This window comes from Hypomesus transpacificus, chromosome 21 (genome assembly GCF_021917145.1).
Source record: "Hypomesus transpacificus isolate Combined female chromosome 21, fHypTra1, whole genome shotgun sequence".
Classification (NCBI taxonomy): Eukaryota; Metazoa; Chordata; class Actinopteri; order Osmeriformes; family Osmeridae; genus Hypomesus; species Hypomesus transpacificus.
Genome location: NC_061080.1, coordinates 9,861,484 through 9,933,572, shown reverse-complemented (window position 1 = coordinate 9,933,572; position 72,089 = coordinate 9,861,484). Strand labels below are relative to the sequence as shown.

The 72,089-nt window shown below is 42.2% G+C and overlaps 2 protein-coding genes across 2 annotated transcripts in view; both read right to left on the bottom strand.

Annotated features, from left to right (window-relative positions):
* Positions 1–22,988: 22,988 nt before the first annotated feature.
* On the bottom strand, positions 22,989–35,250 carry psen2 (presenilin 2). Its single transcript, XM_047043611.1, has 11 exons — positions 35,120–35,250; positions 34,607–34,761; positions 34,029–34,243; positions 33,588–33,729; positions 33,271–33,338; positions 32,327–32,547; positions 32,072–32,170; positions 31,786–31,854; positions 31,392–31,511; positions 24,112–24,227; positions 22,989–23,962 (listed from the first exon to the last, which is right to left on the bottom strand). Exons 2-11 carry the CDS (start codon positions 34,736–34,738, stop codon positions 23,807–23,809), a joined length of 1,338 nt encoding a protein of 445 aa, XP_046899567.1. The 5' UTR covers positions 34,739–34,761; positions 35,120–35,250; the 3' UTR covers positions 22,989–23,806.
* Positions 35,251–71,594: 36,344 nt separating this feature from the next.
* Positions 71,595–72,089, bottom strand: part of LOC124483744 (piggyBac transposable element-derived protein 4-like) — a 1,899-nt gene continuing 1,404 nt past the window's right edge. The window contains exon 4 of the mRNA XM_047044288.1: positions 71,595–72,089. This exon is cut by the window's right edge and continues 643 nt beyond it. Coding sequence (XP_046900244.1) covers positions 71,595–72,089 — 495 coding nt within the window.

The following is a 72,089-nucleotide window of genomic DNA, read 5'->3' as shown; positions in this document are numbered from 1 at the left end:
GCTAAAAGGTTATTGGTAAGTGCCTTTAACCTCCCGAGCCTCTGACATCTCAGCTTTGGTTACGCCCGACAACTTTGTGCAGTACACCGTGATGCCATTCGGCATTTGCAACGCTCCTGCTACTTTCCAGCGGCTAGTAAATATTGTGTTTGCAGGGATGCCGAATTGTACCGCTTACTTTGACGACGTGGTAATACATTCCTCGAGTTGGGCCGAGCATGTCAGTACTTTGGAGTTGGTGTTTTAACGGTTGGAGAGGGCTTCTTTGACCCTCAACTTTGCAAAGTGTGAGTTTGGGAAGGCTACTGTGACATACTTGGGGAAACAGGTGGGACGAGGTCAGGTGCGCCCCTTAACGGGTAAAGTAGAAGCGATCGTTGCTTTTCCTGCTCCCACCACTCGTCGTCAGTATCGCAGGTTCCTTGGGATGGCAGGGTACTATCGTACGTTCTGTAAAAACTTCTCGACAGTGGTAGCCCCCCTTACATCCCTGCTTAGCCCTAAAGTCCCATTTGTGCGGTCACCGGCTTGCCAAGGTGCTTATGAATCTGCCAAACAGGCACTCTGCAGTGTCCCACCATCAGCATTCAACACCATCATCCCCTCCAGACTGGTCTCCAAGCTTGTGGACCTGGGACTAACCACCTCCCTCTGCAAGTGGATCTTCCACTTCCTGACGGGGAGGCCTCAGGTGCTGAGGGTCGGTGACCGCACCTCATCCGTGCTGATCACCAACACAGGCACCCCCCAGGGCTGTGTGCTGAGCCCTCTCCTGTTCTTGTTCACTCACGACTGTGCGGCAACGCACAGCTCCAACCTCCTTGTTAAGTTTGTTGACGACACAACCATCGTGGGCCTCATCTCTGACAGTGACGAGTCAGCCTACAGAGAGGAGGTTGACACCCTGACATCATGGTGTCAGGACAATAACCTCTCTATCAACATCAGCAAGACCAAGGAGATGATTGTGGATTATAGGAGGCGGCAGGAGGAGGAACATGCACCCCTACTCATCAATGGATCTGAAGTGGAGAAGGTCAGCTGCTTCAAGTTCCTCGGGGTGAACATCAGCAATGACCTCACCTGGTCTATTCACACGGACAAGGTGGTCAAAGCGGCCCGTAAGCGCCTCTTCTTCCTGAGGAGACTGAAGAAGTTTGGTATGGACTCAGTCATCCTTACTAACTTTTACAGATGCATTATAGAGAGCATTCTGACTGGTTGTATTACAGTGTGGTATGGGAGCTGCACAGACAGGGACCGCAAGGCCCTACGAAGTGTGGTCCGTTCTGCTGAGTTCATCATCGGCAGGAAGCTCCCAGCCCTACAGGACACCTACCACACACGTTGCCTCAGCAGTTGCCTGTTCTCTGACTCCATCGGGGGGGGGCTTACTAGCAGCGGGGCGTTGCGTTCCCTCCTCCAAGAGGCGTACGTAACAACTCAATTATAAGAATAATAAGAATGAGTGAATAATGCAAGCTATGTCCTTTTTTCTGATTGTGAAGCTCAAGCTTGCCATTGGTATTAATTTTATGAGTGTGGTAGCTATCTGGTGTGTTGTTTGTAAGGGCCACTAGGGAATGGAAGGCCTTGACGAGTAGCTGATTAAGTTGGCGCCTTTGCCATTTAACAAGTCACCTTTTTGTCTCCTTTGCTGATAGTGAATAGCTGATAATAAAAATAGTGTATCTGTTTAGCATTTTAAATGAGTTTAATCTAGGGCTGTGAAAAATAACGCGTTAACGCGTTATGATTAAACTACAGGATTAATTTGTTTAACGCATTTAACGTAATATAATCACAATTTCACCCAATCTGCAACTTCTGGATGAGAAGTTTTTGAGACAGTGCAAGCATTTTTTACAAGCACTCGCGCATGTGCGACCTACAAATGTTGAATACATTGGGTGTGCAGAATGTCAGCACACGTTAGCAACAACGCATAGATACAACGTTCTAGTAAGACAGCGATATCAGCTTTCCTTCTGCATTAGTACCATAGCTTTAAGTCTAGGAAAGTTGAGGCTATTTTTCGCTAGGTACCTATAAACCTAGCTAAAAGTCTTGGAAAGTTTAGGATATTTTTCGCTAGGTTCCTACGAACGTCTTAATCTGCCAGACAAGTGGGTGCCCCTTCGTTCTTTTGGTGAGCAGTTTCACAAGCCCTTCTTACCCGGCGTCATGGAGCCTAGCAGCTAAATACTTATTTAGCACTAGCGTTGCTACTGTATCCCTGCCTGTGTTTGAGCTGTTGCGCTGTTATACTCGGCAAGTATCGTGTTGTGGTGTCGGAGGACTGATCGAAAAGTGCATCATACATTTAAGTCATTTAGCTAAGACTTGCATGTACAGTACGTAATGTCACATTAAATAATGTATTTAAACTCAAGCTTATATGGTGCGTCGCAGGGGCGATTCTAGGATCAGACCTTTAGGGGTGCTCAGCCCCCAATGAGAATGTGACATGAATACAGTGCCTTGCAAAAGTGCTAAACGTAAACCCCTTTGCTAATATAAATCCCTAATTTCACTGGATAACAATTAATACATTTATGTATTATTATGCAAAATATTGAACGAAAAAACTAAGGATGTCCCTTTCTTCATGAACTACCAGCATCAAATGATAATAAACAATATATTTAAGAAAATATAAAAAAAATATTAGGAGTGCTTGAGCACTCCTAAAAAGGATCTAAAATTGCCACTGAATTGTACCCTCTCCAGTTACATTAATAAATGCATTGCAGGTCAATATAAGGTGTGCCCCAACATTTTTTGCTTGCGCTCCTAAAATTTTCAGTCAGGGGCTACTGTGCTCCTAGTAAAAAAAGTTAGTCTGGAGCCCTGCTGTGCGGGAAGACGTTATCGCTCTGAATAGGAGCGTCTGCTAAATGACTGAATGCTAAATGACTGAATGTTATAGTTTCACCGAAGCAATACCAGCCTAAAGTAACCTAAACCACCTCAACGCGAAGCATGTGTTGGTCGGCGAGGGGAGTTCAAGTAGAATGCGCCAAACCACCCTCACTGAACAGCGTAGGGCCCTCACTAAGTCTGCCTGTGACAAGGTGACTAGCACAGTTGCCAAATGTATTGCAAAAAGCTCTAGACCGATTGATATTGTTGAGGACGAAGGGTTCACCAAAGTTTTGCGAGTGGCAACGGGTGACTCGAACATCAAAGTACCGCAAAATGAAAGACGCACACTAATGACAAAAATTCGGAAAATCTGTAATATGTAATTAATCATGATTAATTCACAGAAACCTGTGATTAATTTGATTAACATTTTTTATCATTTCACAGCCTTAGTTTAATCAGCTTCCCTACACAGGTCACCAGGAGATGTACGCATCAGTATGCATCAACAGTTTATTTGTTAATTTTATTACAGACATTATATTCAGTCAGTAAAAATATTTTGTGCTTGTTTTACAGCTCTTCTAAACAAGTATGCATATGTGCCATTTGGTTTCTCATCCTCGAATGAAGAAACAACTTTAGAATGACTTGTAAAGTTTTAGAAGTCTTCAATCTAATAGTCATGGCATTTAATAGACTTGTTCAGAGGGATATTTTAGAGCTTTTGGAGCTCCATTCTGCATTACCTCACCCTCACCTTGACTGAAATGAATGGCAATGGTCTCCTCAAGATAAGTGGATGGTTTTTTCCACCCTTAAATGGGACTGAGCTAGGAACTGGCACTTGAGGAAAATTAAATTAAATATTTCGTTTTTTTTTTAAGTATAAACACTGGTAAAATTCACCCCATGGCAGCACTATAGACAATCATCTTTACAAGAAAACTATAACAATATTGTTATAATATCTATAACATTTTTTGTCTCTTAATTGTATTGCGGAAGCACTTTTGACATGCATTTATCTGCCAATTCTAAATTTGATAAGAGAAAAGAATACAATAATATTATCTAGATTCCCAACATACTCATACTCATTTTTTGGGTTAAAATTCAAAAGGTGAAGAATCATTGTTCCGCATCACACAAGGAATAGTTTTGCACTTTTAATGCACCATCCATCCACCAGTTTTCCAGCAACACAACCCAAAGATGTCTCAAACCGTGTCTGCAAACAGGCAACAGCCTTGCCACTTCTCAATGGTGGGTTCAGGAGTCTGGCCACATGAGAGTCATTTGGTTGGAGTGACCACAACATGGGCATATATTTATACTTGTGGTCAGGGAAGCTATGAAATAAGAAAAAGATCCCATCTCATGGGATACTGTGTCAGAAATGGATTGCATACAATCCTGTCACTGCCCTCTGCAGAATGTGGCCATCAGTTCATGTAGATTTGTTTAGATGTAACTGGACATGAAATGAGTCTTTTTCCACTTCCACATGTGTGTGCTCATATGTGAGACACACCTAGGCTGAACTTTCTATTAAAACCTTTGGCTGTTTGGTTGGCTTTGCATGTGTTTTGCCGGCCTTGTGGCAGTGTTTAAATGAACCTCAGAGTGGAAAAGGTCATAGGGTGAATGATCCAGATGAGTAAATCATGAGATTACTTATTTTAATCTCATGCTGCTCATATGCCTTAGCAATCGTTTCTCTCTGAAAATGATCCTTTCAGTCTGAGATACAAGACCACAGGACCCATCATTCAGAGTTGTCTGTTTTCTCACTTTTGATTGGTCAATGCTTTCGTTATGAGTTTCTTTTGGTTTTTAACCAGTTTTGGGCACATTGTATTGGCACTCACTGTGGGTGTCCTATACAATCCTTTACAGTTGCAAGTCATTATCAGTGCGCCTCATTGTGATTTTCAGACCAGCTTTGAAACTTCTAGTTGATTTACTAATATTGAAGTGACCTGACATAACATTCAGATGTATTTTAGGAAAGGTAACACTTTTAAAGTTGGATATTTCTTCTGTGTTTATAAATGGAAAGTTTGAAATGTCAAATTCAGACTTTACATGCATACACATTGTATCTGGATGCACTAAATATACATTCATTTTGTGCATGAATTATGTAGGCCTACGTTACCTATGACATTTTACAATGTTCCAAAAATGTGCAAAATGCAAAATGATGTTTTATTGCACTGTGTCTTGTCAAATACAAACCGTTCCTTGGCTCTAACCTCTGCAATACTGCTATAACTGAACACATCTAGTCCTTGATTACCTGTTGACCTTAATTTAGGCACTATTTTACTGTCATTTGTACAGTGTATTGTCACTTCAGATAAGATCGATATTTAATTGATTCCGTTAAAAGCAGGTGGGTTTATACAGTGCTGTATTCATAGATGTTATGTAGGCTATACTTAACTGTATTTATGATAATTGTGTTATGAACTAGAAAGGGTAACATTTCTGGGGAAATTGTGAGGTCTGGTTGGGTTGGTTGCAGTTGGGGCAGTTTTCTTTTTCTACTATATCACCTCCAAACGTATTGTTTAAACTAATGTCAAACATCCAAACATTTGGAGAATTTTCATCGGTGTATTTTACAACAGATTTCTGTGTATTTTACATAAGCATACTTATCATTGATGACAATTTCATAGATTAAAAAGCATACAACATACATGTGTTGCTGCTCATTTAAACTTCAGTGTAGAATTAAACTGGATTCTCACATAGTTGAAACAATTGCATCCAAACAAAGAAATTGGGAAATCCTGTTTAAAAATGTACACAAATTAATATGACTTGGGCCGAATCCCAATACTCCCCCTTACCCCTTCCCCCTTCCCCTTAACTTACCCCTTCCCCTTGGCCCTCGAAAGTAAGGGGTAAGGGCTACATAGCCCTAGGAAATGGGACGCCACTTGGTTACAGGTACGTCATCTAGCACGTATCGATATCTCCAAAGCAAGTAGCGTTATGCACTGATAATAAACGAAATTCGCTGCTAATGGAGTTTACTTAAAACTGTAGACATGCTAGGCAAAGAAATGCGGGACTGTTGTGCAATTCAGAACTGTAACATTAACGTACCAAACTAGCGATTTTTAGAAACGTTTCAATTAGGAAAAAGGTTGCAAATATATGTTCATGACTGTATATAACACAAAACAAGACTGTCATAATTTTTTAATCAATTAATTAAGCCGATAATATAACATTTGTCGGACTCTCTGGATGATTTGGTCGCCATTGTTGCCGGTCGCGCAGTTTTCACATAGCCCTAGGTTTCAAGTAAGCTCCCGATCTCACTTGGTTTTAAGGGGTGTATAGCCCTTAGTCTTAGCCCTTCCCCTAGCTCCAAAAGAGTATTGGGACACCACTAGCTCTCACGGGAACGCGCAAAACTAAGGGGAAGGGGTAAGGGTAAGGGGGAGTATTGGGATTCGGCCTTAAACTTCCTCTTCGATTTTGCCTTTCTAGTGATAATTTTCAGGGAAGTATTAGCAAACTGGTTGGTAGCCAGTACTGCAGCTGGCAAAAACAGCTGGTACATCCCGTGCTTTGGAGAACTGGATTATCTGCTACAGAAGAGCACTTCCCAGCAGACATAATCTACCATTTTCCTCACCTAGAGAAACCGGCTGTGCTCCGTTTTGCTCCTGGATTCAGACCTGACCCCCGAACTGGGAAGTAAGTTGTAGAGTTGAGGTAACTATTAGACTTACTTACTTTACTTACTTAGACTCCCGCTTTGTAGGAATCGCAGGAGCTAATCAGTCAAAGGGGGTACAAAAATACAGGGTGTTGATATCACAGTCTGGAAACATAGCTAGCTACACCCTGGCCTTTGCCTGTGCGTTTCTGCAGCTGTCTTGCCGTTCTAGGTAGCTAGCTATGACCCAGACGAGTTACTAAACCAGTGTTCTACTAAAGGTTATCGTGTGTGGGTTTTTTACATTTGTGACGTTTGAGACGTTAGTGAAGTTTTTAAAGGAGACATGACATGAAAACTTCATTTTATGAGATTATTTAACATTAATATGAGTTCCCCTAGCCTGCCTTTGGTCTCCCAGTGGCTAGAATTTTCGATAAGTGTAAACCATGCCCTGCGTGTTCTTCTCCGCCTTTGACAAAATGAAGGCTCAATTGCTCTGTTTGAAAATCTCCTCCTACTGACGTAGATAGGAAAAAGGTTACCTCCCCTCTCTCTTCTTGGCCCGCCCAGATCATCTGGCCCGCCCATGAGAAACTGAGCTACCACCGTGCAAGGGCGAGTGCGATATCGGTTTTTCCTGGAGAGACATCATGGCGAGCAAACAAACGAAGCATAAAAGTTGCTCCGTGCTTGGATGTACAAATGCAAGCACAAATCTTGTTTTAGTTCCTTCATCCGAGCCTCTGCACAACCAGTATCTTAATTGTATTTTTGCTGGAAATGCGCCGACACAACTTTGCAAAGTTTTGTATGTCTGCGCCAAACATTTCAGCCACTACTGTTTCCTCAACTTGAGCCAACACAAAGCTGGCCTTGCTGACATTAAATTCTGGATCATTACTAAATCTCCTTGGTCAAGCTACAAACCTTGGACAAGTAAATTAACTAACGCTATATCATTTTGTTGCTTTACTGTATATGGTTACCTAGCTTGCTACCCTTAGAATGTGGCTGTAACAAACTAGCTCTGCAGCTAACAGCTGAGTTACTGTTGCTAATTGGCATCAAGTATGTGTGTGAATACAAACGCTGTGACGAGAGTGTTGTACACTTCTTTGTTATTTGGATAATCGTTCTGCTGTTGGTGTTATGGCTCGCGATATCCGCCTTTCTACTCATTGAAATGACTGTGAGTGTGCACCTCTGCAAACCAGGGTGATCAGATGAGAATGGCTAAATTCGAGGCATCTTACAGCAACGGGGGCTACGAGCCATTATGATACATCCGTTGTAAACATTAGCGCATGTTGCCACCCCTCTCCTCCTCATTAGCATTTAAAGCTACAGACACCAAAACAGCGCGTTCTGAGGAAAGCTCATTGTGGGACTACTCGTAGTGGCTATAATTCTGCACCATGGCTGAATTTCGGGAAAGAGACTTCAGATACAGTATTAGGGGACCACTAAGGCCTATGTAAAAGCATCCAAAAACAGCATTTCATTTCTCCTTTAAGGGTTGAAAAATAATAATAATGATAAAAAGATATACGAGGGAAAATATAAGTTGCCAAAGGCAGGCACACTCAATTAATCATATGGTATATTCCACTGACAAATAAAATACATGCTTGATATTCAATTGGTTCTAAATTTAATATTTTTGTCTACAAACCACATTGACCTAGGCAGTGTATTTTTGTAGCAATGTGGTTTACAGTATGTGTCGAGGTGAGGGTAGATAGCATCCCTATGCTCTCATCCAATCTTCCTGGTTATTTTTCTTGTGTGGCTGTTTGAGTTGTGGGTTTGGTGTGTGTGTGTGTGTATGTGTGTGTGTCAGATTGAGTGGAACAGCAGATGGAGGGATCTTTCCTGTTGCGTGGTTGAGACCCAGAGGATGATACTGGGAGCAGGAGACCCTGAAATGAACCATTGAAACTAAAAGGGACCATAAGTAACTGCATGATGGGAAGGCAGATCCCGTGTCATCATTGGAGTCCTTTTCCGCTCCAAGTTCCTGTCTGTCAACACACAATGCAGATATACAGTAGAATGACGTGTTCACACTCATTCTGTATAAATGTGCAGTCACTTTAATACAATCGCTAAGTCGCTCTGGATAAGAGCGTCTGCTAAATGACTAAATGCAATACAAGGATGCCACTCACCCTTTTAATGTATCCAATATAAACAATGCAATAAGAAATTGAAGAAGAAAACGTTGGAAAATAAAATGTTAAGGCCAATTTGCAGTAAATAAAGCAAGGAAGTTTCCATTTAAGCAGATGAGTTTCACTGAGTTGAAACCATGTCTCTTGTTTGAAAAAGAGGGAAAGAGGAATAAAATGGGTGGATTTTCTGTTTGGTTTGACACGGAAGGCTCTAACTATATTGGGGTTTATGTTGTGGGAAGCAGTCATGGGCCTCTTCCTAATCTTTGTTTGAGTACGTTGGGAATGTGGCGGATTCTTGACATTGTCAAAGGTGTGAAGAAACAATTACATTAAAAACACCCTTGAACATGGGGCTTAATACTTTAAATTACCATTTAGAATAGTTGGGCTTAGGATGCTACAGTAAATTCTAATGTTACTTAATGAAGAATTTATACATGAAAATAATGAGTAAAATCTCTGACTTCTTTTGTATTAAGTTGCTATCAAATTTAGCAGACTAACCAGCACATTAACTCAGATTTAAGAAGATGACTGTTGTACTTGTTGAGTAATTGAGATGTTGGCATACATCAGTGCAAGATCATTTTGAAAGAACAAATTCAGTCTGCAATTTTTGATTAGAAATAATACTTATTTAAACCTTAAACTTATTTGTAACACATTATAAACACTCCAATCCATCCAATAATCAGGTGTTTGTGAATTCTATAAATAATTTATAAAGGTTTTACAGATTACTTTAGATATGAGTAATTAAATTACCTTCCTTGGTTTGCATTCTAAAGGTACAATAACTGTTTTCCCATGACTTTGCTATGTGATGTGTTTTATATGTATTTCTCACACGCAGAACATATACTCAAATTCTAGTTTCATGCAGTCTCCAGTCAATGTGCCATGGTCTATATACACACACAGCAAGAACTACTGCTCCTGTTGATGGATAGGTCTACAGACTTATTTTCTCTTCTGGACTAATTTCCTCTTTTGATATAATAAGGGGAACGATGTGTAAAATGTCACATTTCAGAAATATTTTTATTTAAATATATTCCCAACATGACTTGACTGTTGCCAAGTTTGAGGATTTTAGTGACAATGAGTACAAAATGAATAGACTATCACAATAACTAAATAAAATGCAGCAATCTTCATTGGTCAGTTTTTTAAAGCAACACAGGACTTGAAAGAAATACAAGCTACTTGGCTTCAGCTGGTCCCTTCTAGTAACATAGTACAAGTAAGGGACTTTAGGATTGTTAACAAGGTTGAACCATGCTGCAGCGCTACAAAATCCTACTGGGCTCGGATATTGACGAAGGGACCAAATTCCTTGCTGTATCCTCAAAGCTGGCAGCCCATCACAATGGACTGGATTCATCTCATCTCTGGCTAATACAAACTTGGCTTGCACACCCAGCTGAAAGAATGTGACCTCACAATACACTTCATTCAGAGTGACTTCAGGACCGTGTGCATCTGCTTGGATCTGGACGCTACTTCCATCACAACATGCTTCTGTTATTCCCCTGTAAAAGACTGTACAACTGGGGCAAGAAAAGGAGGTAGAGAGAGAGATGGTAACATCTAGTTTATAGTTAGTTTTATGAACAGAAGCCAGTGGTCTTTCTGGCCCCTCATTCTCCCTCTTTTCCTCCTGCTCTTGCACTTTAGAGGCCAACATAATAAAGTTGTGTGCCTGCAACATGGGAGTGTTGCTGCTGACCCTCCAAGGGCTCTGAAGTGCTTAGGAGGGGGGGGGGGGGGGTAATGGAAACCAGATGACTAAAAACCCTGAGAATAAAGATGAAATATACTAGCTGTCATGTTTACAGCAACATTGGAGATTTGTCACATCAGAATTGTTTTCAGGTATTTTAATACACCCGAGAAATCAATTTGATCCCAATTACACCCCATCAGTCACCAATCTGGATACAGGATATTCAAAAGATGTTTGAAGACATATTGGTTCTGTTATCTACCCTTTCAGTTTGCACATTTGACCAACATTTGGTCCACATCGCACCAACTGTTTTGTTAACCTTATCCATGCAAAGTTGACAAGCCTAAGGTCTGAAGCTGATACCATCTAAACTAGCCCTAAGGTTAAACAACATCCAAATATCAAATGACTGTCATGCAGGGTTTTCACTCACAACGTCTGCCTAGAGGATAAATAAAGACCTATGTTACTCCATGCCTGTAGTGATTGCTCCCAACATCCCTGGGAAAGTATTTAACACAGTGTATTACAGGTCTGTAAGTCTTTTTATAGATTGCTTATTGTAGCCATAATTGTTCACAATGCAATAAAAGAGCAAGACAATCCAAACTCAAATTAAAAGACTTTGTCACGATGTTTGTGCCTCTCCCTTGCTCTGCAAAGAGGAGTATAAAATAAGAGATAATTTGTTGAACTGCACACAGAGAAAAAGCGTCAAAACCACAGAAAATAGTGGCTTTGTCCACAAGGGGAAAGATTCAGCCAAGTGGCAGAGTTTGTAAGGGGAACAAGCCATTAGCTCAGCATCTTAAAACAAAGAGCAAGGCTGCTCATTAGGCTGTTCATAAGCCGACAGGAAGACGATGTCACCCTTTAATGGAAGAACATAGCAGTCCCATTCAATACATCAGGGGGTGCTGACAACTAGGGTTGCCATGGAATGATTAATTGGAAAAGGCATGACAACCCCAAGCCCTCTTACCACCGAGTCTCCTTCCAGAAACCTAAATAAGGACCCCTAGAAATGACAGCAGTGCCAGTGACTCAGTTCCCGGCTGGCAAATATGTTTTAAGTAAATACTTCTGATTGTTGTGTCTAGAACACAGATAATCACATAAGGGATGTTGGCCCAAACTTTGCAGTTGAATATTGTTGTTAAACAACCAAGATGAAAAAGAGATGTGTCTGTGTGTCCTGTTGTATGTTGCAGTAATTAGTGCATGGATGCATTTGTGTCATTGAAGGCTAGAGGTGTAAATGGAAGGGGACACAGAGTCAAAAGTCAAGACAAAGAAAGTATAACATAGCATCGGGCCTCGACTGACAGGACATTAATGAGTCAAGCATACAATAACAGTGTAAGGGTTAGGCCCAGTGGCATAGATATCCCTCGAGACAAGAGGATACTCCCCCCCCTCCACCATCACCCCCACCACCACCCCCTCTCCATCACCACCACCATCCCCACCACCCCCTCCATCACCACCACCATCACCACCACCCAATCACCCCCATCCCCTCCATCACCACCACCACCACCCCCTCCACCCAATCACCACCACACACACACTTACTCGTGTGTGATCAGGACTTTTCAGGCTTTTCAGGGTGTAGTTTCTGTTTGTATGTGTGTCTGTGGAGTGGAGGGAGCATGTACAGTACAGGTCAAAAGTGTGGACACATGGGAAACTGTGTCCACACTTTTGACTGGTACTGTACATTATCAAATCAATTGTATTTGTATAGCCCTTTTTACACGCAAGCATGTCACAGGGGGCTTCACATATGCCCATAGAACTGCTCCTCATTATCGACTCAGTATCACTTATCTAGTGTAGCACAGGAAAGCTAAAGAATGAATACCTGTAACAAACCTTTCAGTGATCTATGGTGCCCTGGGGCCTCATGTATAAACATTGCGTACGCACAAAAAGCTTGCGTACGCTGGTTTTCATGCACACTTTGTGATGTATAAAGATTTACTTGACGTGAGAATGTGCGGGCCGTCACGGAAACTTTTGAGCAGACGTGAGAATGTGCGGACCGTCCGCAAAGTCTTGTCAGACTCTGTAACATGGCGAATTAACTGAAAAGTTTCGAAACTCACCAAACATTACAAAATAAAGTTTCCACTACTACGTTTATGACGTTGACTATTCAAAAAACATAAATATAAAAGTTTGATAATTAATGTGGATGATCACATCAAAATGCCAAAACCCAAAATGGGAAATGCTATATAGCCTTCTGTTTAATCCGCCACCACTTAATAACTTCTGTTAAACTTGAGGCTGTCAAACGAACGACAAAATCACTCAGGAAATGCATGTCACGCTAACCCTATAGCTGCCATGCTGTTACGATGCTCCACCACTCGTTTCTTCATTTAAAGTTTTATATCGGACCATTTCTTCTTAATTTCTGCCATGGTTCAGTTCTCTGAACCCACAGCATTGATGGCCCTAATAATAATGATAATTTTATTTGTAATGCACTTTACATTTAGCTAAATCTCAAAGTGCTACAGGTTAAAAACAAGGAAGGGCGCAAATAGTGAAATTTTTCCACTCCGCCGACTTTCTTTTGTCGCTAATACCTGATGACAGGCCGATGACAGTCAGTAAAATGTGCAAACACTGCACATTTTCTTGCCTCCACCTCTGTTGTCAGAACCTCGATCTCACAGTCACCGTATTTCTTCAAACAAACGCATCTGCGTTTAATGTTCATTTTTGGTGCGACGTTTCTTCGAGGGCGGCGTTCATTCGAAGAAATACGGTAATTCAGACAAAGAAATTACCTCAGGAGCGCATTTATAGTCCATCTGCATATTCATTTATGGGAGGAGGCAAGGCGGGGTCAGTGGCTCGTTCACGTGCGGTCAATTTCACGTTGATTGTGATTTATAAAGGAAAGGTGCGCAGGACCTGGCGTACGACCGGTTTTATACATATTTCTGAATATTTGTGAATATTTTTGTGCGTAGGTACTTTTCGAGTTTTTGCCGTACGCCATCTTCTGGTATGAAAGCTGCGCAATCCTTTATACATGAGGCCCCTGGTGTTTTGGTTCAGAGATCACTTTCACATCACTGAACCTCAGAATGGTCAGGAAGGTGGACGAGGTCAGGCAACAGGTTATACCTCCAAGTCACAGCATGGAGCCTTAAGCATTACATTTATGTTTGTCTGAAGAAGCTCTTCTATAATGCAGAAGCAACCAATGTAGAAGGCTGTGGTTTCTAGTTGGTTAAATGAATACTTTCACCAGTAAATTAACCAGTTCCATTTTCAAGGTGATGCACTAAAGTTTGTGGTGTTTCATGCAGTACATTTAGAATGTTGTTATTATTTATTTTTTTAAATTATGTTTTTGGAGGCCATAGTTGTTGATTACAGAGATACCATTTGCATAGTAGCCTCCAAAATGTTGCTTCTCTGAGGGGATCGTTTCAATTCAATTTCACTTGGGCATTGACAGCCATGCTGTCATAATAGGGATTAAAAAAGAGAGGGCTGACATTAGTTTCCAACAATGGCACACCATTGGCATTTAGTTCATTTGGAAGTTCCTTCTGGGAAGCCTCTCGCAAAACTGCCTGTGCCTGGAGGCCGCGGCTATTGAAATCTCCACAAATGAATTGTAACACTTGAGTGAAAAGGCAAGCAAATGCATTGGCTGTGGGACAATGGGCAACAAATAGAGCGAGGAACACGCCAAAGTTGCCGGCAGCCTTTCACCAGATTATCACCAGCTGCTGTGGCACGGTTGTCCTGTTCAACGGCAAAGCCTCTTCCACTGTTGAGGGGTACGGGGTACGAAGAGGGACCCTATGGCATAAGAGTGCCATCAATCTCTATTGTCACCTCCCTTTTCTAAGAAAACAGTCACTAAAGTCTCGTTTGTTGCCACTTTTCCATGGTAGGTGGGACCAGTGGGTTTGGGTGTGATAGAGCTGGGGGGTTTCAATGAGAGGATTATGAGGGCTTAAATGAGTGTGGTAAATGATTGGGCACTCAATGGAGATCAATAGATGGAGGGGCAGATGTGGTGTGAAGCCATAAAGGGTAGCCCCCCCCCGACCCTCCCACATTCTAAAGAATACAAATCAGTTTGGGAGGTTATTTTCTGTACATAGTATTTAAGACTCAATTATCCTATTCACGTTGGGTACAGGGGGCTGGAGAGCACAGATGGTTTCCATACTAAAGAACTCTGCCAAGACCATAACTATTTTCTAGGCACCTTTTTTGGGGGGTCCAATTCACCATGGAGTGATGGTGTTTTTATTTGGTATTGATGATGCATGGGGTCCTGTGAACAGGTTGTGGGGATCCTGAAAGAGAACAATGGTAGAATGAAGGGCCATGAATCGGAATGAGAGGGTGAGGATGCACCTTAGCTTTGAATTCGTTTTAGTTTTTTTTGTGTCCGAGTGAGACGCCTCTATGAAAAACACACAATCGGAAAGGGCGTGTTCACCTGGGGGCCTCCTGACTGGCGTGCCGTCTGTCGCTCTCCGTCTCAAGCTTCGGAACAATAATCTTGTCTGTTCAAACCCCTACCAACTCTTCACCACCTCCACACCAAAGCAACATCCCTCTGAAGAGGCTTGAGAACACTTGGGGTGAAATGGACAAAGAGGAAGGAGAGGGTCTTGGCCAGGTCATGAATATAAGTGCCAAAATAATCCAGCCATGTGTTCACCCAGGGATGTTTTTGTTTTAGGGCCACAGTTCTCAGGCGGTCTTTACTCCACCTTGTCATACAAGAGGACTGAATAGCTTCCAGTGTGGCTAATTCATTCATCCTATTTTTCGGTGACTGACGAGTGCTTTTCTTTAAATATACTACTAATTGACTTTCAATGCCCTGTCCATTAGAACCCTAGGATAACTATCGTTCACTGAGTATTAGAAGAACTATAACTTCCGAATACTTAGGCCTTCAGCCTCTGTAACATCATATACACCAATAAGATCATACACACCCATAATATAATTATAAGCAAATTTATATTGTAAGTATCCTACTGTTTTACACTCCAGGGTTTCATTTTACAGTTAGGTGCATCTAAACTCAGAATATGCGTTTGAGATTATGCAAAAAAACATAATATTTACACAACCGATGAAACTCCTTGAGCATTCCTCGAAATGTCAACAGGGTCCCGTTCACTTTGCAAATTGCACAGTAATTCCATCTCCGCTAGCTAACTCCAACGATTGTTATTCCTTCCATGCGGTATTTAAATGGACGTCCAGGGACATTTATATTGGGTCCAAATCATGATTCAAGGTCCCTTATTCCATTCTCAGCCTTGCCCCCGACCCTGTGGTTGAAAAGCAGCTAATATCTACAAGGAAGGAACAATGGACAAAGCCTCAGCACTTAAATCACAATGAAAGGACAAATTCCTTGCCAATAAAAGCTGTGAGAGCCGACTCAACTGATTTCTGTGTCTCACAGAGACTCTGGTTGAACTTAATCTACTTGACCAATGATCTAATGTAATCTTATGTCCAATTGCTTCACATTCTACAGAAAAGACAAAAATGTAAACTGATATTATTAAGCTAGTAGATCTACTTTCGGAAACAGTAGTCTGCTATTTCAAAGAGGACTTAGCTCCAGTAGGCTTGAAAACCAGTTGGCTTGTAATACCGGCAGATCTCTCGGCTACAGCTAACTTGCAACCTTGTAGTATTCCGTTTCAGACCACTTCGGGGAGGTACTGTACCAGGGGCGATTCTCAAAACCAAACCTTTAGGGTTAGGGTTAAGCTTAGCTCCCAATGAGAATGTGACATGAATACAGTGCCTTTGAAAAGTGCTAAACCCCCTTGCTAATAACAGGCATGCAAACAGGTCAGGGGTAAAAAGGGTGAGAAGGATACGGCAAACCCCCGACCCTCTAGAGGGGTCCGGGGGCATGCTCCCCCAGAAGAAAATGTATTACATTTTAAAGTTAACTCTATGGTTCAGCATCTAACCTCTACTAGCGTACCATGATATCGACAGAGAAGGCAACATTACATTGATTAGAATAAGTTGTGTTTAATTAAATGTTGTTAACATGAGCTCAGGTTACACTTGTGCCGTTGTTGGTTGCCATAACAATTCAAGAAAATTGAAGATTTTCATCGGAAAACGTCTTGCTTCGAACATCAACAAATTTGAAAAAATTGTCTGTGTCGGCATCGCCCTATGCTTTGCACTCCATGCCAAGGAATAAGGAACGCAAAACAGCGTGGCTTGCAGCTTTGAAACTAAAACACCCTCCAAAGAAAGTGTATGTTTGCTCTTTCCATAAAAAAAAAAAGCCAACCGAACTGTATCCTGATCCAGAGCTTTATCTGGGCTACGCAATAATGCAATAATGGCATTGTAGCGTTCTTATAATAGAAGTATACTATCGCGAGATCATAGCAAGACTAGAACGTTAGAGTGTGAACCGTTAATGCACATGTGTCCATGCGAGGTGAATGTGTTTATTAAAGCTCCATAAAACAGACATAATTTCGTGTGTGTGATTTCTAACACACCACAACTGGCGACGAGGATTTGCCCGACAGCATAGAAGGACGGAATTAAAAATCCCTCTCAGCTGTGGACGGACCCGAAGCAGAAAAAAAAATATCTGCAACTCACGACCTCGTAAGGACATTGCAACAAATGTCGGATCTACAATTCCGGATCTTCACTGGAAAATTCGAGAACACTCTTTCAGGGAAGTGAAATAAGTTTTCTGTGTGATGCCAAAACGTTTAATAACCGAAATTGAGCGTATATATGCCTGAATTACTGCTTACGAAACCTGTTAGAAGCCTTGTTTGAAATCGAAAGTAAAGATGGCTCATGTTGCCCTTGGTGGTTTCGCGCCACCAAAACCATTTGACACTGTTGGCGAGCCTGAAACTTTACATCAACGATGGGAAATGTGAAAGGATGAACTTGAAATATACATCATAGCATCAGTGTTTGTAAATGCTGCACAAAAGCGAGCTGTGTTATTGCTAACAGGGGGGGAGGGACTGCGTGAGATTTGGAAAAATGTCACTGACGAGCAGAAATCCCACCAACCTGCTAATGATCAGCGAGATGCACGAGATGTGTATCAAGTAGCCATCGGAATCTTCGATAACGCTTTTGCATTAAGGGAGAACATACCAAAATACCTTACAAAATTCTGGGAAACTGAGCCCAATGCAGGTGAAACAATAAATAATTTCATCACTCGCCTCAAAGTACTAGTGAAAACATGCAACTTCAATGCTGAAGCTGATAACCATGTAAGAGATAAAGTACTACTGCACATAAAAAATTCTGAGTTAAAAGCCAAATTATACAGAGAAGATAATCTCACATTGGATCGCCTTATCCAAGTAATTGGCTCATACCACCACAAGGAGGCGCTAATTCTCAGTCCTCCGTTCAACACAAACCATGTCTCCAGCAGAGCAAGGCCCAAACCAAAGCCCAAGTCAGCATCACAGTCAGGGTGCTACAAATGTGGTGCACAAGGACACATAGGTCGCAAATGCATCCGATCCTGGTGCAGCCACTGTGGCAAAAACGGTCACTTCGATGATCTCTGTTTCCACAAAGACAAATGCAAGTCAAACCCAGATGACATGCCAAGTTCACAGGGTCGCAGCAGAGCCTCAGGTCGCAGCAAGGATGATCCAAAGCAAAGCAAAGGTCGAAACAAAAAAGGCCAACATAGGGTAGAAGAAGGAGAACATAATGACTCACGGAGTGGTTCTGAAGATCTCTACCTATTCAGAATATCTAAAACAGAGGACACCTTAGACCTGCGCCTGAACGGTTTAACCTTACCCATGGTGATAGACTCTGGTGCTCACCACAACACGCTGTCCATGCATGATTTCGAAAGATTACAGAAGGCTAGGCCCAAAGTCAGTCTGCAGCCTGCCTCCACCAAACTGTATTCTTATGCCAGCAAACAACCCCTCATGCTCTTAGGCAAGTGCACACTTGAAGTTGAAGTCCCAAACACAACACAGCGTGCCACTGCTTCGTTCTTCGTGGTGCCACAAGCACAAGCATCACTCTTAAGCAGCAGAACCAGCAAAGACCTAGGACTGTTGAGAGTGGGCATCGACGCAAACATCCTGAGCTGTTGTGGAGCCGACGTATGGTCAAGTCTACGCACAAAGTACCCTCAAGTCTTCACTGGACTGGGGAAACTCGAGAACTACCAGCTCAGACTGAAAATTGATCCAGACGTCACTCCAGTCATTCAACCTGTGCGGAGGATTCCATTCAATCGACGACAGCGCGTCATCGAAAAACTACAAGAGCTAGTGGACCTAGACGTCATTGAGCGAGTGTCAGAACCAGCTCACTGGGTAAATCCACTAGTCACTGTGGAGAAAAGGCCAGAAAATGACAGCAAAAATGGAGATGTGCGAATATGCATTGACATGCGAAGAGCTGATGTGGCCATCATCCGTGAGCGTCATCCAGTGCCTACCATCGACGAGACCATCCAGGAAATGGCCAGAGGAAAATACTTTTCCAAAATTGACCTCAACATGGCGTATCACCAAGTAGAGCTCCATCCCGACTCCAGAGAAATCACAACATTCGCTGCGCCAGGAGGACTCTACAGATACAAGACGCTCTTGTTCGGAGTGAACATGGCATCTGAAAAATTCCAACAGATAATCAGCCAAGTTATCAAAGACTGCCCAGGTGCATACAACATGTCTGACGACATAGTCATAGTTAGCAGCACAGAAGCTGAACATGACACAAGGCTGGCTACCGTGGTGCAACGGCTAGCTGAAAGAGGACTGACAGTCAATGAGAAGAAATGCCAGATCAAACTGATATCCATCAAGTACATGGGTCATGTCCTATCACAAGAAGGCCTAAAGGTGTCAGATGAAAAGGTCAAAGCCATCGCGCATGCTCCCCCACCAACTGATGCGTCACAAATGCGCAGCTTCCTCGGATTGGCCCAGTTCTGTGATAAGTTCGTCTCACAGTTCTCCACCATAACTGCGCCTCTCTGGGAGCTCACTAAGCAAGATGCTGAGTGGAAATGGGAGAGGGAAGAACAGAGTGCGTTTGACCAGCTCAAAACCGCTTTGATCAACGCCCCCTTCATGGCATACTACTCAGTTGGAAGACCAACCAGAATCACCTGTGACGCTTCTCCCATCGGCTTAGGCGGCATCTTAGAGCAACAACAGACAGACGGTGTCTGGAAGCCTGTCTATTACGCCAGCAGGAAGCTCACGCCTACTGAGACACGCTACTCTCAGTTCGAAAGAGAAGCTCTCGGAGTATCCTGGGCCTGTCGAAAATTCAGTTTGTACCTCATCGGATGTGAATTCAAGATCCTCACAGATCACAAGGCGCTTGTGAAAGTGCTATCACCCAACTCACTACCCCCATCAGCCCGAGTGGAACGGTGGTTGCTGTACCTGCAACAGTTAACCTACCAAATTGTCCACATTCCCGGCAAAACCAACAAGGCCGACCCCCTGAGTCGTCAACCCGTTGGTCATTGCGCTAAAGCTGAGGAGAGGGAAACGGATGAGTACATCTACAGCATCATCAAAGATTCCATACCTCATGCTCTAACCCCCCGTGAGATCGAGCAGGTTTCAAAGAATGATCCGAGCATCTCCAAGCTACGTCCAGCCATACAGAAAAATGACTGGACCTGTTTTAAAGGCACAGTATACCAGGCGGTCAAAGATGAATTTTGGACGGCTGGACAGCTGGTCATGCGAGGAAACAGGATCGTGATTCCCGAAGCCCTGCAAGAGCACGTAATACAGTTAGGACATGAAGGACATCAAGGAATGGGCCGAACAAAGAACCGACCGCGAACCAAAGTCTGGTGGCCTGAAATGGACAAAATGGTCGAAAAGCGAGTAAAGAAGTGCTACCCATGTTAAGTGGCAAGAACGCTCCACCAGAAGAGTTAGAGCGCACGCCATTGCCAGACCAGCCCTGGACTTACCTTGCAATTGACCTGCTGAGCATCTCTGAAGGTAACTACCTGCTTGCTGTAGTCGACTACTACTCCAGGTGGCCCGAAGTTGCCTACATGAAAGTCACAAATGCAACCAATGTGATTAATGCTCTGGAAATGATGTTCCAAATTCATGGCTATTCTAAGTACCTGAGAAGCGACAACGGTCAACCCTTTGCATCCAGAGAGTTCCATGATTACCTCACCACACATGGCATCATGCAGCTGAAAGGAGTACCATATTGGCCTCAGTCAAACGGAGAAGTGGAAAGATTTAACGGAACCATTCTGAAATCAGTCAAAATAGCCAAGATTGAAAAGAAAGATTGGAAAGTTGCACTGAAAAGTTTTCGGTTCGACTACCGGACCACTCCTCACTCAGTCACAGGAGTGACCCCGGCAAAGCTGTTGATGAACAGAGATCTCCGCGACAAATTGCTAAGCTTCACCAATATGCCTGCGGACGGTGATGAACCCCATGCCACCGCTTTAGAGGAGATTCATGACAAGGACGCTCTGCACAAGTTGAAACGCAACATCGCTGCTAATCAGAGAAGAGGAGCCAAGGATCAGGACATACAACCAGGAGACACTGTTATTTGCAAGAACCTACACAAGTCCAACAAGCTAGACCCCAACTTTGAATCACACCCATATGAAGTCATCAGTAAACAAGGAAATGCAGTCATCATTCAACAACCCAACAGCCCACCCATAATCAGAAACGCCGCTCATGTCAAGAAGTTCAACGGTGATGTCAGTCTCAGCGCCCCCTCCATTCCAAACCCAGTTACCACACCAGCTGAGTCTGTCCCAGTCACCACTCCCGTGCCCACCCATTTTCCCCCTTCCATGGGTCCAGAGCCAATGGCAGCGGTACCGTCGCCTGTTGTTCCTGGGACGTCGTCTCGTGTCAGGTCCCCACCTGCATGGCAGAAGGACTATGTGATGTCTGCCTGAACTCTTACGGAAAAAGATGGAATGATTTTGTTGTTTAGAAGGTGGGAAGGGTGAATTACTGTTAAGTTTAGTTTAAACAGAAGTTTATGTTTCCATTCCGATCTAGGACAGAAAAGAACACTTAAGTTAATACAGTACAGCTACAGTGATGTAGATATGATTTTTCTATAAGTCTACCTCCAGGAAGTTCATTATTAAAAAGAGGGAAGATGTAGCGTTCTTATAATAGAAGTATACTATCGCGAGATTATAACAAGACTAGAATGTTAGAGTGAACCGTTGATGCACATGTGTCCATGCGGGGTGAATGTGTTTATTAAAGCTCCATAAAACGGCCATACTTTCGTGTGTGTGATTCGTAACACACCACAGGCATCACTATCAGTATTGCTATTATTAATGGTAATGTTAATAGTAGGTGGATAAATAAAGACAGTAAGCATGAACATATTAAATTACAAGTGTAAAAGTCGTTTTGTCAAGTGTTGTGCATATGTAGTAGCCTATTGTATTTTTACCTTCCATAGAAGAGCTGCTGCATGGCTTCATGACTTGCCTAACCCGGCTGCCGACTGTCTCAATGTATTGTAGCTTATGTATTGTAACTTGCTTAACTACATGCTTTTATGGTTCTTCCCTTTGGCACTTATTTTGGTTGTTCACAATATGTGCTTCATGTTTTGGCTACCCGCCTTTTTGGGGGCTATCTTGTTGTTATTATCAGTGACCAATGCACTTTGTAAAGCTCTCTCTTGGAAGTCACTTTGGATGAAAGCGTCCGCAAAATGAGTAAATGTCAATAACTCCACTTTCCCTCAGTGTTACCCATGCTGTATGTTTAGCTTCATTGACACTCTGACTGGGCTCTACTGCTGCCTTCAAAAATATAAAGCTTCTGTGTTTCTTCAACAATACTGTACCTATTTTGTTACTATGCAAGTATAGAAAGTATATGCTTTTGTGCTTGTCTAATTACGGAACTCTCGTTCCATCAACACCTTCAGAAAATAAAAGGTAATTAACAACGTCGATGTACAGTAGCTAACATTGGATCATTGCTTCATGTCATCTAGCCACTCCGTCAGACGGGATGGATTAGGGACTGTTACGGTACTGTCGTCACGACTTGTTTAAACATCCATGGTGTGTATCCACCTCCGTTTTTTGTCCATTTGTGCTTCATTCATGGAGAAACACCAGCTTTTACAGCAAACAAGATAGCAATCTACGGGCTAACAAACGTACACAAGCTTCGAACCGGAAGACGATAACCGGCTTCCGATTGAAACCCGCTATGAATCATGGGTAAATTTGCTAACCAGGAAAAGGTGGATAGCTCCATTCCATTCATTCTGCACTCGCTCCTTAGCGTCCTCACATGGAACTAGAGTGGAACTGCAGCCAGTTCAGAACCCGGAAGTTTCCAGAGTGGCAGTTCTCCTTATTTTAGACATTCTCTGGTAAACGCTTCCCGTCTATATGACCAAGATGGCAAATGTATGTCAAGAAATCTACAATTGGGGCAGCAGAAAGTTGCAGCAAAAATGTATCCAACATTACAACCCCAATTTTATCTTATTTATTTTAAACCCAACAAATCATGACTAAGCGTGTAAAAGCAGAAAAACTAAAAGATGACACCAAGCATTTGAACCTGAACATTATTCCAGTACAGATACACAAGGGCTAGCCTTGCATGACAAATATATAATAAGTTATTCTCCTTCAGAATTTTTTGCACATGACAATAGAATCAATACATGAGATTATCAACAAACGAAACATAAAGGACTAAAGTACATTTAACAATTAGCTTAGATATCAAATGTTACACATTTCATTACATTCTATAAAATATATATTCTTCGATATAAAGTCTACACATACTATCAAAGACTGAAAGAACTCCGTTCAGGCAACCATCATACTGGAGTTTAAAGCTACAGCTGGCCACAGAATTAGTTTTCAATGAATACTGTATTTGTGTCATCCAAGACCCACCTTTGGCACTCCCTTTGTCAAGGTTAATGTTCGTGTTTGTCATTCATGTAGTGAAAAAGACTGAATTAACTGCAAGCAGAACTTAATTTAAATGCATGGTTGATTTAGGTGTCGTAAAAACTGTTGTTAGAGAGAGGATATAATTCCATTTTAAAATGTACAACTCAATAAAGCTGATTCTCACAAGTCGTCATGGTTTGTTAACACAATGTATGCAAAGCAATAAATTAAATATGATTCTTTCCCCACCCCAAATCTCTATCCAATCCATGTAATTGCTAAATAAACACTACTGGTAGAAAACAAGTAGAGCCATAGAAAATGTGGTGAAAAAAAATATTCCATTGACCGTCAAATTGAAAAATGGATTGTACTAGGGGTCAAATGTAGTACTGGTTAGCCGCAAGGTTGTCCATGAACGGCCGGACCAGATAATCAGTGGAAAAATAGAATACGAGGCCGAAGGTGATGGAGATAGGCAGCGCTGGTAGGGCCTTCTTGAAGATGGCCAGCAGGAGGAGAGTGAGGCACAATCCCTGGAGACAGTAGGTATGTTAGAGGGCACATAATAAAAACCCTTGAATCGATCTACAAGCAAAATAAGTCTGAAATGACGGGTGGAACTCCACGCTGTGTACTGCCTACACACCCATGCAGTAACTGAAGATTGTGCTGAAGAACTTACTATGAGTATGGCTACGAAACAGGCCAGGGTGGTGTTCCAGTCTCCTCCAGTGGCGGCAGCCTTTCCCACCAGCACACTGTAGAAGATGAAGTCTCCCAGTCCAAGCTTTACTCCACCTGCAGAGACCCAGTAACACAGCATGCTAACACTCCACGACAATACGGTTTCCTTTAGGGCTGGGCGATATGGGTAAAAAATTATCAATGTACATATTTAAACTAGTGCTGTCAGTTTAACGCGTTATTAACGGCGTTAACGCAAACCCAAATTAACATCGTCAATTTTTTTATCGCGCGATTAACGCTCTTTTTGACCTAGCAAACTTTGTAGTTTTTTTTCACATTCTGTTGCAACAACCACTGACGTTAGAAAAACTACAATACCACACCGGATCTAGCTAGACCGGAAACAAAACAACAGGCACGCCACACCCACTTGTTTGGGCTTGCGAGCCGGCTAAACAGTCGTAGCAGAGCCCGTTTACGGATATTAGACATTCTCTGGTAGTAGGCTGACATTATGTTTTGAGTTGATTGCCAGCGCCAGACGCCGAAATGGATGCCAATAAGATTCTGAATGGAAAGTTTACTTTTAAAAGGTTGCCAAATGGTTCAATTGACAAGACCAAAGTGATCAGTGTGTTCTGTCGTTGTGAACTGAGCCGGAGGGAATGAGCTATCATCGCAGCACGTCGTGGAGTCGAAAATATAATTTTGATGGCACACAGCCAAGCACACAGCTGATGCGAATTCTCCGCCTGCTCGTCAAAGCCAGGCGATTGCAATGTTGTTTTCAATAAAAAAAAAAACATTTGCACGAAGCAATCCAAACCACTTTTCCATGTCGATAAGAGCATTACAATTTGAAAAAAGAATGGATGAAAAAGAAATCAAGGGACATTTAAAATAGATACAAATGTGCGATTAATTGAGATTAATCGCGAGTTAACTATGACATTAATGCGATTAATCGCGATTAAATATTTTAATCGTTTGACAGCTCTAATTTAAACTATTTAAATATTTAATCGCATTAATGTCAACTTGCGATTAATCGCACATTTTTGTCTATTCTAAACGTCCCTTGATTTCTTTTTGTCCATAATTTTTTCTAGATTTAATGCTCTAATCAACAAGAAAAAGTGGATCGGATTGCTTGGTGCAAATGTTTTTTTGTTGTTGTTTTTTTTAAACATTGCAATCGCCTGGCTTTGACAAGGGTGCGGAGAATTTGCTTCAGGAGTATGCTTGGCCATCAAGTGGTATTTCAGACTGGATGGGATGCGATGATAGCAGTTCACACAAAGAGTATAGAAGCACAAGAGGCGACACTGATGCTTTTTTGGTAACAGTCATAGTAATAGTCTCCTCAAGGATCACAATGACTCTTGCTTAGACTGTTGCTCTTGTTGGTTAGCGGTAGCTGGTTTAAACTGTTGTATTCTATTTTAGTTAATCCTATTTTTATTGCTTTTCTACAGGTACACCTGCACTTAGAGATTAATGTTGTGTAATTTAACTTGTTTAACTACATGCTCTTATGGTTTCTTCCCTTTAGCACTATTTTTATGGTTGTTCACAATATGTACTTCTTGTTTTTGACTACCCACAATGCTGTGGGGCTATCTTGTTGTTATTATCAGTGACCTATGCACTTTGTAAAGCTCTCTCTTGGAAGTCGCTTTGGATAAAAGCGTCTGCTAAATGAATAAATTTAAATGTAACAGTCACTAGGGGATGCTTCGGTAGCGCGCCACCCTTAACCCTGCCGTCCTCCAGAACTACAGACCGGTATCACTGCTACCCTTCTTTTCAAAAACAATTGATTGTGCTGTATATAACCAACTGTCAAACTTTCTCTCTCAGAACAACCTGCTTGACCCTAACCAATCGGGCTTCAAGACTGGCCACTCCACAGAGACTACCTTTCTTTCAGTCACAACTGCCCTCCAGTCTGCCAGAGCGGCTTCTAGGTCATCATTCTGCTGGACCTTTCTGCGGAGTTTGATACGGTTAACCACCAGATCCTGCTCTCCAGACTGTCTGAGATGGGCATCACTGGCACTGCACTCCAGTGGATCTCATCCTACCTGTTGGTAAGATCCTACCAGGTCTCCTGGGGAGGCAAACTGTCAGGCCCTCGCCTGCTCTCCACTGGTGTCCCACAGGGCTCCGTCCTTGAACCCCTCCTCTTCTCTCTGTACACCACCTCACTTGGACCAATCATCACCTCCAATGGCTTCTGCTACCACTGGTACGCTGATGACACGCAGCTGTACCTGTCGTTCCCCCCGACTGATCCGGGGATCTCAGCTAGGATTGAGGCCTGCCTCACAGACATCTCCGCCTGGATGACCGAGCACCACCTCCAGCTGAACCTCGCCAGAACAGAACTTCTCATCATCCCGGCTAAACCCTCCATCTCCCACAATCAATCACCCTGGGATCTGCGACGGTGACCCCTTCATCCTCTGCCAGTAACCTTGGGGTTACCATGGATGACGAGCTCTCCCTCACGGCCCACATTGCCGCAGTCTCCCGGTCTTGCAGATTCACCCTCTACAACATCCGAAATATCAAGAGATACCTGTCTGAGCACTCCACCCAGCTGCTAGTCCAAGCACTGGTCCTCTCCAAGTTGGACTACTGCAACTCGCTGCTCGCTGGTCTCCCAGCATGTGCAACCCGCCCTCTTCAGAGGATTCAGAACGCAGCGGCCCGCCTGGTCTACAATCTATCCAGACGCTCCCTTGTTACCCCGCTCCTCATCTCTCTCCACTGGCTACCCATCAACGCTCGTATCAGATTCAAGACCCTGGTACTGACCTTCCGAGCAGTGAACGGGACTGCACCCGACTACATCAGGTCTCTCTTGCGACCTTACACCCCCACCCGTCACCTACGGTCTTCTTCAGACAACCGCCTGGTGGTCCCACCGCTCAAGACCACCCGGTCCCAACACAAGCTCTTCTCCTGCCTGGCCCCCCAATGGTGGAACCAGCTCCCCACCTCCATCAGGGACACTGACTGTCTCCCCACCTTCAAGAAAAGGCTCAAGACACACTTGTTCCGGGAGTACAACAGCACTTAGGAATGCTTGGCTGGATCTGATGTTAGTTTCCTCCAGGATCACAATGACTCTTATTGAGTGACTTGTTGCTCTTGTAGATTAGTTTTAAAGAAGTTAAGTCTTTTTACTCGCTGTGAAAATATTTTACTGTTAATTGTTCTTCTACAGGTACAGTCCTGCACTTTTTGTGATTCATGTTGTTTTAATTTGTAACTTGTATAACTGCATGCTCTTATGGGTCTTCCCTTTGGCACTTGTGTAGTTTTTTCACAATGTATGCTTCATGTTTTGGCTGCTTGCAATGTTTGGGACTACCTCGTTGTTATGATCAGTGACCTATGCTCTTTTGTAAAGCTCTCTCTTGGAAGTCGCTTTGGATAAAAGCATCTGCTAAATGCATAAATGTAAATGTGGGGTGAAAATTCCAACTGGAGTTACAGCACAGATAGTTAGCTACATACTAGCTAGTAACAGATCATTTTATATATTTTTTTTTGTGTTGACGTTTGCTAACTAGCGTCGGCAACTGTGTAGTACCTAGCAAGCATTAGCAGCATTTGTATTGGTTAAATGTACATAGTTAAATATCAGCTAATGTTCAACTGTAAAGTATACACCTTTTAAATGATCCATTGGTACAGTAAATCAGCCTTTGCCAGGTGGAAAGGGAATTTTAAGAAAAAGTATACATTTAACACCAACATTTAGTGGCAAAATACATTATGTCTACAAATCATTTTAGATGTGGTATAAGTTCAGCTAGCTTGCAAATACTGGAGGGTAGCCTACGGAAGTTGAGTTAGCCAATGTCGATGCTAGCTAACGTTTAGCTCTACATTTCACTGGGTCTTGCAGTGTTGCTTGATTTACTGAAATTATTATGAAATGTTATGTACTAGTAGCCATGTGCCTACTTAAGCAAGTCACAGTATGCCCTGATAGTGTAACTGAGACGACACAGTAAATAATTAATCTTTCAAGTAATAAACCCCCGTTGAAGTGTTGAGCATTAAATTAGCTCCACGGTCTGAGATCTTGGGACAAAGACACTATTTTTGTGTTTTTGTAATGCAGAATTCGGTTAAATAATATCGGTAAAATATAGTCCGTAAGGTGAACCCTATTATCGTTTCATCCCGCTCCACAGTCTGGCATCTACACAATCTTTAGCGCCTGAAAAAGAACGAGTCGTGCTAAGCTACCAAAAAAGGTTTGTCGCTGAAATTCCAGTCGAGTGTCGAGGCGTCTATGTTTTATGCAGAACTAGTTTCTTCAGAGCGTAACAGGATTTTTGTGGCACGATCGTTCTATACCAATAAGGTAGCTGATTTTTGTCAACCAGCGGGCACGATGGATGGATATGGTTGGCACATCACCTGGATGATCAGAAATCCGGCCCCTGCAAAAGTGCCTGTGAGACAGGCAGATGTTTATTTTTGCAGGACTGTGTTGTACAGACTTATGTCGTTGTTGTAATTGTGCCACCACAAAACAAACTGAGGAACTGGAAGATAACTGTCCTGACACTGACAGTGAGGACTGAGTGTCCTTAATTTGTTATTCCTTATTCAGTTTTATATATCATATTTCATGAAGATAGTTTTTGTGGTTGATCAGTGTTTTCATTTGTGGAAGAATGAATGAATGAACCAACAAACAAATGGTTATTGGTACAAGTGCAATTATTAACGACATAAGTCTGTGCAACACAGTCATGCAAAAAAACCATCTGCCTGTCTCACAGGCACTTTTGCAGCCGCAGTGTATCAAAACACTGTCAGGGGCCGGATTTCTGATCATCCAGGTGACATGCCAACCATATCCATCGTGCCACTCTGTTGACAAAAATCAGCTACCTTATTTGTATAGAACGATCACGTGTCGAACCGTGCCACCAAAATCCTATTGCGCTCTGAAGAAACTAGTTCTGCATAAAACATAGACGCATCGACAATTGACTGGAATTTCGGCAACAAACTTTTTTTTTGGTAGCTTAGCACGACTAGTTGTTTTTTTATGAGCTAAAGATTGTGTAGATGCCAGACTGTGGAGCGGGAATCATTTTCTAAAAGACTTTTTGTGGTTCACCTTGCGGCCTAATAGACGTAATGAGTGGCACATTAAGTGGGGCAAGTACATTTCTCTTCCAGACTTGCCCTACCAAAAAATCCACTTGTCCCGACAAGCCTTAATGTCGAGCCCTGTACATGGCTAGATTCTTGATACAGATCAGAATCCATCATATCTTGGACACCCAAAATCAGCGACTCACACAGCCAAATCAGCGCAATAGAAAATGCGCTTTAAAGAATTTCAAACCAAACTTTGTGGAAAAAAAGTGGAAGACTTGTCTGTAACTCAGTGAAATAAACTGTTAAAAGGGATTTGATGATCACTAGTCTAGTGATTACATTATTCTGTGTTGTCATCATTCTTTTTTTTTTTTTTGTAACAAAGCAGCTGATATTGCCAAAAGGGACAGCAAGCTAGTGGACTGCCGAGTCGCTTTCACCCCAAAATGGCGGACACGTAGCGCTGCTACTGGGCGCTGGTGTTGCAAAGGAGCGTTCATTGGCTTTCCCTTCTTGTCAATATAAGTTATTTGGTTCACACCAACAAGACCAGATCACTTTGGTCTTGTCAATTGAACCATTTGGCAACTTTTTTTAAATAAACTTTCCATTCAGTATCTTATTGGCATCCACTTCGTCGTCTCGTGCTCGCCATCCACTCAAAACGTGATGTTAGCCTACTACTCTGGATAAGAGCGTCTGCTAAATGACTAAATGTCCTAATTAGCCGGATCGCAAGCCCAAACAAGTGTGTGCGGAGTGCCTGTTGTTTTCTCCGGTCTAGCTAGATCCGGTGTGGTGTTGTAGTTTGTCTAACGTCAGTAGTTGTTACAACAGCATGTCAAAAAAAAAACTACTAAGTTTGCTATGCCAAAAAGATCTTAAGATTAAAAAAGCTATGCAGTTAAAATGGGTTTGCTTTAACACCGTTAATAACGCATTTTACTGACAGCACTAATATTTATATTTCCATTTGCTAACGATAATTAAGACGATAGACCACAGATCCGTAGTAGTAGCAAAATAAGTGTCTTCCTCAACTTTTTCCCTACACTCGGCAAAATGTTTAGGCAGCGCGGTGTGAGAGAAATGTTTGTGGCCAGGGAGCACGTACCTGGGGTCAAGTAACTTAAGCTTTTTAAAAGCTTGCTTATTATCAATACCTTGGCGCAAACTCACACTTTCTGCATGTTCCAACAAGTGATTTTGCTTCAGGTGGTAAAAAGGATTTGTCGTATTGCCAGACTGCTGTTCCTAATTATTTTCTATCGACATTAACAACATTATAGAAAATTAAATAATGTTACGATAAGTTTATTGAGGGAAGTCATAACTTCGATAAAACGATTAAAAAAATATCGCCCAGCCCTAGTTTCCTTTACCGTGGAAATTATTTGTCTGATTAAGTTATGAAAAGAAAATGGGCAGTCCTAATCATGAATCTTTTTATGGTCCCTTCCTGAAAAATTGCTTCCCCTGAATCGATTTAAAGGCTCAGGAATGGTGTAAGAGCACAGGCGGACAGACCACATGCTGTGACTTGCATTCTCCCATTCAAGAATGATTGTTGTTGCTTCATCGAAGACTGAATAGCATGGGTTGGTGTCAGCCAGGCGCGTTGTTAGACATTACGCTCTTCTTGGGCACAGGCCCCTTATTCAATCATTTCAGGGACGCAAGTTTGATATCCGATTTGGTAGGGACATCAATAGTTAAAACAGTTTGTGTTTTCAACTGCGTTGATATTAAAAGCGTTGATTTGGATACTGCGTTACTTTTTTCAGGTTTATCAATCTAAATGAATGCACTGACTAATAAAGTAAAGTGTTAAAACGCAAACTTTTTGAATTTATTTTTTACTGGGGCACAGCCGATTGATACTGAGGCACGTGCCTCAGTGAAAAGGGTTTAGCAATGCCCCTGGTGTCAGCCTGTGCTCTTAGACCTATCCGGGGGCTTTATATTTTTGCTGCCCAAAATGAACTAGTAATTCATTATTAAATAAAACAATCTATTCATTAGCATATACTTTCACCCACAGCTATGTGCAGGGGGCATGTAATCGTCTGCAATTAAATGCTCTACCAATGAGCTATAATCATTCCATCAAGTTACGATTGAAGATGCCTAATCACTCACGATCTTCCTCTAGGTCATCATCTGTTGAGTAGGATCTGGCCAACCCTGAGGACACTTGGATATCTGGCTCAGCTCCATCACTATGCGAGGCAATGCCATCACTCTGGTGTGCCTCTTCATCTGTCAAACAAAATGAACGCCAACATAACGAGTGTGCATGTCAAGGGAGCATAACTATCTAAAAACCTTTTTAAAGATATATTTTTGGGCATTTCTGGTTTCTTGACATAGTGACAATGTAGAGGGACAGGAAGTAGGGGAGAGACAGAGGGGAGGACATGCAGGAAGTGGCCCGGGTTGGAATTGAACCCAGGACCCTGCGGTAAGGCCTTAGCCTACGTGGTACATGCTCTACCCACTGACCTATAATGTTACCGATGAATTTAGCTCTGACCTGTATCTTGATTTCCAGACTCTCTATGTGTTGAAGGGTTCGCCATTCCGACCATCCATATCATGGCAGCTGGAAAAGGAAAACATTAAAACTGTTTCTGTATCAGCCCTCTTGTAAATAGTCACTCAGTTCTTCAAAAAAGTGGAACATTTTAATTCACTCAAGCTTTTTGGGTTTTTATAACAACGAAATCAGTCACAATGAGAATCCATGAGAAGCCATGCCCTAAGGCCTACTTGCTTGCTTACAATCGCATTTTGTACTGTGGCTTAAGTTTAGTACTCACATGAGTATATAAGGGCAGGGAAAATAGGCTCATTTCGCTCTTGCGCAGTCTCCACAAGCATCCTCAAAGGACCCTTGGGGGACAGCACTGCAACCAAGTCTGCAAACAAGATGTAGAGCAAAGAAGAAAAAAAATCCCTCCTGTCACATTCCAATATGTCTGTTGTTTAACAACATAGATAAACCAAGAGTTTTCAGCAAATTTTGTCATGTTTTGGTTGTAACTACAAATATATATTTGACCCTCTCGGCCTACCGTAGATAGAAATGGCTCCCAGGATGACCCAAGCAGACCATTCCGGAAGGTACTTGATGAAGACGAGCGCCATGAGGGCGCTGATGACTATGAGGTAGGCCTGCTGGAGCTGCAGAGGCCCCTTCCAGTGGATGCATATCATTCCCACCGCCCCAAAGTTCCAGATAATAATGGCCACTGTGGGGTAATCCATGGCTATGTTGTACGTTTTGAACACCTCCCTGAGGACATCGGATCAAAGTGAAAAAACTTTGAGTTGGAGGATTGTATGACACGGACTGATAGTTTAGCACCATCGTCATGAGATCAACTGTAAAATTGATAGGAAGTGTCCCCAGAGTAAATCAGTCTTTTCACAGCAGAGAAGGTTTTCTTCAAAATCTCTAGCCACTTACATCACAAGAGAAAGACTAGGTTAGAAATGGGAATCTAGGAAGACTTTTATTTGACTTGAATTGCTCTTCGGTCAAGCTGTTTTCATCATGAACCTTGATCCTTTAGCTCCCTTTAGCTCCCAATGTGTGAAACTGGGTACAGAGTACATACTGTTGAGACTAATGCCAGGACTTGGAAAATACTGGGTTTTCTTGGTCATGAGACCCACTCAAACTTTCATTTTGTGAAGTCAGTTTCAAATTATATATCCAATGTTCCAAAGTGTGTCAAAGTGGTAATCGACACTGTCGGCATTGTTGAGCAAAGCAGGCCATGTAGGTCAAGTTTGTCTGAGCCTATCGGGTAAGAGCCGATCTGACACACACACGCAAGCGCACACAGCCACTACACTACCCTTACCTCTCATTCGCTTCCTTTTCACTTCTACTGTCCCATCTTTCCCTACTACCTCGAGAGTATGAGGTTTCACAATTGCTCTCCATCTCAGCACTCATATAACTGCACTTTTGACTAAACTAAAAGAGCCAAGGACAATACAGGATACTTACCCAAGATACATGAAACTGAACCAAAATAGCAACATTAGAGAAGACAGGATGAGCCATCCATGTATGAACTAGGACACAACAGGAGAGGAAACGCACCATCAGAAATTGTCTAAACAAAAAATATGTGATGTACTCCTATCCTTTACACAGCTCTTGACAGCTCTAAATCTCTCCAATCCTAAGCAGACACAGTTTTAATGATTGCAGATTCTGCTTTAGACAAATGTATTTCTCCGGACATACATTTTTAGGTGAATAAACCGTTTTTTTACGTGATTTTGCGTTGAACACATTATACCTTTGTTATGGTGTCTCACCTTGTAACAACGATACTTGTAGAGGACCACCAGAAAGATGGTCATGACCACAATGACACTGATCATGATGATAGTGTTGAGCACCGAGTTTAGGAGCCGCTGGCCTACAGAAGTAGTGTCCTCTGTGAAGGGTGTGTAGATCCTGTGGGTTACAATTAAAATCTAATCAAATACATTTTAAGAGTCAGTCAAGTCAATCTTGGGTTTTGTATCTCTGTCCATATACATTATAGAGCAAAGTATGTATAGTGTGGTAGTAGACAAGCAACCCCTTTCATGTTGCCCTCCTTGTCCTACATAAAACAAGCTTTCAATGCGCCATGCATATAAATAATGTTTTGCATGATCCAACTGACTACTTTAACTTGTGCAATCTTTGCAGAAAGACACTTTCCCATAGGTTACGACAAGACAGAGAGTCAAATTAATGAAGCCACCTACAGCTGCTGGCCGTTCTTCTCCGTGTAGAAGCTGACTGACTTGATGGTGGCCACCACCACCACCATGCAGAGAGTGACGGGGACGAAGAGCATGATGACATGCTTGGCGCCATACTTGAGGGTGAGTTCTTCCTCATCCATGTCGGGCTCCCTCTCCACTGTGCTGCGGTGGGCACCAGGACGCTCCCTGCTGGAGACCGGGGCTACACCATCATGCTGAGAAAGAATACGTTCATGATACCTGGTTAGTGTTGTGGTGTACAGTAGAGATCATGTTCACAATGCAATTTAAGGTACTGAGACATATAACTACTGTTAATTCACAGGTATGACTTCACAGTATGTCAAATGTAAAGAGGTGCATGTTTTGGTTAGATGAGATTACCAAATGTCGCTAAGTGAGGACTGATGGAAAGCTGTCGTTACGGTTACAAATTCAAGAAACATACAGCCATAGTGAAAATCTAAATAACCTCTTCGATGGCTGTACATTTGTCTTAAAACAAGTTTTAAATGTTTCAACAGAGTCAACAATGCACAACTGGGGCCACAGTTAGATGCAGTTCAGTTGACACCTACTCTTTTGGGTTCCATGTCCGATGGCAAGGGTTGGTCAGGCTCTTCCAGGTAGGACGGCACGGGGGGAATCTCGGAAGCAACCAATGCTGTCCTTTCATTATATGACTCCTCTTCACTGTCCGAGGTATTCATGAATGGGAATGTTTGTCACAACTCTGCAAGAATTTGCACCAACATGATATCGTCACTGATAGAAAACTGTGACGCAAAATAAACGTCTAACAAATCCCCACATAGCATAGGTATAACACAGATTCAGGCAAATCAGGTAAATCAGGTCATTCTCAATTGAAGTACAATATATATAACACAATAAGATTATTTGAATCTGATAGTAGATTAATATGATTTGGTCGGAAGACGACTGAGAAGCGCACAATCGTAATTCACAGTTCGATAGTGAGTGTGTGGCTAACACTAATCGCAAGCTAACTTAAATTCTGTCTACGCATGCTAGCAACTACCTAGCCTGATCAATGTATGTGAACCCATAAACAAACGTAATGGAGTCACCTTCGTAATCCTTAATTTGACATAAACTAAACCAAAGTAAATGTGTAAACGCCTGGATGTAGGATCTGGAAGTGATCTCTCCGTCAAAAAGCGGAATCGCAAGTAAGACTTTCGCATCAGCTGTTTGTGTCTGTCACGTGACAGTAAATGTTCTGGTAGTGACGTTTCCCGTCACGTGACAGACACACAAACCGATGGCAGAGGATAGGGCTGTGTCTACTACCGCGCACTTTATGAAGTACACTGCAATACAGTGCCCTGCAAAACAGTGCACTTACATATTCAGTGCACTCTGTCGCTGATAAGTGCTGTCTCAAGTGGAACACTGCTACGTTAAACACTTGGTGGAAGTGACGGACGCAAATCTGCTCGCCACACCCGCAAAACCTGCCAAAATGAACGCGCTTCTCCACTTAAGTGGAAAAAGCTGCCGAAAGGGCTACTCCTTTTCCGCTACGTAGCCAACATGGCGCCCGTTTAGGGCGAGTAGTGTCCATCGTTGTACACTGTTTTTTTGGACCGTTTGCAGTGCGCCATCCTGGTACTTTCAGTGCACTGAATTATTCTGGTTTTGTGAGTGAAGCGCCCTAAGCACTGAAAGTCAGTGCTCGAAGTGCACAAGTGCGGGTAGTAGACACAAGTCGAACACACCTACTGTCTATTAAAGGGAGAACCCATAGAGTTAATATAACTAGAGTACCCAGCTAACACATTTACGTTGCCCTGACGTTGTCGCAACGTCACGCGATGACCAAACATACGTTGCCGCAACGTCTTTGGCGACGTTGCGGGACCGTGCATCTGTGGGGCGCCAGTAGGTTGCCGCAACGTCATCTTGTGACGTTGCCAGTCCGTAACCGCGACGTCGTGGCAACGTTAATTTTCCAACGTTGCCAGTCCGTAACCGCGACATCGTGGCAACGTTATTTTCCGACGTTGCCAGTCCGTAACCGCAACCTCCTAGCAACGTAATTTTCTGACGTTGCCAGTCCGTAACCACGACGTCGTTGCAACGTTATTTTCTGACGTTGCCAGTTGGTAACCGCAACCTCCTAGCAACGTTGTTTTGGGACGTTGCCAATCCGTAACCGCGACGTCGTGGCAACGTTATTTTCCGACGTTGCCAGTCGGTAACCGCGACCTCCTAGCAACGTTGTTTTGTGACGTTGCCAGTCCGTAACCGCGACCTCCTAGCAACGTAATTTTGTGACGTTGCTAGTCCGTAACTGCGACGTCAACAATTTACTTAATTATGAAGTAACCTATATTTCATATGCAGACCTCATTTGCCCAGAAGGCTACTTGTTTTGGTATAATAGATAGCCAACGTTAGGAGGAATATGTTTGTGTGATGTGTAGCCTGACTCAAGCTAAATCATAAACGAGGCAGCATTTCAGAATCAGAAAGTGTTTTAATCGCCATGAAAGTTTGCACAGACAAGGAATTTACTTTGGCAGGAAGGTATATACATTCACCATATAGGAATCCTAAATATGTGGTCTACCTATACTAAAGGGGAGTCAGATGGCTGATCGGTTGGGGAATCAGGCTATTAAATCAGAAGGTTGCCAAATGATGTGTCCTTGGGCAAGGCACTTCACCTTACTTTCCTCCAGGGAATATCCCTGTACTTACTGTAAATAAGAGCGTCTGCTAAAATGACAAAGCACAAAGTATGCATGTAACATTTACAATAAAAACTAAAATGGCCAAAATATATACATAAGTGATAAAAAGTGCCACTGCAAAACAAACACTGCAAAACAAACACTGCAAAGAAAAAAACACTGCAAAACAAACACTGCAAAACAAAAGTGCCAAACAAACAAAGTGCAAAAAATGAATTAAAATCTTCTTCCAGTCCCCGCTATGAGTTCTGTCTGTTGGCCCTGACAAGGAAGCACAAAATAAGTTAGTGTTCGATTAACATAATCGCACGTGTGAAAAGGGGCTATACAAGTCTTTAAAAAAATCACATCTAAAATAATATACGTCATCAATTAAAATATTATGTGATTCTAGATTTGTGTCATAGCCATGTGAAAGATTGGATATGGAAGTTGCAAACATGATTCATTCACCTGGCTGGTTTTGAATGGGCTGCCGGGGTGTGTTTGAGTGTTTCCTCTATGCGGAGCTCCACAGCTTTCTCTCCCAGTCCCGTCTTCTACTTCATCACAGCATCTGGAATTAGAAGTCATGAACTTATTGTCAGCAGCAATGTGAACGTTAAATGCATGTAAGCCATAGTTTGTGGGATCTCCAAACACTTACCGCTCTCTTTCGCAACTCCAGCACCTTAAGGCGCTCCTCAAGGTCTTGAAGTTCAGCCTGTGTTTGGGCCACCTGTAGGTCCATCATGGCACCTCTTCAGTGTGTCTGCCCTGTGGTCGCCTGAACAGGAGAGCCTCTCGCTGGTTCTCTTCCAATGTCTCCATCTTCCGGAGCATAACCTGTAATGTGTCTGTAATTAAAGACAAGTAAAACAAGTTTACAAGAGTTTGCATGATTGGCATACACTGTGGTTCTTCTAGATTAGCTGTAACATTGATGTACATAACAAATGTTACCTTGATTGGTCTTTGCCCAAGATGGTACAGCTGAATGGGGTATACAAAGCATTAGTAAGACAACATTTGTTGTTTTGACAAATATGTTTCCCCCCACGATCAGAACAACTTAAGTATGCCTTACAATTAGGTATGCCTTACAATGGCAATGGTATGAGTATTTTTTTGAGTGTCTTATATTTGCACTTGCCTGGCTGCCTCCACCAGACCAGAGTTGACACCTAGAGGTATGGCATCTGGTGATGCAAACGTTTTAAGTCATACTTTTGCTTCAAAGCATAGCCTTTAGGGTTGCCATGGCTCATACAATTATTGTCACTGTTATAAACGGTCATTCATTACTTTACCATAATTTCCAAGGGACACAGTACTTGTGATGGTGGTCGGATCACCTGTACAGAAATGAAAGTGGAATGTAGTTTTCGTACATAGTAGCCTATTAGTATATTGATATTGAAGAAGCATCGCACATATGTGATCGTTCGTAAGCAGGGCCCCACAGCGTAGCGTCGCACATGTGTGATTCTGAACATTCCAACCAACTATTTTCCGATGGGCAGAAACTATAAGATAAACACTACAGTATGGCTTCAAAATGTACAATTAGTAGGCTAACAAGTAACACTAGCAAGTAGTAGCATTGGTACGAGTATTATCTTAGGTTGCTAGGTAACGGAAGCTAATTAAAGCTACATAGCTTCCGTTTTGGAAAAATAACTCACGTACTCTGGTGAAAGTGTCTGAAATATTTAGAACTCACGCATCTAAAGGTTAAAACAAATAAACTTATCCAAAAACAAATGTCATGTACAAATTGGAAGAATTAGTAGGGATGGGACGTATGGCACTGACGCATCGATGCTTGTGTCGCAAAACCAATACGCACAGTTTCGAAAAAGTGTTTTGGAGCTTGTATCAAATTACGAAACCACGTGACAGATGACGTTCAATGCTTCAAACGTCACAAACTGGTTCGAAGTTTTGCCGCTCTTCTGAACCAGAGCCATGGAAGGAACGAAGCCACCGCTTCTTGTTAAAGACAAATCTCACATTGTCAGAGAAGCAGCACCAGGCATCGCTAGAGTTTCTTCCATCAGTCATTATTATTTAGCCAAATCCGTATAGTAATAATTATAAATCCGTGCATTTGTGTTGTGTTATTTTATTGAAATGAAACGTAACATGATAGGACTAGGTAGGTCTATACAGTGCCCAGAAAACAAATGTTGATGATTCGTCAACATTGTCAACAGTAATAATAATTTGTAAAAATAAAGTTCCCCCAGTTCACAATAGACCTACATATCACAAATGTTAAGAAAAAATCGGTGTTATCTAGTTTAATTGATATAAAGACCATATCGTATAAAGTCCGTCCACCCGCAACAAAAAAGTAATGATTTCTTCGGTGGTGTAGTTGGTTAAAGCATTGTACGCTAATATATTGTTATTGCGAATCTGGAATCCTGAGTTCGCGCCTCAATGCAGGGACCCTCGTACGACGTTCTTTAACTTTTACTGTGAGAAAATGACATAATTCTAAAGGCCTACGGATGTATCACAACATTTTAATGTGTGAGAACTAATATCAGATCAAAATGAACACATGTAGCCTTAATTAAATATTGAATAACGTAGGGTAGTCTACCGTCGGAGACAACCACTACGCCTTATTCAGCCAGTTTTAGCGGCTGCTAGATGACGCTGCTCATTTTCAATGCGCCGATAGTTCGGCTCTTTGGGCCGGCATAATCCGGAAGAAACCACCAAAGCTTCACAAGGCATCGTTCGCCCATCCCTAAGAATTAGTGACATGATACTTTTACAGACGCCATTGCTGTACATGCCATGACCGACTGTGAACCTGATCAGCCACGCGCTGGCGTCTTTGAAAATTCAGGGCTAGCTAGCTAAATAAATTATTTTGGGACAAGGTTTTCTAACAGTTCTGAACGTTTATTTTCACTGATTCTTTTGAGGGTGATTTTTGAGACGCTAAACTTTGATAACATGTATGCATTTTCAGTATTTCAAAATAACTTTCTGGAGGGTTTAACCTAGCTAGCGAAATCCTAACGTAAACAATGTAAATCTGATATAACGCTATAAACAACTCGATTTCAAACCTATATGCCCCATCCAATTTCTAAAAATATGTTTATATATTTAAAACTATGTCTGTAAAGAAACTCACCTTTGAAGTAACTTATTTCCAGGTAAAATCCATTGTGTGAAAGACGGTAGGACCCCGGCAAAAACTGTTTAGGAAGCCCCGTTTCAGCTATGCGTTGAAATGGGCATGCGCAAAGTTGTTGCTCAGGGGCAGACAGAGGGGCAGGTTTGCTAAGGAAGAATTGGAAGATGGAAGGAAGATGACTTGTCTTTGAAAATGAAACTCTTAAGAGTCGCTTACCTTTTGGTCACATTTAACAATTTTGTATTACAAAACTATTGGAGCACAAATTTGCATTGTGTGTCATACAGCTTTGGTGTGCTATAGCCTACAAATAATGTTTGCTTACTCATCACACATTGATTGCTTTTGTACATGTTTATAGTAAAGAATGAAAGACTAAATTATATTCCATGTCTGAATATGAGAACATTGATGACCAATGACCTGCTGGGGCTGAGCAGCACATGAATTACATGCATTGTCTACATTTATATATATAAACCACTATGCACTCAAGATCCGTTGTCCTGCGACAAAAATAAGGTAACCAGCCGACCAAGGGACGACGTTGCAGCAACGTTGTCCACGGGTCTAAAAATAAGGTAACCAGCCGACGAAGGTACAACGTCGCGGCAACGTTGTCCATGGGACCAAAAAATAACGTAACCAGCCGACCAAGGTACAACGTCGCGGCAACGTTGTCCATGGGACCAAAAATTAACGTAACCAGCTGACCAAGGTACAACGTCGCGGCAACGTTGCCCACGGACCTAAAAATGACGTTACCAGCCGACCAAGGTACGACGTTGCGGCAATGTTGCCCACTGGTCTAAAAATAACGTAACCAGCGGACTAGGTACAACGTCGCGGCAACGTTGCCCACTGGTCTAAAAATAACGTAACCAGCGGACCTAGGTACGACGTTGCGGCAACGTTGCCCACTGGTCTAAAAATAACGTAACCAGCCGACCAAGGTACGACGTCGTGGCAACGTTGCCCATGGGACCAACTGGCAACATTCCCTTTATAACGTTGCTACGACGTTGCCATGACGTTGCCAGAAGGTAACGTCGCGGGTTACCAACTGAGCACTTACTGGCAACGTTGCCGCAACGTCATGTGTTAGCTGGGTAAGCTACTTTTGTCTTCCAAGATGGCGTCCCCATTCAATTCTATGAAAAGTGCTCAGTGGCGCAGTGAGGCAAGCCAGAACGCGAGACAGGACGCGCCCATCTTTCCACTTCCGTGTCTTCCGGTCTAGCTTGATATTATTATTTTTTTTTTATTATTTGCAAACATAAATCATTACACAAGGTACAGATACAGTACGTGAGTAAATATAAATGCATTAACAAAAAAAAAAAAAAAAAAAAACATAATATACAAACAATAAAACATTTCACCAATGCTAACTTCTCTCAGGGGTCCAGTCAAGTTTCAAATCCGACAAGTGTTTGTGTAGATGTAGGGCATTTGAAGATTTAAGAAACTTAAGCGAATCTAAATAAAGTGACACCTCATTTAAGAATCTTTTAAACATAGGAGGGGCTTTCAACCATTTACATTTGTGCATGAAATATTTGGCCAGTATTATCAAATTATTAAACAGAAATTCACAATTTTTGTCCTCCATTATAAACCCAAATCTGACATAACTGTAATTTAGTGGTGGCATAATTAAATTATTATCTAATATCCAATTTTGAAAATCCTTCCAGAATAAGGCAGATCTATTACAGGAAAATAACAAATGTTCAGTAGTTTTCTATCTCTATCTTGCAGAAATTACATTCATTTGAGCCTACCTTAAATCTAAGGCATAGAAATTCATTAGAGGGATAAATGTCATTGATTATCTTAAAGTGTACTTCCTTTGTCATAGGGGATATAGGGAAAAGTAGATATTTACTCCTGATTCTTTTCTTCTCACTGCTAGTGTAATCTTTTAACATATATCTTCTTTTTAAAGCTGAGGGAAAACATTCTACAGTAAGACAGGATCTTATGAATTGGTTGTTGCATTTCCTGTCCATAAAAGAACACCCCTCAATTCTCATTGAGTTTAATCTAAGTACTAGCTCTGAATATGTTAAGGACCCCCTGATAATACAAATAAGAGCCAGTGGAATTGCCTTAATCACTGTGTAATATTCTCTATCAGTACACAGTACATTATATTTAAGTTTAAACTCATTATAATCCAACATGTTAACACAAGCATCCATAAAATGTTGAACAGACCATATCCCTTGTTCCTTCCATTCTTTGAAATAAAATGATTTATTTGTAATTAGTACACACCTGGTTTTCCAAATTGGTGTGTTATGAGGAGAGAAGTTATGCTTGTAGATTAGTTTCCAATAACGGAGGACTTGTTGGTGAAAATCTGACAACTTGACTGGCAGTTTAAGTATATCAAAGTCACATTTGAGGAAAAATTCTATACCTCCGAAATCCATAAAGATTTTTGAAGGTAGGTTGAACCAGACACTCTCATATTGATTTACAAAGCTCTGTTCCACCCTGTCAAATGCTTTACAAAAGTCTAAAAACAGAATAAACCCCTCATCTTATGTTGTTATGGATAGATCGCCCTTGAAGGAATCCCGATTGCGATTCACTAATAATTTGTGACATACCCTCTTTCAACCTATTGGCAATGACACGGGTAAATATCTTATAATCAACATTAAGTAAGGTTATAGGTCTAAGGTTATCTATGCATCTTTTATCCTTACCAGGTTTAGGAAGTAATGTTAATAATCCTTGTCTCATTGTAGGCATCAGTGTCTTATATTCAATACATTCCTTCAGTGCATAAAACAATAAATCCTTTATATCCTCCCAAAAGAACTTATAAAAATTTGAGGTTAACCCATCTTGACCTGGAGACTTTCCTAATGAAATTCTTGTAACTGCATTACTTAGTTCCTGTGGGTGAATCTCAGAATCACATAGTGCCTTAAACTCTGTATTAATTTTAGGAATATACGTTTTTATTTTTGTCAAAGAAAGCATTTGAATCCACCCTGGAATAAGAGGAAGAGTATAAGTCTGCATAAAAATCTAAACACCTCCTCAGATATTAATTTAAGATCTGTACATTCCACATCATTTATCATTACTACATTTACAGCATTCCTTTCTTGTCTTCTTTTTTCTAATCTACAGAAATATGAAGTGTTTTTTTCCCCTTCTTCTAACCATCTTGCTCTTGACCTTACAAAAGCTCCATGCGCTCTATTCAGATATACCTCATCCAATTTAGATTGCAGATTTATACATTTATTTCGCTCTACTTCCGACATTGACATCTCCTTACAGCATTCATCAATGTCTTGGATCAGTTTGAGTTCACACTCCTTCCTTTCTTTATTTCTCTTTTTCCCAAATTGGCTTGAAAATTTTCTCACCCTATACTTAAAGAATTCCCACATATTGCTATAGCTTCCAATTGATGAATCAAATCGAATATCTAATATCAAATTTCTGATTGTGTCACAATATTCTATACTTTTTAAGAGGTCCGCATTAAACTTCCAATAGACATTCCGCTTATCAAAACCAGTTTTTGGTTCCAGATCAAGTCGTACTAAACAGTGATCCGTTAAAGGTGCACTTGATATTGACACCTGTGATACATATTGTTCAATTTCAGGTGTCGATAACCATAAATCAATTCTAGACTTGCAACTCCCATTAGGTTTTATCCATGAGAACTGTCTATGACCCTGGTTTTTACTTTTCCAAATATCAATAAGTGAATGGGTATTAACACACCTTTGAAATGTTAGATTATAATGATTATTCGTAAATTTAGAAGGCCATCTGTCAAGCCAGTCATCTGGCGCCATATTAAAATCTCCACCCATCAAAAACAAATCTGTGTAATACAGATCCTTATAGAGAGTAACAACATCAGTAATCTCTGTCAATAACATTATATTTTCTGTATTATTGTTATAATCATAAATGTTTAACAAAATAAGGAAAGAGCCTTCTATACTGATGATAACTACCAACCAATGACCGTCTTTATCAGCTTTGTGAGTAACCACTGTTCCAGGGTTCCTATTAAAACAAATCGCAAATCCAGCAGATTTTTTTGTACCATGGCTGAACAAAATCTTGTCACCCCACTGACTTGACCAGAATGTGGCGTCAGAGGCGCCTGAGTGAGTTTCTTGTAGGAAAGTAAACTGTGTTCTGAAGGATTAAAATTTACTGTGTCTAATCCAATATGTAATGATGGTAATCAATGACACAAATATGTGTTCTAGAAAGAGTGGTCTGGAGTCGCAGAGGTCCGATAATATCGGCTTTAATGCAGCAGTTAGAAATCAACAAGTACAGAGCTCTGGGGTTGTCTACGTTTCCCTACCCGCAACAGAATTTGGGCTGGTTCACGAAGTCCAACTGGCTATCTGTCCTTTCCCCAGCATATATTATACAGTGCAATTGAAACAGAAATATCAAAAAAGAGTTGAGCTTGTTCTCTCGTGTATCAGGGAGTTTGTTCTTCCCTACGCATCCCACCTGCTCGGGTGCTCTCTCAGCCCGGTTTCAAGGTTGATTCTGACGATCTCCCCCAATAATTTTTGTTGGATTCTCGAACCTGGCTCATACTACTAGCTTTTTCATAGAATTTTTTCATAGAAGTTTGAGACCAATCCGAAATGGGTAAACTAGCATCCCATTTATTTGCTTACGTCAATAAAAGTTGCCTGCAAATGTGCTCGCGGATACTAACAGGGCACGAGCACAAAAGTTAACATTGGCCGATAGCCGATTTACATTGAGCTGAATGAGCCATAGACTTATATTGAATGAGCACAGGGAGAAATGGCTTGAGTTGCCTGCCTTGTTGTAGCAAGTTTAGCAAATCGTTGTCACACATACATGAAATGTTGTTAATATAGTTTATTCCCGTTATTTTAAAACAGATTTGATTTTTCGGCCAGGATATAATAATAAAATATGACATTATTTTAAAAGTCAAAGGAATCGAGCCTATAAACATCCCGCACTAGATTCGATCCTGCCACTTCTGACATCCCAAGCGGCGCCACTACCAACTACGCCAACGACAAGCTAGATGACAGTTGATGCGGTTGGCTTTTTACTTACCTGACGAGTGAGTTTCACCGATACACACTAAGAACTCCAGGGGAGACGCGCTTGACTGCCGGTTCCATAGTGAGAGTTGGGTGGCCAGAGGAATTTCGGTTGGCTGCGGCATATTAAATATATTATAAATATTTTTTTTCGGCGTGAGAAATACAATGTGTGGCGGGAGGGCGTGACTAAAGACCGAAATGAGTGACTGTCACTCTCAATGCGTGACACTTGAGAGCCCTGCAAATATGTTATGTTAAGCGCGAGCATAGATTGTTGACATGTCCATCTGGAGCAAAGACGAAGATTAATACTTTAACTCTTAACCACAATAGGAAATGATATACAGTGAGGAAAATAAGTATTTGAACACCCTGCTATTTTGCAAGTTCTCCCACTTAGAAATCATGGAGGGGTCTGAAATTGTCATCAAAGGTGCATGTCCACTGTGAGAGACATAATCAAAAAAAATAATCCAGAAATCACAATGTATGATTTTCTTTACTATTTATTTGTATGATACAGCTGCAAATAAGTATTTGAACACCTGTCTATCAGCTAGAATTCTGACCCTCAAAGACCTGTTAGTCTGCCTTTAAAATGCCCACCTCCACTACATTTATTATCCTAAATGAAGATGCACCTGTTTGAGGTCTTTAGCTGCATAAAGCCACCTGTCCACCCCATACAATCAGTAAGATCCAACTACTAACATGGCCAAGACCAAAGGGCTGTCCAAAGACACTAGAGACAAAATTGTACACCTCCACAAGGCTGGAAAGGGCTACGGGGAAATTGCCAAGCAGCTTGGTGAAAAAAGGTCCGCTGTTGGAGCAATCATTAGAAAATGGAAGAAGCTAAACATGACTGTCAATCTCCCTTGGACTGGGGCTCCATGCAAGATCTCACCTTGTGGGGTGTCAATGATCCTAAGGAAGGTGAGAAATCAGCCCAGAACTACACGGGAGGAGCTGGTCAATGACCTGAAAAGAGCTGGGACCACCGTTTCCAAGGTTACTGTTGGTAATACACTGAGACGTCATGGTTTGAAATCACGCATGGCACGGAAGGTTCCCCCGCTTAAACCAGCACATGTCCAGGCACATCTTAAGTTTGCCAATGACCATTTGGATGATCCAGAGGAGTCATGGGAGAAAGTCATGTGGTTAGACGAGACCAAAATAGAACTTTGGGGTCATAATTCCACTAAACGTGATTTACATTTACATTTATTCATTTAGCAGACGCTTTTATCCAAAGCGACTTCCAAGAGAGAGCTTTACAAAGTGCATAGGTCACTGATAATAACAACAAGATAGCCCCACAGCATTGCGGGTAGTCAAAAACAAGAAGTACATATTGTGAACAACCAAAAAATAGTGCTAAAGGGAAGAAACCATAAGAGCATGTAGTTAAACAAGTTAAAATTACACAACATTAATCTCTAAGTGCAGGTGTACCTGTAGGAAAGCAATAAAAATAGGATTAACTAAAATAGAATACTACAGTTTAAATCAGCTACCACTAACCAACAAGAGCAACAGTCTAAGCAAGAGTCATTGTGATCCTTGAGGAAACTAGCGTTGGGTTCAGCAAACCATTCCTAAGTACCATTGTACTCCCGGAACAAGTGCGTCTTGAGCCTTCTCTTGAAGGTGGAGAGACAGTCCGTGTCTCTGATGGAGGTGGGGAGTTGATTCCACCACTGGGGTGCCAGGCAGGAGAAGAGCTTGTGCTGGGACCGGGCGGTCTTGAGAGGTGGGACCACCAGGCGGTTGTTTGAGGAAGACCGTAGGTGGCGGATGGGGGTGTAAGGCTGCAGGAGAGACTTGATGTAGTCGGGCGCAGTCCCGTTCACTGCTCGGAAGGTCAGTACCAGGGTCTTGAATCTGATGCGGGCCGTTATGGGTAGCCAGTGGAGGGAGATGAGGAGCGGGGTAACGTGGGAGCGTCTGGGCAGATTGTAGACCAGACGGGCCGCTGCGTTCTGAATTCTCTGAAGAGGGCGGGTTGCGCATGATGGGAGACCGGCGAGCAGCGAGTTGCAGTAGTCCAACTTGGAGAGGACAAGTGCTTGGACAAGCAGCTGGGTGGAGTGCTCAGACAGGTATCTCCTGATCTTCCGGATGTTGTAGAGGGTGAAACTACACGACCGGGAGACCGCAGCAATGTGGGCCGTGAGGGAGAGCTCGTCATCCATGGTAACCCCAAGGTTCCTGGCAGAGGATGAGGGGGTCACCGTTGCAGATCCCAGGGTGATTGAGAAGTCATGGGAGATGGAGGGTTTGGCCGGGATGATGAGAAGTTCCGTTTTGGCAAGGTTCAGCTGGAGGTGGTGCTCAGTCATCCAGGCGGAGATGTCTGCGAGGCAGGCCTCAATCCTAGCTGAGATCCCCGGATCGGTCGGAGGGAACGACAGGTACAGCTGCGTGTCGTCAGCGTAGCAGTGGTAGGAGAAGCCATGGGAGGTGATGATTGGTCCAAGTGAGGTGGTGTACAGAGAGAAGAGGAGGGGACCAAGGACGGAGCCCTGTGGGACACCAGTGGAGAGCTGGCGTGGGCCTGACAGTTTGCCTCCCCAGGAGACCTGGTAGGATCTTCCCGACAGGTAGGATGAGATCCACTGGAGTGCAGTGCCAGTGATGCCCATCTCAGAAAGTCTGGAGAGCAGGATCTGGTGGTTAACCGTATCAAACGCCGCAGAAAGGTCCAGCAGAATGATGACGGATGACCTGGAAGCCGCTCTGGCAGACTGGAGGGCAGTGGTGACTGAAAGGAGGGCAGTCTCTGTGGAGTGGCCGGTCTTGAAGCCCGATTGGTTGGGGTCGAGCAGGTTGTTCTGAGAAAGGAAGTTAGACAGTTGGTTAGATACAGCACGTTCAATTGTTTTAGAAAAGAAGGGTAACAATGATACCGGTCTGTAGTTCTGGAGGACGGCAGGGTTAAGGGAGGGTTTTTTGAGTAAAGGGGTAACTCTGGCCTGTTTGAAGGCAGAGGGGAAGGTGCCAGAGGTAAGAGAGGAGTTTAGAACATGGAGCAGAAAAGTTATGATAGAGGGGGAGATGGTTTGAAAGAGAGGGGAGGGGACAGGATCAAGGGGACAGGAGGTGGGGCGATGAGAGAGAATGAGGTCAGAGAGCTCTGCCTCGGACAGGGGAGAGAAGGAGTTTAGACATTTAGTTGGGTCAGTAATGGAGGGTGAGGGGGTAGGAAAGGTGGGTTTAGGGAACCGACTGCTAATGTCGGCGACTTTTTTCTCAAAGAAGGAGGAGAAGTCGTCTGCTGTCAGGGTGGAGGAAGGGGGTGGGGGAGGTGGGTTAAGAAGGGTGGAGAAGGTAGAGAAAAGTTTGTGGGGGTTTGAAGCGGAGTTAATTTTGTTAAGAAAGTAGAGGGTTTTGGCACCAGTTATGTGAGAAGAGAAGGATTTGAGGAGGGAGTGATACATATCAAGGTCCAGACCGTCTTTGGACTTGCGCCATCTCCTCTCAGCTGCTCGAAGGGTGGACCGTTCTTGACGAATAACATCCGTAAGCCACGGGCAGGGGGGAGAAGATCGTGCAGGCCTGGTAGATAGGGGACAGAGAGAGTCAAGTGATGCAGTTAAAGTGGTTAGCAAGGTGTCGGTGGCAGTGTTAGTGGGGTGGGACGAGAACTCGTCAATGGGAGGGAGGGAGGATGTTACAATAGAGGAGAAGTGGGAGGGGGATAGGGAGCGGAGGTTGCGCCGGAAAGTTACGAGGGGAGGGGAGGTAGGAGGGGTTGGAGGGAGAGAGACAGAGAATTGGATCAAGTAGTGATCAGAGATGTGCAGTGGGGTTACAGAGGTTAAGTCAGTGATACAGTTACGTGTCAGGACGAGGTCTAGCTGTTTGCCTGCCTTGTGGGTCGCCGGTGTGCTCAGCAGCGTCAGGTCGAAGGAGGTCAGGAGAGACAAGAAGTCGACAGCCTGCATTCCTTGGAGGTGGATGTTGAAGTCCCCAAGGACTATCAGGGGGGTTCCATCATCCGGAAGGACGCTGAGGAGCATGTCCAGCTCCTCCACAAAGTCGGCTTTGAGGAAGAAGGATGATGAGTACCATGCCAAGAACACCATCCCTACTGTGAAGCATGGGGGTGGTAGCATCATGCTTTGGTGGTGTTTTTCTGCACATGGGACAGGGCGACTGCACTGTATTAAGGAGAGGATGACCGGGGCCATGTATTACGAGATTTTGGGGAACAACCTCCTTCCCTCAGTTGGAGCATTTAAGATGGGTCGAGGCTGGGTCTTCCAACATGACAATGACCCGAAGCACACAGCCAGGATAACCAAGGAGTGGCTCCGTAAGAAGCATATCAAGGTTCTGGCGTGGCCTATAGTCTCCAGACCTAAACCCAATAGAGAATCTTTGGAGGAAGCTCAAACTCCGTGTTTCTCAGCGACAGGCCAGAAACCTGACTGATCTACAGAAGATCTGTGTGGAGGAGTGGGCCAAAATCCCTCCTGCAGTGTGTGCAAACCTGGTGAAAAACTACAGGAAACGTTTGACCTCTGTAATTGCAAACAAAGGCTACTGTACCAAATATTAACATTGACTTTCTCAGGTGTTCAAATACTTATTTGCAGCTTTATCATACAAAGAAATAGTTAAAAAATCATACATTGTGATTTCTGGATTTTAGTTTTTTGATTATGTCTCTCACAGTGGACATGCACCTACGATGATAATTTCAGACCCCTCCATGATTTCTAAGTGGGAGAACTTAATAGCAAAATAGCAGGGTGTTCAAATATTTATTTTCCTTACTGTATATTTAAATGATATTAATCTTGCCTTCAGAAGCTTTTGTTAAACACACTCATTATTCTTTTTTTGATCGTGCCAGACTTCTTTTGTGGGACAATGAAGGTCCTCAGTGACTCTGTTTCACCCCCACTTACATCTGCTGGTAACGTCTTGTAGCCTATATGGTTCTATGAATATGCCCCTTTCAAAGGCAAATGTTCAAACAAGTATATTTTAGACACACTTCTCGAGCTTTTATATATTACATTATATTCATACGAAATGCCACGAAATTCACACTGCCTTCAATTTCACATCAGTGTCGAAATGCGACCTGTGTTTTATATGTTCAACCTAGAAAACCAAACGTCTATTAATGGATATAACGTGATCTAACAAGACGTGTTAATAAAGTTGACAGTAAGCTATGGTAAGTCTGCATTATGGAAGATTTCGGTGACTTGTTGCTCTTGTAGGTTAGTTATGACAAAGTTAAGTCTTGTACTCGCTGTAAAATATGTTACTGTTGATTGTTCTTCTACAGGTAACAGTCCTGCACTTTTTTGGTTCATGTTGTTTTAATTTGTAACTTGTATAACTTTATGCTCTTATGGGTCTTCCCTTTGTAAAGCTCTCTCTTGGAAGTCGCTTTGGATAAAAGCGTCTGCTAAATGCATAAATGTAAATGTAAAGTAAATTCCATGTTTTGCTTCTAAGTACTTTATATACGTGTCAAATGAGTTCCTGAAAGCATGTGCAAAGCGCTAAAGCTTTGTCGCACTGAAATGTGGAGTTAGACCGAAGTACAGTTTCTATTCTGTTTTCAGATCAGGTTTTAATGGGCGGAGCCAAAAAGGCCCTATCTGCGTCATTTCGCCCCATCTACGTCAGATCACTGAATGGCTCCTCCTGCTGTACTGTTATTGTAGCTTACATCAGCTAGCTAGCTAGCTTCAGGATGTCTCCCACCACCCACAACTGCATCTTCCCTGGATGCAAGAACTCCAGCTGGGCTGCAACCATTTAAGTTCCCTATTGATAATTAAAGGAAAAATAGGTGAATAGATTTTGTGAAGAGCCACGCTTATGGAAAGCTTTGGATAAACTCCCAACAGCCACCTCTGCGCCACTGACCATTTTACGGCAGACAGTTTGAACATGGACCAGAGACAGACAGGGTTCACCAACACACAGTTTCTCTTGCAGCGCGAAGCCGTACGGAGCATCGCTGGACCATCCACCGCCGCCAGCAGTTCATCACTCAGTTCTGTGTGCTTGTTATAATTATACTAGATAACTTTTCCAGAGGTATCTCTGATATAATTAGTGCAAACCGTTAACTTGATATTAGGCTACTCGTTGTAGAATGATGGTATTTTGGTAAAATGGTAGCTAATGTGCTAGAAGTAGTTGGAGAGCTCACTGCTGCTCTGCTGTCTCTGCTGTAAATGTTTACTCCTGTGTTACAGCTCAGGGGAATATTTCATTTATATGAATCTGTATGTTTCACTCATTGAACAAATACATTCTAATTCTGTTTTGTTCGGCTTGACGTAGCGTCCATTATCTGGGTCGTAGGTAGCTTACTTGAGAGAGGCAGCGCCTTCCAGCGAGGGAGCCGATCTTCAGCTCCTTCAGGCGACACATCCCCCCCCAGTCTCGAACAGAGAAGACTGCAGATTTTCTTACAATTTCAAAGCCTAATTTAACATACTTGTCTGTGGGTTTTTTTCATTTGAATTTGGATGGGTAGTTTGTTACGTTCCCCAGTCCCATGTTGTTGGTGTTGTCTGTGTTTCCCTTTTAGGATCCCCTTCTGAGTGGTGCTCTGGCTCCTCCCCCCCCCCTCATTGATTGCAGCTGGATTCAACCTCTACCCCTGCCAAAAAGCTCCACGTCTCTGCAAAGTGGGAGAGGGCAGAGGTGACTGTTGGCTGTGGTCTGTGATCGTGTTGTTCACTGTGTTAGATTCTGTTGTCGTGTTGCTCTCGGTGTTGAACTGTGTTACCGTGCTATACATTTTGCTTTGGTGCCAAACATATTTTCAGTTATCAGTCTGTGTGACAGGCATAACCTGTATTATTTTCTGTTCCCAGGGAGAAGGGGAAAGCACCTTGGGAGTGCTTAGGCAAGAGGCCCATGGGCATACATTACCCGTAGCTGAACCTTGTCTATGCACACTAGGTAAGATCTGGGCGGACCACCCCCTGTATTTTTGTTTAGTGCGCTGACTGCCGCGTCAGTTGGGTGTGAGTAAATTTATTTTACTTTCTTTGCTTTGGTTTTGTCAGGCCAAATAGTGTCCTAGGGCCAAATAGTGTCTGTAGGAGCCATTTATGATTTGTTGGGAATTCTTTGATTTCAAGTTGAGATTATGACCCTGCTGGCAGAACCAAGTAATGGCACCTAGAATAGTTAATTGATCGCCTCACCTGTGTTAATTGTGTTTAGGAGGTGAATCCCTACAAGAAGATGGCATTGTGTGTTGCGTTTGGTAGAGAGCCTGTTGTGGAAAGTTGGAGTTTAGAGACGCTAGCAGGGATATGGTTTTTCAATTTTTTCTGAATCTGTTTTTGCACCTTTTACTTTACCATTGATATTTTGTGACAACACCTAAGTTTAAATAAACAAATTCAATATTGAAAACTCCTACGGCGTCAAGATGGAAGTGACTGATTAGAGGACACTACAGTTTTGAAAAACCCGGCTGCTTTGGAGAAAATCGGAAATCGCATGCTTTGGAACGGTTTGGATACCGCATACTGCAGGATTACTTGGACCGCTGGTTTCTCGGAATGCTGGAAAGGTTGTGATTTATGGACGTATCGTTACCGGTGGATGGACTACAGAGTTAACGTTTACCCCAACCATTTGTGAGTAAATGATGGACTGTAAGACGGGCCGTCGCTCTCGCACAATGAATTGAACTGCGCTCATACAAAACTGAATGGGCCTCGGGCTCTCATTTGGATCTTCAGTAGCCTATATGGACATTGTTTCTTGATCTCCGAAATAAGGATCATAAGAATTTTTGAGGAACTGAATCTTTGTTGAATTTTTGTTTTGTTGAACATGGCTGACGAACAGCCAGATGAGTCAGGATTACCACAGTCCGACCCTGACAAAGGACCTCGAGAAGAGAGGGTACTTTTCAAGTTGATTGCAACACGTAGGGGGAAGCTCGGCGTTTTAACACGCAAAATAAATGAAATTGACAATCTTATAAAACATGGACTGCCAAAAGAAACTGTTAAGGAACTGGTCACAGCGTTTCAAGGATACTTGGAGGACTTTGCGAACCTGCAAGCATCTGTGCAACACTTGTTGAAGGACGAGTACGAAAAGGAAGCCGATCGCCTTGACTGGTATGAGCCCAAACATGAAAGTTTCGAACAGTACTTGGGATCTATTACGGAATGGGTCAACGATGGACAAATTGAGGATGTGGAGGAAGAAAGGCCAGAAGAGGAAAATGAGGAGCAGGACGTAGACGACGACATAAACCCTCAAGACAGCGCGTCCCAAACAGCGCACAGTGTTACGCACAGCCGAAGAACGAGAAGCGCTCTCAGTGGTGCGTCTCGGGATCATACGTTCATGTAAAGACCGAAGCCGAATGCGCGGCTATCAGAGCAAAGGCGCAAGCACTCGAAGTTAAACATGAGCTTGATCTCGAGGAGGCAAAATTAAAAGCTCGAAGAGAAAGAGTGGAATTGGACGGTGAACTTGCCGCTGCAGAGGCAAAGGCTAGGGTGTACAGAGAGGCCGAGGAAGAGCGCTCATTGTCTGGCTTACCAGGGTATCGCACACCACCAGAGTACATCCCTGTGACATTAAGGCGTAGAGAGACCTCAGCTCCTGCAACCGGAGCAACCGGAACTCGAACTCGCTCCGCGCAAACCGCACGCCCACCGTCTGTTGACGCCACTCCTACAGGCAGGCCAAGGACAAGCCCAAGCAGTTCACTTGATAAAACTATCACGGATGTTTTAAAAAGGCAAACTGAGATCACTGAAATGCTAGTCAAACAGCAAACACTTGCACTTCTCTCAGACATAGAAATCCCCATATTTGATGGTGACCCGTTACAAAACATGACATTCACGAAAGCGTTTGAACAGTGTGTTGAAAGGAAAACAGAATCAAATCAAATCAAATGTATTTGTATAGCCCTTTTTACACGCAAGCATGTCACAGAGGGCTTCACATGCGCCCATAGAACTGCCCCTCAACCAACCTAAACCCTCAGGGAAGACAAGGAAAAACTCCCAGAAAAACCCACCGGGAGAAAAAATGGAAGAAACCTTGGGAGGAGCAATTCAGAGAGGGATCCCCTCCTCCAGAGACGGTTGGTAAGAGAGAGGAGCAGAACACAAGCTAAACATAGTCATACAGTGTCAATGGGTTTTGAAACACCAAAATCCATTGTTCGGCTTTATTTAGAAAATATGAGTGACAGGCTGTACTACTTGCAACAGTATACGAGGGGTCAGCCCAAAAACCTTGTTAGTAGCCTATTGCATATGGACCCTGCTGTTGCGTACAATGAGGCTAAAGAACAGCTTGAGTACAATTTTGGAAACTGCTGTAAAGTGACATCAGCTTACATGAACAAAGCCTTGAACTGGCCAGCCATCAAGCCAGAAGACGGTACGCAATGAGTTAAGATCCTATGCTCTTTTCTTGCGTAGCTGTTACAACACAATGAAAGACATTGATGATTTAAGAGACCTCGAAAGCCCCACCAACCTGAAGCTTATTACATCTAAACTTCCATTTAGGATGAAGGACCAATGGCGAACAATTGTGTGTAGCTTGCAAGATGAAAACAAACGTAGAGCAACATTTAAGGACTTGCTTGAGTTTATCGAAAGGCAATCAAGAGCAATGTTTCATCCAGTGTTTGGTGACATACAAACCACAACTGAGAATAAAGGCCCAAAACCTAAACCACAAAAACCTATCACAAGATTGAATACAAGTGGTAGATTCTCCAGCGTTGCTACTACGGTTGCCCAAGTACCTGAACCTAAAAGTAATGAGTCATTGGAACACAAGCTGAAAACAAACGCCCTTCAACCGCCTTGTTTGTTCTGCGACAGGAATCACACATTTGAACATTGTGAAGTGTTTCAGAAGAAACTGAATAAGGAAAAGATTGAATTCCTGAAAACAAATGGAATCTGCTTTGGATGTCTTACCAAAGGACATGTAAGCAAAACCTGCAAAGGCAGAATAAAATGTGAAACGTGCTCTTTACTGCATCCAACAATTCTTCACATTCATACTGGACGGGAGAAAGACCGGAATAAAAGTGACCAAATCCTATCTGGAAGCAAACCGCTGAATAGCGCTATGGTGTCCGTGGAAGATGATGACCCAATGATGGGGGCCAGTCAATCAAAGCAATGCACTCTTGCCATCGTACCAGTGAGAGTAAAGATGTCAAATTCGGACACAGTGATAAATACACATGCATTCTTGGATCCAGGTAGCTCGGCCACATTCTGTACAGATTCACTGAAAAGAAAGTTAAATGTCACGAGTAAACATGTCTCAATACTACTGTGCACAATGGGACAGGAGAAAAGGGTTCCCAGCAGTATAGTCTCTGGTCTCGAAGTCAGCAGTATGGAAGACCTGCTGTATCATGAGCTCCCAGAGGTCTACACACAGTCAAAGTTACCGGTTTCAAAACGACACATACCCACTCAAAACTCCATAAACAAGTGGAGATACTTACAGGAAGAGAAGATTCCACAGTTGGATGCCGACATTGAGTTGTTGATTGGCACAAATGCTGCAAAGCTTATGGAGCCTTGGAAGGTAATAAACAGTAGAGGTAATGGGCCGTATGCTGTTCGAACACCTTTAGGATGGGTCGTCAATGGGCTCATGCAAGAAACGACCTGTCAAAAGGAAGGAAGCCACTCCTGTACTGCAAATCGTATATCTGTGGCAGAATTGAGTGACTTGTTGGTAAAGCAGTACCACCATGATTTCCCGGAACTGGCAGCTGAAGAGAAATCAGATGTCAGTTGAAGACAAACGGTTTACATCTGTAATGGAAAGTTCAAAGGAACTAAGAAATGGTCATTATTACTTACCATTACCGTTTAAAGACAGTAATGTGACTATGCCAAACAACTACCAACAGGCACAGCAGCGTGTCATGTCACTGAAAAGGAAATTGGAAAAAAACGAACAGTATCACAAAGAATATGCAACCTTTCTAGAAGCAGTGATCGAAAAGGGACATGCAGAGGTGGTTCCACGTGATGAGTTGGAAACACAAAGTGGAAAAAGGTGGTACATTCCACATCATGGAGTACACCACCCAAAGAAGGGTTCACTGAGAGTCGTATTTGACTGCTCAGCTTCCTTTCAGGGAACATCATTGAATAACAAACTGATCCAGGGTCCGAACCTCACCAGCAACCTTGTCAGTGTTCTGTTGCGTTTCCGCCAGGAACCAATAGCGTTTATGGCAGACATTGAAGGTATGTTTCACCAAGTGAGAGTCACGGAGGAACATGTGAATTTTCTGAGATTTCTATGGTGGCCAAATGGTGACACAAAGCAACAGCTAAAAGAGTACAGAATGACCGTACACTTATTTGGAGCCACATCGTCACCAAGTTGTGCTAGTTTTGCCCTACGACAAACCGCGGAAGACTTTAAGGATCTCTTTCTGCCTGAAACAGTGGAAACAATTAAGCATAACTTTTACGTTGATGATTGCTTGAAGTCCGTGGCCACTGGGTCTGATGCTATGGTGTTGTGCAAAGAGCTTGAAGCAGCCTGCACACTGGGAGGCTTTAGATTGCACAAATGGATCAGTAACAGCAGAACAGTGCTGATGGCCATACCACAGGCAGACAGAGCAAAGGAGGTTGAGGATCTTGATCTGGAATACAGTGAACTCCCAACAGAAAGAAGTCTTGGCATTCAGTGGCAAATTGAAAGAGATAAACTCACGTTCGCAGTGAGCCTGAAAGGACAGCCATGTACACGAAGGGGAATACTGTCCATCATATCCTCTGTGTACGACCCTCTCGGTTTTATCTGTCCGTTCATCCTAACTGCTAAAACCATTCTGCAGGACCTCTGCAGGCACAGTTACGCTTGGGACAAAGAGCTACCAGACCACTATGTCAAGCTGTGGCAAGAATGGATGGCAGGGTTAAGTCACATCAAAGAGCTCAGTGTAGACCGATGCTTTAAACCAAAGGGCTTTGGTCCAGTGACATCTGCCCAACTTCATCATTTCAGTGATGCCTCTGAAAGTGGATATGGATGTGTCACATACCTCAGACTCAAAAACGCAAAGAATGAACTGCACACCACGTTTCTAATGGGCAAATCACGAGTTGCACCATTGAAACAAACAACAATGCCAAGAATGGAACTCACTGCAGCGATGCTGGCAGCTCGCATGGATGGACTGCTGAAAGCAGCACTGCAGCTTACACTGAAGAATTCAGTTTTTTGGTCTGACAGTACGTCAACATTGAAGTACATTCAGAATGAGAACAAAAGATTCAAAACATTCGTGGCAAACAGAGTGAACACAATCAGAGAAACAACACAAATCAAACAGTGGAGATACATTCACACCAAACGAAACCCAGCAGATTGTGCATCCCGTGGTCTTAAGGCCAGCGCACTTCTGAACTCACACACTTGGCTGAATGGCCCAGAGTTCCTCAAGGACAATGAATCAGAATGGCCCAGTTCTGACCATTCTTTAAAAACATGTAACGAAGATGATGATGCAGAAGTGAGAAAAGATGCTCTCATCATGACTGTGTTGGTTAACTCACAACAAAATCCAACCCATGAATTCATACACTATCACTCAAAGTGGAACAAACTCACCAGAGCAGTAGCTAGGCTTCTTAAGCTCAAAGACATACTCTTGCACCTGAGTCAGAAAAGAAAAGAAATACTTACCAACATGAGTGTTAAGAACTCGGATGCAGACACACAACGCCTGGTGAAGAGACGAATGCAAACAGTTAAAAAACGCACGAACATACAACCCCTCACACTGGACGACCTCAAAAGAGCAGAGAAATCAGTCGTACGCTTCATTCAAATGGAGGAATTCTCAGACGAAATTGAGACATTGCAAAAGGGAAATGCTCATGTAAATCGTCAGAGCCATATTCACAAGCTGGATCCTTTTCTACAGGGTGGACTTCTTTGTACAGGAGGGAGATTAAGCAGAATGTCTGTGCCAGAGGACCAGAAACATCCCGTGGTTCTTCCAAAGAGCCACCACGTGTCCAAACTGGTACTGAAACACATTCATGAACAGCTAGGTCATTGTGGGAGAAACCATATGTTGTCCAAACTACGACAGCGCTACTGGATTCCTACGGCCAACTCCCTGGCCAGGAAGATCCGCTCTGAGTGTGTGTTCTGCAGACGCCTACATTCCCACCTAGGAGAGCAGAAGATGGCAGACTTGCCGAAGGAGAGAGTAACACCAGACTTACCACCCTTCACTTATGTTGGAGCAGACTACTTTGGCCCAATAACAGTCAAAAGAGGACGCAGTGAAGTGAAAAGATACGGTGTAATTTTTACATGCCTCACAACGAGAGCAGTACATTTGGAAATCGCCAACTCGCTTGATATGGACTCATGCGTCAATGCAATCCGCAGGTTCATAAGCAGACGAGGCCAGGTTAAGCAAATAAGTTCTGACAACGGAACCAACTTGACCTCAGCCGACCGTGAACTTAAATACGCCCTTAGAGAATGGAACCAAAGCAGCAAACTCCAAACTGCAGTGCAACAGAAAGGCATAGAATGGATTTACAACCCACCCGCAGTCCCACACTTTGGAGGCGTATGGGATAGACTCGTTAAACACGTCAAACAAACGCTTCTCGCACTTACAAAGCAACAAACATTGGACGATGAATCTCTTCATACCTTTATGTGTGAGGTGGAAGCGATCATTAATAGCCGCCCACTTACTTCAATGTCAGATAGTCCCAATGACTTGGAGCCTTTAACGCCCAACCACCTTTTACTTCTTAAAGGTCAACCAGTTTTACCCCCTGGTTTATTTCAGAAATCAGACTTGCACGCTAAACGCAGATGGAAACAAGTACAATACTTATCCGACATTTTCTGGAAAAGATGGATTAGGGAATATCTTCCTACTTTACAGGAAAGACAAAAATGGTTCAAACAGAAAAGAAACTACATGTGTGGAGATATTGTGTTAATTGCAGACCCTACTGCCCCTAGGGGATCTTGGATGTTGGGGAGGGTTATTGACGCTAAGACAGATTCGAAGGGGATTGTTCGTAGTGTGAGTCTGAAAACAAAGACCAGTGTTTTGGATAGACCTATTACAAAGGTTTGTTTACTGGTGAAAAATGATATGTGAATATGAATGTCAATGTTTATGCGACACTACCTACCTGCATGAGTGAACTGATACACGTACACTGACGTCCCGGATCGATACATGCCCTGGAGGAAGATTCCGTTTCGTGCACACGTGCGCACATATGCTTACGTATATCGCACACCACGTACAAGTGCAGAACTGGACATTGAATTGCACGTGGCCTCTTGACACAATGGACTTTGTACTAACCTGATTTGTGTAAAAAAGGAACTTATGTATTGACGTGGAAATGGTTTAACATGGCTCCATATTGTTGTTTATTATGTTAATGTACCTGTTTAGCCGGTAGCAATAAGGGGGCCGGTGTGTAGGAGCCATTTATGATTTATTGGGAATTCTTTGATTTCAAGTTGAGATTATGACCCTGCTGGCAGAACCAAGTAATGGCACCTAGAATAGTTAATTGACCGCCTCACCTGTGTTAATTGTGTTTAGGAGGTGAATCCCTACAAGAAGATGGCATTGTGTGTTGCGTTTGGTAGAGAGCCTGTTGTGGAAAGTTGGAGTTTAGAGACGCTAGCAGGCATATGGTTTTTCAATTTTTTCTGAATCTGTTTTTGCACCTTTTACTTTACCATTGATATTTTGTGACAACACCTAAATTTAAATAAACAAATTCAATATTGAAAACTCCTACGGCGTCAAGCTGGAAGTGACTGATTAGAGGACACTACAGTGTCATACCTGACATCACAATGACGTTCCGAAGCAAGGACGCATCCGTTGCTATGCCGACCTTAAATTCCTGAGATAGCTGCGCGTTCCAGCAGCGGGAAACTATCCTGGTTGCTATTCTGGTTGCTAGGTAGTCGCTTCTAAATTGCAATTTACCTCGGGCTCGCTCTCACAGTTTTGGACCGTCATCGGCTCGAGTTGTTATTTATCTGCTGACGCATCAAGACATCCACCCGGAGACGATCTACATCAGATAACCCTTAAATCATTCCTTTACATTTAGTTCTAGTCATAGTTATACAGTGTATTGTTTTTATTAAATAAATAGTTGATTTATGGTTTAAGTTATAGTAACTTCAATTTAACTTGTTTATACCTGTAGACATTCTGTGAAGCTCCCACCCCCCACTGCAGAGACAGTTGGTGACAGAGAGGTGCAGACATTAAGTTAAACATAGTCATGCCTAGGAGCTGATCATGGGCTGTGCCCTAGCCCAGTGGTTCTCAAAGTGGGGGTCAATAGCATATTAAAGCCAAACATTTAACAAGTAAAAAATTGTAGTTAAATTAATGCATGCAAATAAAAAAAGCCATCAGCCTTTTGATTTTCCATTCACTGTAAGTACGGCAAACCATCTGACATCCAACCAGGAGGATCCATTAGTTGAACTGTCAAGCAACCGAACGTTAAAGGCAGCGTTCTCGGCCAAGACTCTGGCTGAGTTTTGGATTTCAGTGAAGAGGGAATACCCATGGCCGCGGGAACTAGGGGTGATGAGGGTGTTGCAGCACCCCCTGACAGCACGAGAATTTAAAATATGAATTTAAAATCCACCGCCGTGGCACAGCCCGCCATCGGGGGCACCGGGAGAAAATAACGATGGGGAACCAGGCTGAGAAATATAAGGTTGGGGCTGAAAAATTGAGACAAAAGATAGACACCTTCACTAGACAAGGTTTTACCAATTGAAAAAACGGCTATGTTTATTTTACACAAAGCAAAAAAAAAAGTTTTTTCTCAAATAAAGGCCAAAACATTTGGCTCACACACTACGCGCGCACGTATTAACTATCAAACTCCCGAACTAGCATCACATCAAACTCAGATTGTGCATGCATTAGCAGTTCTGGTGGGCCGGTCTGGATCAAAGTCCAGGGCCTATTTTTACTTCCACGTACACGAAAACCACCTCCGTGGATGCGGGAACACGAGTCGCTGGCAACATTATAGGGGTCGTGGGCTGAAAGGTTTTAGAACCCCTGCCCTAGCCCAGTGACCTACGAGGCTATTCTTGATTGAGGATTGACTGGGTTTCTGGAAAAATATCTACTCAAGAAGGGTCAGTATCCGTGGTTTTCAAGCCATCTTTCAGAAAGTTGGAGAACAGTGTTGCGGTTAATATGTTTGATTGTGTAAGGCAATTTTTGGAGTAGATCTAAACCTCAAGCGGCTGCTGCAGCATTTAGGGATACAGCGTGGATGGACATAGTGTGCAGGCAGATGTTTATATAGGGTGAAATGGAATGAGGAATGCAATACAAAATGTCTGAAAGAGGTGTATTAATGTAAATTTCCACATTGCTTTTGTGTCTTGTGGATTCAAGGTGACATCATTCTCTGTAAGGAGGAAACCCATTGTAATTTGAAGTATTATTATTAGGGGCCAAGCAGCGAAGCTGCGAGGCACCTATTGTTATTGTTAGTATTATTGTGAGAATGCTTTTTCTCACTATTGTTTTTCTGTTTCTCTTTATTATTATTCCAACTTCTTAGTTCTTCCGTAGGTTTTTTGGCCTTTAACAAGTCCTGCATACTTTCACCGATTCCTACAATTTTGGTATCAAAACGTTCAGCTCCTTCAGGAGATGATGGCTATGACGTCTGGTATTTCTCACGTTTATACTTTTTAATGAATTAAGGTTTTTGTGCAAATTATTGTCCCATTAAAAGTAATGGTAAATCCTTTCAAATCATTAAAAAGCTTCCTCCTCTTTCAAACTTAACTGCTTCAGCATACTTTCAGCTAGAGACACCATTCAAACTTTAAAATGTTCACAAGACATTCAGATATTCCCAAATGATTCAGCTTTTTCAAATATTCAGCCAATTTAGAATTGTGACAGTTTGAAATACATGAAAAATGTTGCTCCTTCTTGATTTTTATGATTGAGCAGCCAGCAGAGTGGCACACTCTGTTGGCTGCTCTTTTTCTGATATTCAACTAAATTGTCAAACAAATTCCTCTGACGTTCATATAGTTTAACTTACAAGAACAAGTTTTACCTTAAAATGTAGGAACACTTGTCCTCTTTCAGCCAATGTAACTACTAAAGAGCTCACATTTACAGATTTTCAGCTTTGAGCCTTGAAGCGAGAGCAGCCTTTCAAATTTTCTCACTAACTTCAATGGAGAGGTGGGTAAAATTCGTCAGATAATTTCGAAAGTAGACGTGTTTTTAAACTGCCGGTAGAGTCGTATTTCTGACCGCACAGACATATAAAGGACATGTCTGGTTTCGGGAGAGTCTTGGGTCTCGGAAAATATCCTCATTTTTTGGATTGGACGTATGGTTTTGCGTCTAGGTTAACTTGTTTGAGGTGTGGATTACTAGCCTGACGTTGTCATACTCATAATTCTAGTCAGAATATGAGTCTGAGAACTCTCCGTTGGGCTTTGACTACAGGGCGTGTTTCAAACGAGCCTGGAAAACAAATGCCTCTTCGCTCAATTGGATAGATCTACAACCAATCAGAGCAACAGAGTATGTGACGTATGTTAAGCACCGCATAGTTGTTGTCAACAGAACTACACTACAAGCAGACTTGAAGTATGCTTGAAGAATGAATACAAACGATTTTTGCCGGTGTTGTAAAATTAATTTAAGGGTAGGGAGAGTACTTGTTCACACGGTCAACCTTTTTGAGCGAAACAATAAAGGGCAATGCATATACGAAGTTCTCCGTTTAGGATTACAACTCCATCGGGGCCAGCTGATAAATTAAACTTTTACCAAATCCCGTAGGAAGGACGGCAAAAACATATTTTCCATCGACAAATGCCTTGATTGCGTCTCTCTGTTGCTCTTTCAAAATTAATACGCTGTCGATGTCTTCTAAAACAGACTCGATGGCAGAATCACAACATCCCAGAACTCCAGCGGTAGCCATGTTTGTTCAAAACAAATTCAACTTAAGCGCTCTTTTGTGACGTGGGTGATTACGTTACTGTTGATCATCTGTCCATCATCGTATAAAGCCCGCCCTGGCAATTTCATTGGTTCGCCCAGATTCTGGTTTTCTGTAGTTGGTCCCCAATACGAGACCCTCCAGACCCAATTTCCCGAACAAATTTATTTTGGGCGGGGAGAAGTTGGGCTGGCAGCCAGGCTAGTGGATTACAGCTAAATTTGTGATTCTCTGCCCAGCTCGTTAGCGAGCACAGCTGCGCCATCACCGTGGCAACCAAACAGACACGCACCATGAAAGCAGAATTGGGTGACGTTTTGGAAACTGCCAAAAGAGTTGTTTTTCTGACTGCACAGATATCAATGGTTTCGGCAGAGTCTTGGGTCTCGGAAAATATCCTTATTTTTTGGATTGGACGTACAGTTTTGCTTCTAGGTTAACTTGTTTGAGGTGTGGATGCTAGGTAAATGTTTGTTATTGTCATAATCGAGCTAGCCTGATGGCTCTCCATAACTAATAACGGTTCGACTTTTTTCCACAATCGACCAAATTGGCCAAACAACAAGGTATGTACATTGAGCTTAAAGTGTCAATAACCTAGCTAGATCGTTTTTATTTTAGTAAGTTTTACAGAAATATGCAAAAATCGAAGCTCAAGACAGTCATAGCTGACCATCACGAATGAGCCGTGGCTGGGGTAAGTGTTTGCTGCAGCTGGCGTTAATCCTACCTTTAAAATGCTTTGTAACTGAAGAGTAATTTATTGACAACAGAGGTTAAGGAACTTGTCCTTAATCAAAAGATGGTCTCCATTTTCAATTTGAAGGAGTTGATGTAGCTTATGTAGGAAATCTTCCATTGCATTCTCTCTGTAGCTTCACGCCTTCGGTTATTATTCAAGCCTACAGTGCGGTGTTAATACATACCACTTTGACACACTTGCAAGAAATGATCCGCTGGTTAGATGTAGCATGATCTTATTATTTACGTATAAAAAACTCACCAGGGACAACGACAACATCGGCAACCCTGCACTATTTATTATTATGATGTCATCTTAAATTAAGTGTCTGAACAGGACTGGGTGTGCAGGCATGCATGATTAGTTTCTCCTCCGTTTGAAACTGAAACCTAGATTCTGGGTTAGAAATGTTGCCAATGACCAACGGTTGCTCCGTTACAAGAAACAAGGAACCAATCCGATTGGCCAACGCTCTTCACTGTTCCACTGTCCTTCCACAAGTACTTTCCAGCTCTGAAAAGAGTTCCAGAAACTACATTTCTGCTAATTTTTCCCTCTTCTCAACCTATTTAGCATCTTTAAGTGACTTCATTTTATAAGGATGAAAACTAATTCTAAATATGAACATCATTCATCTCCCATCTCCTTCTTTAAACCTTCAACTTTTTCTGCTCGGACTTATAACTTTTTTTCAGCCATTTAATCAATTCTGCCTTTTTTCCAGCAAGTTCAAGTCATTCCAGTGTTGTCCTTTTACCTTCATATTCGTTCAACCCAGACTTCAGCAACTGGTTTTCTGCTCAATTTTCAAATTTTCCTGCCGCTCATCTTTCTGAATTTCTTTCCCCTTTTTGTTTTGCATTTTTCTTCTTCTTTTCTTCTGTTTTCTGCCTTCATCTTACTCCAGGTCCTTTCAAAAATAAATTTCATAGCAGTATCTTCCAACTGCCAGTACTTTTGCATTTTTTCCTTCTTTTCTGCCTTCATCTTGCTGCAGGTCTTTTCTAACATACATTTCAGGCCTTTAGAAACTCCAGCAAATATTTTTTTGCTAAATGTTCACATTTGTGTGCATTTTTTCTCTTCTATCTGATTTTTTTCACGTTGTTTTGAAATTTTCTTCTCTTTTCTGTAGTTTTATGCCTTTGTCCTGCTCCAGCCCCTATTTAAAATACCTTTCGTCACTTTGAAGCTTCAGCTTATAACTTTCTGAAAAATTTCACGATTTTCAGCTTTTTTAGCATGTTCAGCTATCCCCATTCAGGTTTCCAGCATTCTCACTGCTGTTTCACAGGAACAGCCTTTTCTAGTTATATCAACTTCTTAGTTCTTCCGCCGTTTTTTGGCCTTTAACTAGTTCTGCATACTTTCACCGATTCCTAAAATTTTTGTATCAAAACGTTTAGCTCCTTCAGGAGATGATGGCTATGACTTATGGTATTTCTCACTTTTATACATTTTAGAGAATTAAGGTTTTTGTGCAAATTATTGTCCCATTAAAAGTAATGGTAAATCCTTTCAAATCATTAAAAAGATTCCTCCTCTTTCAAACGTAACTGCTTCAGCATACTTTCAGCTAGAGACACCATTCAAACTTTAAAATGTTCACAACACATTCAGCTATTCCCAAATGATTCAGCTTTTTCAAATATTCAGCCAATTTTGAATCATGACAGATTTAAATATATTAAAAAATTTAGCTCCTTGATTTTTATGATTGAGCAGCCAGCAGAGTGTGCTCTTTTTCTGATATTCAACTAAATTGTTAAACAAATTCCTCTGACGTTCATATAGTTTAACTTACAGAAACAAGTTTTACCTTAAAATGTAGGAAAACTTTTCCTCTTTCAGCCAATTTAACTACTAAAGAGCTCACATTTACATATTTTCAGCTTTGAGCCTTGAAGCGAGAGTAGCCTTTCAAATTTTCTCACTAACTTTAATGGAGAGGTGGGTAAAATTCGTCAGAGAATTTCGAAAGTAGACCTGTTTTTAAACTGCCGGTAGAGTCGTATTTCTGACCGCACAGACATACAGTGCCCTCCAAAAGTATTGGAACAGTGAGGCGAATTCCTTTATTTTTGCTGTAGACTGAAAACATTTGGGCTTGACATCAAATAATGAACGTGAGACCAGAGATCAACGTTTCAGCTTTTATTTCCAGGTATTTACATCAGGATCTGATGCACAACTAAGAAAATATCACATTTTGTTTGAATCCACCCATTTGTCATGTGATCAAAAGTATTGGAACAGATATACTTAAACATATTTAAGTGAATAAGACTTAATATTTAGTTGCAAATCCTTTGCTTTCAATAACTGCAGCAAGTCTGTGACCCATTGACGTCACCAAACTTTTGCATTCTTCCTTTTTGATGCTTTCCCAGGCTTTCACTGCAGCCTCTTTCAGTTGTTTGTTTTGTGGGGTTCCTCCCTTCAGTCTCCTCTTAAGCAGGTAAAATGCATGCTCTATAGGGTTTAAGTCTGGAGATTGACTTGGCCAGTCTAATACCTTCCATTTCTTGCCCCTTATGAACTCCTTTGTTGTTTTGGCAGTGTGTTTTGGGTCGTTATCTTGCTGCATGATGAAGGCTCTGCCAATCAGTTTGGTTGCATCTTTCCTTAAATTGGCAGACAAAATGTTTCTGTAGACTTCCGAGTTCATTTTGCTGCTGCCATCATGTGTTACATCCTCAATGAAGATTAATGAGCCCGTCCCAGAAGAAGCCATGCAAGCCCAAGCCATGACATTACCTCCACCGTGTTTCACAGATGAGCTTGTGTGTTTGGGATCATGAGCAGTTCCTTTCTTTCTCCAAACTTTAGCCTTTCCATCACTTTGGTAAAAGTTAATCTTTGTCTCATCAGTCCATAAAACTTTGTCCCAGAATTTTTGAGGTTCATCTCTGTACTTTTTGGCAAATTCCAGCCTGGCCTTCCTATTCTTCTTGCTAATGAGTGGTTTGCATCTTCTGGTGTAGCCCTTGTACTTTTGTTCATGAAGTCTTCTGCGAACAGTAGATAGTGATACCTTCACTCCTGCCATCTGGAGGTTGTTGCTGATCTCACTAACAGTTGTTTTAGGGTCTTTCCTTACAGCTCTCACAATGTTTCTGTCATCAACTGCTGATGTTTTCCTTGGTCTACCTGTTCGACGTCTGTTACTTTATGCACCAGTAGTTTTCTTCTTCTTCAGGACATTCCAAATGGTTGTACTGGCTATGGCCAATGTTTCTGCAATGGCTCTGATTGATTTTCCATCTTCTCTAAGACTCACAATTGCTTGTTTTTCACCCAAAGACAGCGCTCTGGTTTTCATGTTGTTTTCACCTCTGAATACAGTCTGCATAGACAAAACCTATCTTACCCAATCTGAACCTGAGTGTAGACATTCAGTGGTATTTATTGATTGAATAATGTATGTAATAGGACACACCTGGGCAACAAAACACACCTGTCAGTCACATGTTCCAATACTTTTGCTCACGTGACAAATGGGTGGGTTCGAACAAAAAGGTGATATTTTCTAATTTGTGCATCAGATCCTGATGTAAATACCTGGAAATAAAAGCTGAAACGTTGATTTCTGGTTTCACATTCATCGTTTGATGTCAAGCCCAAATGTTTTCAGTCTACAGCAAAAATAAAGGAATTGGCCTCACTGTTCCAATACTTTTGGAGGGCACTGTATAAAGGACATGTCTGGTCTTGGGTCTCGGAAAATATCGTCACTTTTGGGATTGGACGCATAGTTTTGCTTCTAGGTTAACTTGTTTGAGGTGTGGATGCTAGGTAAATGTTGGTTATTCTCTGCCCTCAGCGTGTTAGCAATCATAGCTGCACCATCACCGTGGCAACCAAACAAACAAGCACCATGAAAGCAGAATTGGGTAACGTTTTGGAAACTGCAGGTAGAGTCGTATTTCTGACCGCAGAGACATATAAAGGACATCTCTGGTTTCGGGAGAGTCTTGGGTCTCGGAAAATATCCTCATTTTTTGGATTGGACGTATGGTTTTGCGTCTAGGTTAACTTGTTTGAGGTGTGGATTACTAGCCTGACGTTGTCATACTCATAATTCTAGTCAGAATATGAGTCTGAGAACTCTCCGTTGGGCTTTGACTACAGGGCGTGTTTCAAACGAGCCTGGAAAACAAATGCCTCTTCGCTCAATTGGATAGATCTACAACCAATCAGAGCAACAGAGTATGTGACGTATGTTAAGCACCGCATAGTTGTTGTCAACAGAACTACACTACAAGCAGACTTGAAGTATGCTTGAAGAATGAATACAAACGATTTTTGCCGGTGTTGTAAAATTAATTTAAGGGTAGGGAGAGTACTTGTTCACACGGTCAACCTTTTTGAGCGAAACAATAAAGGGCAATGCATATACGAAGTTCTCCGTTTAGGATTACAACTCCATCGGGGCCAGCTGATAAATTAAACTTTTACCAAATCCCGTAGGAAGGACGGCAAAAACATATTTTCCATCGACAAATGCCTTGATTGCGTCTCTCTGTTGCTCTTTCAAAATTAATACGCTGTCGATGTCTTCTAAAACAGACTCGATGGCAGAATCACAACATCCCAGAACTCCAGCGGTAGCCATGTTTGTTCAAAACAAATTCAACTTAAGCGCTCTTTTGTGACGTGGGTGATTACGTTACTGTTGATCATCTGTCCATCATCGTATAAAGCCCGCCCTGGCAATTTCATTGGTTCGCCCAGATTCTGGTTTTCTGTAGTTGGTCCCCAATACGAGACCCTCCAGACCCAATTTCCCGAACAAATTTATTTTGGGCGGGGAGAAGTTGGGCTGGCAGCCAGGCTAGTGGATTACAGCTAAATTTGTGATTCTCTGCCCAGCTCGTTAGCGAGCACAGCTGCGCCATCACCGTGGCAACCAAACAGACACGCACCATGAAAGCAGAATTGGGTGACGTTTTGGAAACTGCCAAAAGAGTTGTTTTTCTGACTGCACAGATATCAATGGTTTCGGCAGAGTCTTGGGTCTCGGAAAATATCCTTATTTTTTGGATTGGACGTACAGTTTTGCTTCTAGGTTAACTTGTTTGAGGTGTGGATGCTAGGTAAATGTTTGTTATTGTCATAATCGAGCTAGCCTGATGGCTCTCCATAACTAATAACGGTTCGACTTTTTTCCACAATCGACCAAATTGGCCAAACAACAAGGTATGTACATTGAGCTTAAAGTGTCAATAACCTAGCTAGATCGTTTTTATTTTAGTAAGTTTTACAGAAATATGCAAAAATTGAAGCTCAAGACAGTCATAGCTGACCATCACGAATGAGCCGTGGCTGGGGTAAGTGTTTGCTGCAGCTGGCGTTAATCCTACCTTTAAAATGCTTTGTAACTGAAGAGTAATTTATTGACAACAGAGGTTAAGGAACTTGTCCTTAATCAAAAGATGGTCTCCATTTTCAATTTGAAGGAGTTGATGTAGCTTATGTAGGAAATCTTCCATTGCATTCTCTCTGTAGCTTCACGCCTTCGGTTATTATTCAAGCCTACAGTGCGGTGTTAATACATACCACTTTGACACACTTGCAAGAAATGATCCGCTGGTTAGATGTAGCATGATCTTATTATTTACGTATAAAAAACTCACCAGGGACAACGACAACATCGGCAACCCTGCACTATTTATTATTATGATGTCATCTTAAATTAAGTGTCTGAACAGGACTGGGTGTGCAGGCATGCATGATTAGTTTCTCCTCCGTTTGAAACTGAAACCTAGATTCTGGGTTAGAAATGTTGCCAATGACCAACGGTTGCTCCGTTACAAGAAACAAGGAACCAATCCGATTGGCCAACGCTCTTCACTGTTCCACTGTCCTTCCACAAGTACTTTCCAGCTCTGAAAAGAGTTCCAGAAACTACATTTCTGCTAATTTTTCCCTCTTCTCAACCTATTTAGCATCTTTAAGTGACTTCATTTTATAAGGATGAAAACTAATTCTAAATATGAACATCATTCATCTCCCATCTCCTTCTTTAAACCTTCAACTTTTTCTGCTCGGACTTATAACTTTTTTTCAGCCATTTAATCAATTCTGCCTTTTTTCCAGCAAGTTCAAGTCATTCCAGTGTTGTCCTTTTACCTTCATATTCGTTCAACCCAGACTTCAGCAACTGGTTTTCTGCTCAATTTTCAAATTTTCTTGCCGCTCATCTTTCTGAATTTCTTTCCCCTTTTTGTTTTGCATTTTTCTTCTTCTTTTCTTCTGTTTTCTGCCTTCATCTTACTCCAGGTCCTTTCAAAAATAAATTTCATAGCAGTATCTTCCAACTGCCAGTACTTTTGCATTTTTTCCTTCTTTTCTGCCTTCATCTTGCTGCAGGTCTTTTCTAACATACATTTCAGGCCTTTAGAAACTCCAGCAAATATTTTTTTGCTAAATGTTCACATTTGTGTGCATTTTTTCTCTTCTATCTGATTTTTTTCACGTTGTTTTGAAATTTTCTTCTCTTTTCTGTAGTTTTATGCCTTTGTCCTGCTCCAGCCCCTATTTAAAATACCTTTCGGTCACTTTGAAGCTTCAGCTTATAACTTTCTGAAAAATTTCACGATTTTCAGCTTTTTTAGCATGTTCAGCTATCCCCATTCAGGTTTCCAGCATTCTCACTGCTGTTTCACAGGAACAGCCTTTTCTAGTTATATCAACTTCTTAGTTCTTCCGCCGTTTTTTGGCCTTTAACTAGTTCTGCATACTTTCACCGATTCCTAAAATTTTTGTATCAAAACGTTTAGCTCCTTCAGGAGATGATGGCTATGACTTATGGTATTTCTCACTTTTATACATTTTAGAGAATTAAGGTTTTTGTGCAAATTATTGTCCCATTAAAAGTAATGGTAAATCCTTTCAAATCATTAAAAAGATTCCTCCTCTTTCAAACGTAACTGCTTCAGCATACTTTCAGCTAGAGACACCATTCAAACTTTAAAATGTTCACAACACATTCAGCTATTCCCAAATGATTCAGCTTTTTCAAATATTCAGCCAATTTTGAATCATGACAGATTTAAATATATTAAAAAATTTAGCTCCTTGATTTTTATGATTGAGCAGCCAGCAGAGTGTGCTCTTTTTCTGATATTCAACTAAATTGTTAAACAAATTCCTCTGACGTTCATATAGTTTAACTTACAGAAACAAGTTTTACCTTAAAATGTAGGAAAACGTTTCCTCTTTCAGCCAATTTAACTACTAAAGAGCTCACATTTACATATTTTCAGCTTTGAGCCTTGAAGCGAGAGTAGCCTTTCAAATTTTCTCACTAACTTTAATGGAGAGGTGGGTAAAATTCGTCAGAGAATTTCGAAAGTAGACCTGTTTTTAAACTGCCGGTAGAGTCGTATTTCTGACCGCACAGAAATATAAAGGACATGTCTGGTCTTGGGTCTCGGAAAATATCGTCACTTTTGGGATTGGACGTATAGTTTTGCTTCTAGGTTAACTTGTTTGAGGTGTGGATGCTAGGTAAATGTTGGTTATTCTCTGCCCTCAGCGTGTTAGCAATCATAGCTGCACCATCACCGTGGCAACCAAACAAACAAGCACCATGAAAGCAGAATTGGGTAACGTTTTGGAAACTGCAGGTAGAGTCGTATTTCTGACCGCAGAGACATATAAAGGACATCTCTGGTTTCGGCAGAGTCTTGGGTCTCGGAAAATATCCACATTTTTTGGATTGGACGTAAAGGTTTGCGTCTAGGTTAGGGTTAGGATGATAACGTCTAGGATGATAACGTCTAACCCTAGGATGATAACGTCATAACGTCTAGGAGCACATCGACACCTCCCGTGTATCCATCCACTTTACAAAGACCAAGGGATCTTCTCTGATCCATCTGACACTCCCCCTCTGAGATTTGTTGGTGAGGGCATTTTGTCTATCAGTAGGACAGCCTTTTCTGTTGCTCCTGTAGGTTCCACAGGCTCCAAACTTCATGCCAGCCAATGACAGGAACAGTTTTGGGCTGGTATAAAAGTTGTCCATGTAAATGTGATAACCTGTGCCCAGATGTGATGGATGTATGAGGTCCATCACAGCATCATATGACAGACCATGTACGCTGGGTGTGTGTGCTTTCCCAACATACACATTGAAGTCCAGAGTATAGCCATTTTTTGACTCTGCCAACACAAACAGTTTGATGCCCCATTTGGTTGGCTTGTCCTTCATGTACTGAGTCATGCCTGTTTTTGCTTTTGTAGCCACCATCCTCTCATCCACTGACAGTTCCTTTTTGGGATGGTAATAAGCCTTGCAGGC

Coding starts and splice junctions, on each gene's coding strand:
- psen2 (XM_047043611.1), bottom strand. CDS start 34,738: ATGAATACCTCGGACAGTGAAGAGGAGTCATATAATGAAAGGACAGCA. Junction 33,339..33,587: donor ACAAGTATCGTTGTTACAAG/GTGAGACACCAT, acceptor GTTGTGTCCTAG/TTCATACATGGATGGCTCAT. Junction 23,963..24,111: donor GTTTCGTAGCCATACTCATA/GTAAGTTCTTCA, acceptor TACTGTCTCCAG/GGATTGTGCCTCACTCTCCT.